Here is a 72,089-nt window from a genome sequence, read left to right on the forward strand (position 1 = left end):
CACCACCAACTGCTGCTGCTCCTGTCTCCAGAGCCTGCTGCCTGACACCCCTCACCACCAACTGCTGCTGCTCTTGTCACCAGAGCCTCCTGCCTGACACCCCTCACCACTAAATTCTGCTGCTCCTGTCTCCAGAGCCTGCGGCCTGACACCCCTCACCACCAACTGCTGCTGCTCATGTCTCCTGGATCCAGAGATGTTGAGGACTGAGAAGATTAGGGCCCGTCTCTTCACCACTGAGGAGCTGGAGGTCCTGGTGCACGAGGTGCTCACACAGTATGGGAGGCTATATGGTGCTCGAGATGTAATGGTGTTTCAGAGTGGAAGTGAGAGTGCAGGGAGTACACACATGAAGTGGATCTGCTGCAGTATGTGCCTGGGAGTGTGGGTTTGTGTCATATACTGCCTAGCATTCTGTCTCCAGGCGGAAAGGGGTGTGTAGACTATTTCACATGTTTCCCTGCCTGCACATCAAAATTAGAGGGACATGTATTGTTTTGTCAGCCATACAGTGAAGCAGCAAGTTGGTTATGCAGGAGTCAGGACAGGAATTGCCTGTGTGAATGGATGTGTGGGTCCCTGATGTTCTTCACAGGCTCATCTGTAGCATTAACAAGGGTTTACATCCAGAGGGTACTGATGGAAGTGTGTCTGACTCAAAATTGACATCAGGTATAGGTCAGCACTATGCTCAGGACTCAAATGCCAGAGGGTGACGCTCTTGGTGGTAATTCACCTATGAAACAGCATAATGTTGTACTTTTGGACAGAACCCCTTCCATTTCCACCAGCATGTGTACTGACTCGCATGTGTAGGCATTGTTCACGCTCTCAATTTGTCCTTTCATGTGACATTTCTGATGCCCCATGTTGGGCCTCAGTGTGAGCCTACCTGGCCTGCACAGTCACTGCCCACTCTGACAAGGACACATCACTGAATGTACAGAGTAAAACATATGGGTTGTCTGCTGTACTATCCATCAAAGAGCAATCTCAGCCCTGTAGATTGCACACAACAGGCCTTGTGAGAAGGGTGTGCGGTTGTAAAATCATGTACCTAAATGTGACCTCCATGACACAGTGAGCCATTCACAGGGCAAGGACATTGAGGGCTGCGCAGTGTTGGGCCCCGAAACATAACTTCCAGTGTAATGTATGTCTCGCTCACCCACAAACTGGATATTAGATATGGGCAGCCTACGCATAGCTTTCTGTGCTGGCATCCTGCATGTGTATGAGATGGGCAGGTACTGTGTCCACCCTCAAACCTGCGCGCATTTATGTAATATTCTCCTATGCTAATGTATTATGTGGGATGCTGTATTGTCTCTGCTAGGCATATCTGTGAAGTAGTGCTGAGTTAGTATCATGCTCCTGTACTGATAGATAGTGGTACATAACCCTGTGTCACTGATTTCCCCCCCCCTCTTGTCTCCCATGCCTGCAGCTTAAAGTCCACCAGTGTAAGGCCATGTGGAGGGCCATTGCACACAAGGTGTGGGCTCTGCGTGCCTCCAAAGGACGGCGCACACACTGTCACAAGAGGTGGGATGACATCTGCCGGCAGAGCAAAAACGTGGCAGAGATGACGCTGGGGCTGCTCCCTCAGACTGGAAGGTTGACGTGCCAGGGCATGACACCACGAATGGCCCGCATCATAGCTGTGACACAGCCGGAGCTGGATGCACGTTTGAAGGACCATTAGCAGCAGGCTGGGGGTGAATATTCAGGGAAGGGTGACTTTGGTTGTGGGTGGCTGCATGTGTTCCAAGTCTGTGCCAGTGCTGGGCTCTGTGATGTTGCTAGTGTGATACAATGGCTTGTAAGTGGCCTCTGTGTTGTGTGCAGCTGTCATGCATTTTCCCTACCTGTACTTTCTCATGTCATTGGAGTAATGGCCCTTGACATTGCATTCTGAGTTGTGGCCTTCTGGCATCATCTTAATTGTGGAAGCAGTGTGCATAATATGAGTGTGCTTTCATCAATGTTTGCATTGCCTGACATCAGTATTGTGAGGACTACACATTTAACACCAATGTGCAACTGTAGTTGTGCTCCAAAGTACGCCATGGTGGATGGTATGAGCTCATGGCCATTGTGAACTGTAATGTTGGAGTCTGTACCTGTGTTGTTCCCTTCTGCTGCCTCCAGATGTGACTGTGGCAACATGTTGGGAGGTACATCTTTTCCCCCCTCAGGGCCCTAGGTGTGCTCTGATGGATCTGTGTGTCTGGTTACATGGAGCCACAGGCAGGCTATTTGGCTGTGTGGGCATCACATGGGTCACGTATGCCAAGTTTACATGATGACACGCAAAAATTGAGTTTTGAATTGAGGTTGCATGGTGTTACTGCACAGGGTGGTGTGCAACATGGGGTTATCATCATCTTGTTTCATGCTTTGCTTGCATACAATGTTTGTGTTAATGCCACAGAACTGACCCTACTTCTCTGTCTCTTGCAGTATCTGCCATGGACAGAGAAGGACAGGGGACTGACACCAGTGGTGAGGCATCAAGCACGGCTGCTACACACAAGCACACTGATGTGACTAGCACCTCGGAGGGGTACAGGAGTCTGCTTGAGGAATCACAGCCAGAGACGCCATCCTTAACGTCATCTGACGCCAGCGGTGACACCTCTATGTTGGCAGGCACAAGGAGCAGGAACTCTGCCTCCTTTTCCACCACATAGTGTCCAGTGCCCGCCCTCCCAGCTACTTTCACTGGTTCTGCACATGCTCGCATCAGTAAGAAGGGAAGAGTGTCCTTCTCCCCAGGCACCGCTGCCCCTCCCCCTGCCCCTGTCTCTCCTGCTGCCATCAGTGTTGAGGCTGTGGACCTTTTGAGCCAGCTGTGTGTGGGTCAGACAACTCTCCTCGATGCCTTCCTAAACCACGTCAAAAAGTTGGCACAGGTAGTTGCCTTCATGGAGGGCATTCATTCAGACTAGGGTGGACTACACCGGACTGTTGCCGTGCCTGCTGAGAAGCTGGTGCCTGCTAAGAGTCCACATAAAAAGAAATCAAAGGCAGATTCACCCACAACCCAACTCCCATCCATACCCCTGTGAAGCAGGGTAAGGAGGGCACTGTATGGGGTTACACCTGGTCAACAGGAGATGGAAGGGAAAAGGCAAGGCCAGGCCAAGCGTACCGCTGCATCCAGCATGTCCCCAGAGGGAGGGCCACCGGCTGCGCCTGATGCAGCTTTGGTGGAGAGTGTGCCTGTTGTGGCCGCCCCACCTCCCACTCCTACCTAGACAGGAAAACCATTTCGACTCCCCAAGAAGTGGAAAGGCACCCCTCCACATTCTCCCACCCACACTGTATCTCACTGCAGCATGTCTCCGCCTCCACGTGCCACCACACCGCCCGGTCCAAGCAGCCCTCTGGCTCCCAAAGCCACTGATGCCTCTACCTCAGCTGGTCCTGTCTCTCCCAGATACAGTCATCCAACTGGCCCCGACACTCAGCCACCTCCCAGTCTGACCGACAGCCAAATCTGAGTCAAAGTTGCCCTCACACACATGTCTCTTCCACAGCGGTGCCTGGACTGCCAATTGTTATCCCCCTTACTGTGTTGCTGGCCATGGCAGTGTACAGTTTCAGCCACTCCCTGTGCAGACTCTCATGCACACATGTGCCTACTCTGCACTTTGGACTGGCCACTGGCTTTGCTGTTCACTGCTGTGTTTGCCCATTCCTTGTGCAGGATCTCAGGTACCTACTCTGCACCTTGGACTTATAACTGGCCTTGCTGTTCACTGCTGTGTTTGCCCATTCCCTGTGCAGGATCTCATGTACCTATTCTGCACTTTGGACTGGCCACTGGCCTTGCTGTTCACTGCTGCGTTTGCCCATTCCCTGTGCAGGATCTCATGTGCCTACTCTTTACTTTGGACTGGCCACTGGCCTTACTGTGTTTGCCCATTCCCTGTGCAGCTTCTCATGTGCCTACTCTGCACTATGGACTGGCCACTGGTCTTGATGTTCATTTGTGTGTTTGCTCATTCCCTTTGCAGCTTCTCATGTACCTATTCTGCACTTTGGACTGGCCCCTGGCCTTGCTCTTGTCTACTTTTGAAGCCTATTTGTGTAATATGTTAATAAAGACAGTTACTCCTGTTGTCTGCTTTGTCAGTGTCCTTGCTAAATAAAGGGTTTTATGTGTGGGTATGCTTTAATGTGACACAAGCCCTGTATGCCAATTTAACATTGTCAAACTGGCTGTTTTAACTTTTTTTCTGGGTTTTGCAGAGGTGACCGGCACTTCAGTTCTTTTTGCCTCTGAGGCTTGGGGGTGCAATGATGGTTGTTTGTGATGAGCTGCTGTTATCCTGAACAATCTATGGTGATGTTGGCTGAATTGTACATATGGCATGTTTGGATGCACTGCCAGCACAGAGTGGGATTCTATCCATAGAGTTGCAGGCAGGCTGGCCAGGGTCCATCATGTCTGTGTGATCTTTCTTGATGTGTGACCAGCAGTGTTGGTGTATGGTCCTCTTGTGATGGCCAGTCATCACAGTTACATGGGTAGATTTAAATGTGTGCACGTGTGTGTTCATGCAGTGTGCAGTGTGAAGGGGGTGACTTTGTCAATAGTGTTGTTGTGTGTATGCCCCTGCGACGGCAACTGCACATGTGTCAACCTGGATTTGAGTGCCTGTTAGTTGGATTTGCCAGCCCTGTGCTTGTGATTGTGTGCACATGTGGGAGTTGTAGGTTGTGCACTGTGCGGTGTGTTGGTGTGTCCTTGCCCTTCTTGGGGAAACCTGCTTGTTGTTGGGCCAATTGTGAGTATGCATGGTGTGTGACTGGCAAGTCAGCGTTGTGTTTTGTTGATCAGCCATGTGTCTTGTTACTGTTTGTGCTCACTGTGCAGACCTGCTCAGCCACACTGAGATTGTGGGTGTGTTTTCTCATGCATTGCTGTCACTTGAGGCATGTTTGGCTCCAGTACGGCATGTGGGATGTGGTGTTATGACATCCCCTATCTGTGCTTCTGATGCCTACTCATTGTGAGTGAGCAGTCCATCTATTTGTGTATGGTGCACTCCAGACATATCCACTACTGATGAACACAACACTTCACTCTCATGTCAGCTGTCCCCTTGGGTTGCCAGTGTGTGTGCCTCCCCACCACTTTATTTGTTACACTATGCTTTGTGGTGCTGATCTGTGCAAAGGACCAATGTGCCACCCAAATCGTTATATGTGATTTTCTTGTACTGTTTTGCAGTCATGGTTGCTCATATGCAGTTCAACTGTTTGGTGCTGCACATTCTTCTGGGTGTCCCAGACTCGTGCATCTGTGGGTGATCGGTGAGCTTTATGTGTGTTTGCTGAGGTACTTCTTACCTCCCTGAGTGTGATGTTGTCTGTGTGCTATGGTGATTTGTGTTGTGGGGGTTCAAGGTGTGGCACTCATATCTGTGTGGAACTGGCATGTTTGGCGTGCACACACTGCTTGTCGTGCATGCAGTGCTGTGAGTGTATGTTGCCTTGTGCTTACATGTATGCATCCCCTGATGTCCAGCTGTGTTTGCAATGTGATGGATTGGCATGTGCATCTGTTGTGTGTTTGATTTGGATGTGTGCAGTGTTTGGCCTGTGTTGTCTCTTGTAGCTGACAGACACTCTGTGTGTGATGTTTTATTTGCATGTCATTGTGTGTGATTTGTTCGCGCATTATGATACATTCAGATGTGTGTTGCAAGTGTAGTGTGCATTACTTGTGTGTATGTCACATGCACTTAGGGCTATTCTTGTTCCTGGGCTTGTTTTGAGTAGTGCATCCTTGAGGTTTTCTCCTCTTATATTTGAGCTGTCACTTGTCAGGATTGTGCATGTGCAAGCATGTGGTACACTATGACACCATGTCGACTTGATGGGTGATGTGGTACGTCTGTCTGTGTTTTCTTATTGTCCCATTGCTCCCAGTTTGTGTCCATGGTTGCTTTGAGATGATGCACTTCGTGTCTGTGTTGGGGTATGTTGTGTGTTCATTGTTCCTGAGTGATGATGTTGTGTACTCCTGTTGTGTCTGGGCTCCCATTGCCTTTCCACTGTTTTACTGCACATGTCTGGGCTTGTCGTACTTCTGTGTATGCTGTTAGTGAGTTTTGTGTTTCACTGTTGTTTTTGTGCCAACATTGGTTCAGGCATCCCTGAGTGTGTAATGTTTGTGGATGCCCCCCGGGAGTGTGATTGTTTGTCAGTGTATTCACTGGACATTATTGGCACCATTCTGTGTGTTTGACACTGATGTTGAGTTTTGCAGGTGTGAGGTTGGTGGCAGGGGGTATGTGTGAAGGATCCAACTTGTGTTGACAGTCATGGAGTGTGACAATGGGCCCTGTAGGAAGATGGATATCTGACTATGGTTACCCCCAAACTTTTTGCCTGGTGTTTAGCTGGTTTTTGACATAGTTGACCTGGGATCCTGCTATTCAGGGCCCCAGGCTAATTGCTCTCTCCTTAAAATGGACTCTATGTACCTTAGGTGCATACACAATTGGAACTGGTTCACCTTATTGGCCCCTGTAACAGTGTACCCTAGGTACCCAGGGCATAGGTGTTTCCCAGGTCTACCAGGGGCAGCAGCATGTATTGTGCCACCCCTGGCCTGGCCTCCATATTTGACACAACTGGCTGAACACTCAGCTGGGGTAAGTTGGTGTAATCACCTCTTACTGAGGTATAGTATCCCTATATCTAACCTTAAACTGGACACATATGTTCCTATCAGCCACTCCTATGGAAGGCCTCTTCAATCCTGGAGGCAGAGTGCTTGGAAATATGTGATATGGTGCTCTAGCATGAGCTGAGCCTGTCTGCAGTTGTCGGGAACCACTCCCTAAGCTGTTCCGGGATATGGCCATACCATATACTCTTAAGTGCAGTATAATCCTCGCGGTTATATGCTATCTTTGGTTTGGCTTTATCAAAACATGTCGTGTAAGGTGTCATACGAATTGGAATACTATCCCCTCGACAGTTCTGTCGACGGGGATAGCATTACACCCTTCTAGAGGGACACGACATGTGTGTAGCCTTAACCCCGGTTAAAGTTACCCACAGCCTCAGCATCACAAAATGGATGCTGCCACCACAGACACGAGTCTGGCCTCCTGCTGCTGGGAGTCCTTCCAGCGAGGGAAGCTTGGACAAAGGGTTTCCTGCCTTGGGAGGTGCGAGCACCACCCCAGACAGGGTTTGTGTATTGGGTAGGACAGGGCTGAATAGATTGAGACATGCCCGGGGCACACAAGGTGTCCCCGTGCATAAGCCAGTCCAAACCGGTCCTGGGACTTTCCAGACCCAGGCCTGGCGAGGAGCTGGATAAAGGAAAGGGGGTGTAACCGCCCTCCTTCCTGGTTCCTCCCAGAGGAGGGACCTAGTAGGTGATACACCCCTCAGATTGGGAATAGGAGAGGGAGCAGTGCCATTGCACAGCAGATCATCCTGAAATCAACTTTAAACAAAGAAGAAGACTGGACTTCGACATTCTGCTGCTCAGAAGACTGAAGAGAATCTCCCTTGTGGCCTAGGAGTGGCCACCCTGTGAAAGCAGGTACCAACCAGTGAATCAACGTCTGCTTTGCCGACGCCTCCCGCCGGAGACCGAGCCCAGAGCCTGACAAGATCCAGACTCCCAGACTTCTCACAGCCCGATCCACAGTCCCTGCAAAGAAGGGACCCGTGGACGCACCGAGAGACGTGGGACCGGACATCTTGGAAGACACCCGAAGAGCTGACTGCGCAGCATCAGAGGCATCATCGATGTTGTGCTTTGGGGACTGAGAACCCCCATCACCGAGCAGCCCTTGCACCGAAGATGAGCCCCCCAGCATCTCCACGATCTGCGTGGGGCCCTTTTGCATTGTGCCACTTGACGCGCCATCCCGGCCACTAGCCACGTGGTCAGCGGCCATCTTGGCGACTACAACTACAAACTACACTACGGGTCTGGTTGCCCCAGACTTGCCCTAGCTCCTGTGAAAAGGAGCCCCTGCTCAGACCTTGCTGGTCTGAGTAACAAGCCTTTTTTGATTCCTGTGTGGCTTGCATTAGCCAAGGCCTGTTTGCTACAATCAAGTTGCCGACACCGCCAACAGTGAGAAGCCTGCGTGGGACAGCTCGTGACCGACTCCTGGACGTCCTCGACCCCCGGTGTCCACGTGGCTGCAGAGAGAAGCTACACCTCAACGCCTGTTTGTACCCGACATCGCCTGGTTTCAATCTGGTTCCACGGTAGTCACTGGCTAGTGACTTTGAACATTGTCCCCTCTGCTTTCAGGTCTTCACATCTTCAGATCCACCCTTGGATCCACCGGAACTCTTCACATCGAGCCGCCTGCAGCATCTTCAGCTCCAAGCACCATCGACCAGCGTGACGAAACCCGACACTACTTTGACCCTGTGCACCCGCTTCCTGTGGGTGAGGTAACTCAGCTCCGCCGGTGTTCCTACACTGGTACGCACCTCTAGGGCCTGTGTCTCAAGTTTCAGCTTTCTAGGTCACTCGGAAGGTTCCGAACTAACTAACTTTGTACTTTTTACGCACCATAGACTTTGTATTGGTGAGTGCGTGCACTTTAAACACTGCACCCGAGTCCCGCGGGCCTTTCCCGACTTAGTCACTGCTAGTCCCGATCAGCTCCAGCGATTCCCAAGGCCCTAGGCCTGTTTCCTTTCTTATTGGTATCTCTTATACCACTTTCTTAGTATATGGTTTGGGTGGCCCCTAGGGCTCATCAATATTGTGCAACTTTTGTGTATTTTAAACTGTCTTGTGTTTAACGCTTGTGCTTCTGTGCTCATAAAGAGTCCAGGGGATACTTTTAGTTAATAAATCTATATATATTTTCAATATATATATCTGTGTGGTGTCCTTTCATTTGGTATTCAAGGGGGTTGTGTATGGTAATACAGCTGGCTTCACATGCCTTTCAGAGTTTAGCCTAAGACTGCTTTGACCACGTTACCACTAGGATAACTGGTCTATAAGGTTGACTTACAACCAATCATCATAAGGGTTGTTTGGCATGGTACACAGTGATCACTAGAATTAGTGAGCATTACATACCAGGCAACTTCTCACATTGGTGAGCAGCGGATTGGGATCTGAGCTTGCTGTTGTTTTACCATTGCAATCTTTGAGATTATCATTTGAAAGATCACACAGGTAACTGCTAGGTACATATAAAACAAGACTAGTATACTTAAGTTCGACTGAACTTAGTTGTTGTAGAGGAAAGGGAGTAGCACACCCTGACTACAACTACTAGATAGGTTTAGTAGGTAAACACCAGTGTAGGTAGATTGCAACATATCCACCCACACTAGAGCAATGTCTGGAGCAGAGGGGTCCAGTGGACTTACTCCTGTTGAGAGTGACCCTCCAAGGGCACCATCCAAATTTGCTATTTTTTCCTTTAAGGAATTAAGACAGCTTTTTGTCTTAAGGGGTCTGAAGACAGGGCCTTCCCCTACTACAGACCACCTTAGAGAGATCTTAGACCAGTCTGAGACTCTAAAGATCTCTAAGGCAGACCCCACAGGGGATGCTGAAGGAGGCCATCCTTCTGAGGATGACACTGCAGAAAACCCTGTCCCTATAGTCCTGATAGATGAGGAAGCCCCCATCACTGGAGCTCCTCAGGTAAATGAGGAGGAGGAAGAGGAAGAAGAGACAGAAGGGGGGAGCAGTGAGTCTGATGATGACAGGAATAGTCAGGTGCTGGTCAGTAGACTGAACCAGGCTAACTTAAGCCTATTTGGGACTGAATCTGGGAACAACCCATTCAGACCCCCAGGTGGACTTAACCAGAAGCCTAGGAGGAGAAGGACTCACTCAGGTGACTCTGACAACTCCCATGCTTCTAGAGGTTCTCATGGTCACTCCAGAAGGGAGCTGACTAGCCCTCAGAGAAGGGAACATGAGGCCAAAATGAGAGAGGCTGAATTGAGGATCCAGAGACAAGAGTTAGAGGTTGCCCTGGCCCAAGAGAAACTTGCTAGAGCAAGACAGCCTAGAGAGAGTGGATTAGGATCCACTGGTGGCAGCACTATCCCTAAGGATAAAGACAGGTCTTTTGATACAAGAAACCTGAGTAAGATTGTGCCCCCCTACAAAGCTGGGGATGATATCCACAAATGGATGACTGCACTTGGGAGAGCCTGCAGAGTACAGCAGATCCCTCAGGAGCACTGGGCAGCAATCTTGTGGCTCTCCTTTGAAGGTAGAGGCCGAGACAGACTCCTCACAGTTAGTGATGGGGATTCTAGAAACTACCTGGTCCTGAAGAGTGCTCTGATTGATGGGTTAGGCTTAACCACTGAACAGTACAGGTTAATGTTCAGAGATACCCAGAAGACACAGACTCAGGACTGGTCTGAATTTGTTGAATGTGCCACGAAGGCTCTGGAGGGCTGGTTGCTGGGAAGTAAGGTTACTGACTATACAGGATTGTATAATTTAATTATGAGAGAGCAAATCTTAAGTAATTGTCAAAATCAGATTCTACATCAGCACCTGGTTGACTCTGATCTGACCTCTCCACAAGAATTGGGTAGGAAGGCAGACAAATGGGTCAGAACCAGGATCAGGCCTAAGAACCAGGGTGGTGACCAAAAGAAAGAGACTACCAAGCCTCAAGAGAAGGGTGGGGATAAAAGTAAGGAAAAGACTTCCCCAGGGCCCCAAAACTCCAAGAATGGGGGTGGGTCCCAAGACACTTCTTCAACCCAGAAAAAGCCTTATTGTCATACCTGTAAACAGGTTGGGCATTACAAAACAGACAGCTGTTGTCCCAAAAATGGCAATAAAGAGAATATACCTCCAGGTAAGGCTCCAACACCTCCTGTCACTGTTAGCAGTGGTCCCCAGGTGGTGGGAGCACCCCCAAGAATTTGGGTGGGTTTACTTATGGAGGACAGGTGGACTCTGGCCTATCCAGGTCCCCTAACTCAGATACTCTTGTCTATGAGACTGGCATGGGGTTTGCCAATTTCACAGCTTGCCCAAACACTTTGAGCAAGTATAGACAGGAGCCCCTCCTCAATGGTTTGAAAGTTGAGGCCTTCAGAGACACAGGGGCTAGCATCACCATGGTGGCTGAATGTCTAGTCCCCTCAAGGCAACTTTTACCTGATGCCAGATATCAGGTGACAAACATTGATGGCATAGAAACCAATCATCCCATGGCAGTAGTCAATCTTAGCTGGGGAGGTGTCACTGGCCCAAAGAGAGTGGCAGTGTCAGCAAACTTGCCTGTAGATTGCCTACTGGGTAATGATTTGGAAATCTCAGCCTGGGCTGAGGTTGAACAGCAAACCCATTCTAGAATGGTAAATCTCAATGGAAAGGTTAGTGGGGCTGTGATGGCTACAGCCCCAATCCAAGATGTCCTTCCTGAAAAGGTTGGGAGGGCTGAGCAAACCTCAGCCCCATATTTAGCTAACTTCCCTCCTGAAAAGAGTAGCAGGGCTGTACTGGTAACAGCCCATACCCAAACTGAGTCTCCTCCTGAAAAGGTTGGTGGGGCTGTGATGGCCACAGCCCAAACTCAAACTGATACATGGGTAGTGAAGCCTGAAATGATGGATCACTCCGCCCAAACTGAGAGCATTGAGGGGGAAGAGAAATCTCCCTCCCACCAGACTTTAGGAAAGGATCAGCCTCCTCAGGGAACTGATCTTACCCCTGATGAAGGAACTGTCCCAGAGGTCGTTAGGCCTGGCCTGACAGAGCCTCTGATGGCAGTGGACCCTTCTCAGGTGGGACCCAGTCTAGAGCAGGTAACCTCCCCCTCTCTACCTTGCCTTACTCAGCCCAGGGCTGCAGAGGACAAGAAGGACAGTGAGATCCAAAGGGCCCCCTGTCAAATAAAGCACCCCCATCAATAGATTAGGGGCACCAAAACTAGTAGCCCTAGTGAGGTGAAAACTTTAAAAACTCCAGAGGGAGCCCCCTTAAAAGTAGTTAGGGACCTCCCACAGATGGATTCTGTTGGGCACAGCCAAACCTGTGACCCTAATTGCCCAAACCTGAACTGTCCCTCCAGTAAGCCAAAAAGAGGGACCCAGCCTCCAGCTTTAGGTAGCCAGAGGTTGACCCTGAGAGCACAGTGCAACTCAGTCAAAGAAAGAAAGGCACACATGGTGGAGAGTGATTGGAGGAAGCTGAGTCCTACAGAGGAATCTCACTTCAGTACTCCATCTCAACACCAGCCTTTGACTTTGCAAAGACACACCACAGGTAGAGATTCCCTATGGTGGAGACCCTCAGATACCCTTAGGGTGAGGGATTGCTTAGTGGACCATGAGACAGTGGGTTACCAAGCCAGAGCTGGTACTTCCTTATATGGCCACTTAGGCAATATAGGCTTACCTGGTCAAGGATAGCCTTATCTCCTTTCGTTTGGGGGGGGGGGTTATGTAGGAAGGTGGATATCTGACTATGGTTACCCCCAAACTTTTTGCCTGGTGTTTAGCTGGTTTTTGACATAGTTGGCCTGGGATCCTGCTATTCAGGGCCCCAGGCTAATTGCTCTCTCCTTAAAATGGACTCCATGTACCTTAGGTGCATACACAATTGGAACTGGTTCACCTTATTGGCCCCTGTAACAGTGTACCCTAGGTACCCAGGGCATAGGTGTTTCCCAGGCCTACCAGGGGCTCAGCATGTATTGTGCCACCCCTGGCCTGGCCTCCATATTTGACACAACTGGCTGAACACTCAGCTGGGGTAAATTGGTGTAATCACCTCTTACTGAGGTATAGTATCCCTATATCTAACCTTAAACTGGACACATATGTTCCTATCAGCCACTCCTATGGAAGGCCTCTTCAATCCTGGAGGCAGAGTGCTTGGAAATATGTGATATGGTGCTCTAGCATGAGCTGAGCCTGTCTGCAGCTGTCGGGAACCACTCCCTAAGCTGTTCGGGGATATGGCCATACCATATACTCTTAAGTGCACTATAATCCTCGCGGTTATATGCTATCTTTGGTTTGGCTTTATCAAAACATATCGAGTAAGGTGTCATACGAATTGGAATACTATCCCCTCGACAGTTCTGTCGACGGGGATAGTATTCCACCCTTCTAGAGGGACACGACATGTGTGTAGCCTTAACCCCGGTTAAAGTTAACCACAGCCTCAGCATCACAAAATGGATGCTGCCACCACAGACACGAGTCTGGCCTCCTGCTGCTGGGAGTCCTTCCAGCGAGGGAAGCTTGGACAAAGGGTTTCCTGCCTTGGGAGGTGCGAGCACCACCCCAGACAGGGTTTTGTGTATAGGGTAGGACAGGGCTGAATAGATTGAGACATGCCCGGGGCACACAAGGTGTCCCCGTGCATAAGCCAGTCCAAACCGGTCCTGGGACTTTCCAGACCCAGGCCTGGCGAGGAGCTGGACAAAGGAAAGGGGGTGTAACCACCCCCCTTCCTGGTTCCTCCCAGAGGAGGGACCTAGTAGGTGATCCACCCCTCAAATTGGGAATAAGAGTGGGAGCAGTGCCATTGCACAGCAGATCATCCTGAAATCAACTTTAAACAAAGAAGAAGACTGGACTTCGACATTCTGCTGCACAGAAGACTGAAGAGAATCTCCCTTGTGGCCTAGGAGTGGCCACCCTGTGAAAGCAGGTACCAACCAGCGAATCAAAGTCTGCTTTGCCGCCGCCTCCCGCCGGAGCCCGAGCCCAGAGCCTGACAAGATCTAGACTCCCATACTTCTCACAGCCCGATCCACAGTCCCTGCAAAGAAGGGACCCGTGGAGGCACCGAGAGACGTGGGACCGGACATCTTGGAAGACACCCGAAGAGCTGACTGCGCAGCATCAGAGGCATCCTCGACGTTGTGCTTTGGGGACTGAGAACCCCCACCACCGAGCAGGTCTTGCACCGAAGATCAGCCCCCCAGCATCTCCACAATCTGCGTGGGGCCCTTTTGCATTGTGCCACTTGACGCGCCATCCCAGCCACTAGCCACGTGGTCAGCGGCCATCTTGGCGACTACAACTACAAACTACACTGCGGGTCTGGTTGCTCCAGACTTGCCCTAGCTCCTGTGAAAAGGAGCCCTTGCTCAGACCTTGCTGGTCCGAGTAACAAGCCTTTTTTGATTCCTGCGTGGCTTGCATTAGCCAAGGCCTGTTTGCTACAATCAAGTTGCCGACACCGCCAACAGCGAGAAGCCTGCGTGGGACAGCTCGTGACTGACTCCTGGATGTCCTCGACCCCCGGTGTTCACGTGGCTGCAGAGAGAAGCTACACCTCAACGCCTGTTTGCACCCGACATCGCCTGGTTTCAATCTGGTTCCACGGTAGTCACTGGCTAGTGACTTTGAACATTGTCCCCTCTGCTTTCAGGTCTTCACATCTTCAGATTCACCCTTGGATCCACCGGAACTCTTCACATCGAGCCTCCTGCAGCATCTTCAGCTCCAAGCACCATCGACCAGCGTGACGAAACCCGACACTACTTCGACCCTGTGCACCTGCTTCCTGTGGGTGAGGTAACTCAGCTCCGCCGGTGTTCCTACACTGGTACGCACCTCTAGGGCCTGTGTCTCAAGTTTCAGCTTTCTAGGTCACTCGGAAGGTTCCGAACTAACTAACTTTGTACTTTTTACGCACCATAGACTTTGTATTGGTGAGTGCGTGCACTTTAAACACCGTTTGTGGGAGACGGGTGCACTCCTTCATTATCCATTATTACGACATTTTAAACCATTTCCTTCAAAGTTTCAATCTTTAAGCGTGCAGACTTCTTAAGTGCAATGCCCAAACGCACTTCCGTGAACAAAACACCAATATAGGAACGCACTCGCGCGCCAATCCGTTGCACAGCATCAATGCCTTTTGGCACATTATCCTTCAGTTATACCATCATTTTTTTCATTCGACTTGATTCTCAGTAAATTTGATTATATTTATCTTCACATTTTTTCATACTCCTCACTCGAAATAATCATGCCATTTTTTCCAGGTTTCTAGTGTTTCCACCGCGTCCATCCGAACTTTACAGAGAAAACACGACTAGGGCATGTTGTATTCAGGACAGAGTTTATTTTGAATAAAAAACCCAATGCATTTCGTGCATATTTGCACTTCGTCAGGGGTCACTCTAAATAAAAAAGATAATGGAATACAAACATCAGTTGATCGTCTTTCCATTAAATGCACAAACATTTCCTATTTTTTGAACGTTACCCTCAAAACTCTACCCAGTCTGTAAAAATTAACTAGTCTCCTCACGGACTTAAAAACCAGACGTTCTATGAAAGTTGACGAGTAATACACCTCGCTATCTTTTGCTATTGTCCCTAATGTTACCACAGTATAACACGTTGATTTAACGATATCAATGTAATTACAACATAAATGCGGTTTGGCGCTTAACTGTTTACTATTTAAAGCATATTTGGAAGTAATTTGTTTCACTTTAAATGCTAAACAGGTGATATGAACGCTATAAATGCCGATTTTTAAAAAATGTCACGAGTAAACAACCCTGCGACTGCGTTATTCTCTGTACATGCTGTAGTCTTTAACCGTGTTTCACATACCTGTCATGAACTTTTATGTAAAAACACCATCCGTATCGCTTACAGCTGCATAACAAACTTTCGTACTCCCAAACTTGCTCCGTTTTAAACCCACCTTGCCTGTAACCCCGCCTAGTTCCCGCATCTGTGTAAAAATCTCGCGCTCTTTCTGGATTTCTAGTGCTAATGCCCTGTATACTTGCGCTTATGTACTACATGTCCCACAGTTCATCATGAATCATACTATGACAGCGTATAGAGCTTTATCAAAAAAATTGTGCATATGCTAATAAGGTGGCCTCCTTTTCAAGGTGATATTTGGTAACCTTCCTGAGTACACGAAGTTCTTTTCGAATGAGTAAATCACCATGTTCTTCCAGAGTCATTATGTTTATCTGATCTTGTGGGTGCAACCCGTGAAGGGCATTTCGTGAGTCAACGTTTGTGGGAGACGGGTGCACTCCTTCATTATCCATTATTACGACATTTTAAACCATTTCCTTCAAAGTTTCAATCTTTAAGCGTGCAGACTTCCTAAGTGCAATGCCCAAACGCACTTCCGTGAACAAAACACCAATATAGGAACGCACTCGCGCGCCAATCCGTTGCACAGCATCAATGCCTTTTGGCACATTATCCTTCAGTTATACCATCATTTTTTTCATTCGACTTGATTCTCAGTAAATTTGATTATATTTATCTTCACATTTTTTCATACTCCTCACTCGAAATAATCATGCCATTTTTTCCAGGTTTCTAGTGTTTCCACCGCGTCCATCCGAACTTTACAGAGAAAACACGACTAGGGCATGTTGTATTCAGGACAGAGTTTATTTTGAATAAAAAACCCAATGCATTTCGTGCATATTTGCACTTCGTCAGGGGTCACTCTAAATAAAAAAGATAATGGAATACAAACATCAGTTGATCGTCTTTCCATTAAATGCACAAACATTTCCTATTTTTTGAACGTTACCCTCAAAACTCTACCCAGTCTGTAAAAATTAACTAGTCTCCTCACGGACTTAAAAACCAGACGTTCTATGAAAGTTGACGAGTAATACACCTCGCTATCTTTTGCTATTGTCCCTAATGTTACCACAGTATAACACGTTGATTTAACGATATCAATGTAATTACAACATAAATGCGGTTTGGCGCTTAACTCTTTACTATTTAAAGCATATTTGGAAGTAATTTGTTTCACTTTAAATGCTAAACAGGTGATATGAACGCTATAAATGCCGATTTTTAAAAAATGTCACGAGTAAACAACCCTGCGACTGCGTTATTCTCTGTACATGCTGTAGTCTTTAACCGTGTTTCACATACCTGTCATGAACTTTTATGTAAAAACACCATCCGTATCGCTTACAGCTGCATAACAAACTTTCGTACTCCCAAACTTGCTCCGTTTTAAACCCACCTTGCCTGTAACCCCGCCTAGTTCCCGCATCTGTGTAAAAATCTCGCGCTCTTTCTGGATTTCTAGTGCTAACGCCCTGTATACTTGCGCTTATGTACTACATGTCCCACAGTTCATCATGAATCATACTATGACAGCGTATAGAGCTTTATCAAAAAAATTGTGCATATGCTAATAAGGTGGCCTCCTTTTCAAGGTGATATTTGGTAACCTTCCTGAGTACACGAAGTTCTTTTCGAATGAGTAAATCACCATGTTCTTCCAGAGTCATTATGTTTATGTGATCTTGTGGGTGCAACCCGTGAAGGGCATTTCGTGAGTCAACGTTTGTGGGAGACGGGTGCACTCCTTCATTATCCATTATTACGACATTTTAAACCATTTCCTTCAAAGTTTCAATCTTTAAGCGTGCAGACTTCTTAAGTGCAATGCCCAAACGCACTTCCGTGAACAAAACACCAATATAGGAACACACTCGCGCGCCAATCCGTTGCACAGCATCAATGCCTTTTGGCACATTATCCTTCAGTTATACCATCATTTTTTTCATTCGACTTGATTCTCAGTAAATTTGATTATATTTATCTTCACATTTTTTCATACTCCTCACTCGAAATAATCATGCCATTTTTTCCAGGTTTCTAGTGTTTCCACCGCGTCCATCCGAACTTTACAGAGAAAACACGACTAGGGCATGTTGTATTCAGGACAGAGTTTATTTTGAATAAAAAACCCAATGCATTTCGTGCATATTTGCACTTCGTCAGGGGTCACTCTAAATAAAAAAGATAAAAAAGAAGAAAAGAAAAAGAAAAAAGATAATGGAATACAAACATCAGTTGATCGTCTTTCCATTAAATGCACAAACATTTCCTATTTTTTGAACGTTACCCTCAAAACTCTACCCAGTCTGTAAAAATTAACTAGTCTCCTCACGGACTTAAAAACCAGACGTTCTATGAAAGTTGACGAGTAATACACCTCGCTATCTTTTGCTATTGTCCCTAATGTTACCACAGTATAACACGTTGATTTAACGATATCAATGTAATTACAACATAAATGCGGTTTGGCGCTTAACTCTTTACTATTTAAAGCATATTTGGAAGTAATTTGTTTCACTTTAAATGCTAAACAGGTGATATGAACGCTATAAATGCCGATTTTTAAAAAATGTCACGAGTAAACAACCCTGCGACTGCGTTATTCTCTGTACATGCTGCACTTTAAACACTGCACCCGAGTCCCGCGGGCCTTTCCCGACTTAGTCACTGCTAGTCCCGATCAGCTCCAGTGATTCCCAAGGCCCTAGGCCTGTTTCCTTTCTGATTGGTATCTCTTATACCACTTTCTTAGTATATGGTTTAGGTGGCCCCCAGGGCTCATCCATATTGTGCAACTTTTGTGTATTTTAAACTGTCTTGTGTTTAACGCTTGTGCTTCTGTACTCATAAAGAGTTTAGGGGATACTTTTAGTTAATAAATCTTTATATATTTTCAATATATAAATCTGTGTGGTGTCCTTTCATTTGGTATTCAAGGGGGTTGTGTATGGTAATACAGCTGGCTTCACATGCCTTTCAGAGTTTAGCCTAAGACTGCTTTGTCCACGTTACCACTAGGATAACTGGTCTATAAGGTTGACTTACAACCAATCATCATAAGGGTTGTTTGGCATGGTACACAGTGATCACTAGAATTATTGAGCATTACATACCAGGCCAACTTCTCACAGGCCCTGTGTGTCGTGCTGCTGACATACACCTGTCAAGTTGTTGGATACAGATGTGTGGCTGATCACTGTTTGACTTCAGAGACTTCCTATCATGCCTGTGCCTACGCATGGGTTGTCTTGCTGTCTCCCTGAGTTGTTGCACAGAGGTGACCGTGATTTCATTTCACTCACTGTGCCAGCCATGTGTGATTTGATGGGCTAAGGGTGTTGTTATATGTTCCTTCTCTTGCACGTGATGTACACATGCTTTGTGGCTAGCTCCTTGGCCTTCCATTTGTGTCCACCTCACTTTAGCTTTCCCATTTCTTCTCCTCCATTGCTGCTGACATCTGGTCTGTGTATGTGGCTCTGTGTCAGTGTGGGGTGTGTCTAGTTGAATGATTGTTCATATTTATTGTGAGTGTTAATGTTGTGATTGTACTCAGTTTGCTTGACAGGAGTTTAATGTGGGTGTGGTGTGAGGGTTGCCCTGGCGCTGAGCTTATGTGCTGTGTGTTCCTTTGCAGCCCCACCTTCTGAGATTGTCTCCCTGGTTGTTTGGTGTGTAGTGCAGGGTGTGGGTTCACCTGGCTGGTTATTGTATATGGTGGGGCACAGGAGGGGCACATAGCAAGTCCTTTAATGGGTGTGGGGGGGCCAAGTGTGTAGAGGGTGGAGGTGTGGCCCTATGATCTTTGTGGCCTGCCCATGCCTGGCGCTGGCCCTGCCTTCTACATTGTGCGCATGTTTTCCCGCATCTTCGCCGCTGCGGTGACGTGACCTGGACATTGCATTGATATCCCGGTTGATGGTTGACCTGGATGAGGAGGGATGATTTAGTGACAGGTAGGACATGGATGGGTACACTTGTGGATGTGTTCCTTACCACACCAGGTTGTCTGGTGTGGACAGGAACCGTATATCAGCCCTGGAGTTGTGTGTTGTGGTTGTGTGCGGAGTTGTGTCATTGCATACCTGCGGCGGCGTCTGCGACGGTGCATAACTTGCTGGTAGTGTATCAGGCACAGCATCGGGAAAACGTGTAAAGCTGGATCCATTGTGGTCCGGACGGGTGGAGGGGCCCGAGAATCTGGTTTGGCGCTCCGCAGTCGTGCTTCAACCATCTCTGGTTGGGTGATTTCTCCGCTGCGGTGTGACTGGCTGTTTGGGGCATCCTGATTTATACGGCGGACGAGACGTTATGACGCATGGCGGTGGGTCTCTATTGGCTCACACCTCTGCAGTGATGGGTGCCTTTTTATGGTGGTTCACCTCAAACCGCGGTGGAACGAAATGGGCTATGTTTGCCCATACTAATATAGCGGGCGTGAGGATTGCTGCTGGCGTGCGGTAAATGGCATTTTCGCCACCGCCAGCACCACAGTGGTGCCTCCGCCCGCCATCATAATGACCTCCTAAGTAGGAAGCAACCTGTTCCATTATTATAGTTTTGTTTGCCATGTTTTAAGAACGTTTTCACAATAATTCTGCATGTGATGAGATCGTAAGCAATACTATTGGGTTCACACTTCCTAAGAACAGTGCCCTACAGTGATCCTTGCAACATCAATGACTGGGAAGCCCATCATATTGCCACATACAAGAACTTCTAAAAATTAAACTGTATGCGTAATATTTTTGTCTTGTTCTATATTGTATCTACTCGTTAATCTACACCTATCTTCCTAAAGCCGCTGTAAATAGAAGTATTGCATTTTTAATGGGTATATTCACTTCTTTTGTGGAAAGAGCACTTACGATCCTTTTGGATTATAGAAAAACATGGACAAAAATAAACAAGCAATGGCACAAGCAAAAGGTCTGGAGTGGGGTGCCAATATTTTGGCTTTTTCAATGTTTGTTGGGTTTGTCATGATGTTTGCAAAATATATTATTTAGTAAGCTACCAGACTCTCACCAAGCAAAAAACTAAATATTAATTGTTGCATACAGTATATTACAGTGAGTGGAAGAAAATGTGAATGGCATAACAGACCAATGGAGGAAGAGTTCTGACTGAAATCACGTATAAGTAAGTTTATTATACATATATACTTTAAGTGTAATCAAAGGAGCTTCGCAAACGCCAGGCCTAAAAATGAGATTGTTTTTCAGGTTCACAAGGTGATACCATACAAAATGAGTTTACATTATATAAGTGCACATGTTAATAGACAGAGGATATGAACATTTTAGGGCAGCAAGTTTTCCCAAAGATTCGGAACTCCAGAAATGATGGTAATGCAGACACTGGAGAATGCTTACTGTCATTCACATAGAGATGTTTAATGGGAAATAATAAGGACTCCAATAGACAGAGGAACTTTAAAGATGATCTGATATTGGCAAGCTGGAGAAGTCTATAAAACAGACCAATCGGAACTTAGCCATTGCTAGTATGAAATAGAGGATATACCCTTGATGTGCCAAAAATGAAGGTAGAATTCTTTGGTTGTTAAATCAGAACTTGCATTTTGCCTGGAGAGAAGTCATAATACAGAGAAGGTATTTAATTAAGTAAACATTGATGAAAGGACATTCGTGGTTACAATGTGTACCTCCAATGCGCTGCAGGGTGGAATTCTGACAAATGATGCACACTTAAATGTAGCTAAATGTGTGTTAGACATAACCATCTTCCTGTGTTTTAACGCTTAAAGCTTCTTAGAAATTGTTTTCTAGCCAATGCTTGAATATTTCAGTTTGGAATTCATCAAATAGTCACCCTTAAGCTTAGGTCAGGTGTGGTGACTCTGCGGTTAATCCACCGCAGTTATCTGTGTTTGACCTCATGGTAAAGACTCTGAATCGTGGCAGCTCTGCTCAATCTTTTGTCCTCCCAATGCTGATAAAATGAGTACCTTTGCGTTTGGTAGCAAAAGTCATATGTTATTAGGGCCATAACACCACAAAGAAGGATCATTATGATATAGATTTCATTGTAGGCCATTAGAGGGATGGCGATTGCTGGTATCACCATGTCTGTGATAACCTTTTATTTTAAATGCAGTCCATTTTTCTGAAAGGAAACAGGACTGTGTTTAAAAATAAAACCTTTACTTTTGTTTGTGTGAGTACTGGCAGTGGTCCTGTGGGCCACTGGCTACTCCCCAACAAACTGTTTTTTAAATCTGCAAAGGTAACGGGGTTCTAAAAGGTCTTTGGAGTCAGTACAATTTCATTGCTTTGTGACTGGATTTCAGGTGCAAAACATTGATATGTTAGACACTGATTCAGTATAGTTTAAGATACCATATCAGTATCCATATAGGATCGCATTTTAGGAGTCAGAAACCTTTTTCCAACTTCTAAAATGGGTTAACCCCACAGACAAATTTATTTTAATAAATAGAAATGCAGAATTGGAACATTTGCAACCATTAAAATGCTTTGTACTGTTGAGTGAATGTGAATTTATCTTGAAAAAACAAAGCCAGGTGGTTGGCAAAAGAGGAACTGTTGGTTTAATTAAACACTCCAGCCAGGAGTACAACTCACAGAATGGGTCTGAGGACTCTCTCAAAGTACAAGCAATTTGTGAGGGCTTAAATATAGTTTTGGGTATAATAAAAGTGCATCATTGTTTGGTGACGCAATGTGGGCCTTGTTTGTGGAGTCATAAATAAGGTATCTTTGATAACAAATGCAGGTGGGAGGACCTTGTGTGGATACAATGTGGGTTAGTGGGTAGTGTATCCAGATGTCCAGCATGAGGGGCTCGTTATCGTGGTGTGTACTTTGTGTGTTGTCTCCTGATTGGCTGTGTGTTCCTAACTCCATGTGGCATATTACTTTATGGTGTTTGGGGAATGTGTGCAGCCCTCTGGCCATGTATTTATTTCTTTATTTTGAAGCTTATAGAGCGCACAGCTACCCCCAATGGAGGTGTCCTGGCGCTTGTGGCAAGAGGCAGATGAGGTACCCGACTGTATCTAAGGGCTGGAAAACAGCCAGGTCTTTAGTGAACATCGGAAGAACGTCTCAGACTTGGCCGACCGCAAGGAGAGTGGTACGCTGTTCCAGGTTTTAGCCGTGATCACGGCAAAGGCCCTGCCGCCCATTCTAAAGCGGCAGAGCGTGGTGTAGCCAGAAGACAGAGACTGTTTGGTCTGAGGACACGGCTGGACTGGGAGTGCTTGCGTCGAGCTCTAAGATAGGATGGGACGTGACCCTGAAGCGACTGAAGGCCAGGACAAGAGACTTGAATTGGATGCGTTTGGTCACTGGAAGCCAATGGAGTTTCCTCAAGTAGGGAGAAATTGAGTGGCGATAAGGGATTTTGCATATCAGCCTGGCAGCCGTGTTTAGAATGATCTGCAGACGTCTGATCAGATAAGCTGGAGCTTCCACATAAAGACTGTTTGCATAGTCGAGATGTGAGGTGATCAGGGCATGGATGATTGTACGATGGGACTCCAGGGGAAGAAAGTTAAGGATTTTTGCGGAGCATGTGCAGCTTTCCAAAGCAGGCCAAGGAAACTTGACTAATTTGGGATTTACACGATAGTTCATTATCAAACCGGAACCCAATGTTCCTAGCCAAGTTCACCGGTTTGGGAGGGGGATTTATCTCAGATGGCCACCACAGCGATGAAGGAGGGGGGCTTGTTTGATTGAAAAATAGAACCTCTGTTTTGTCCGAGTTGAGTTTAGCGTGTTCTGCGACATCCTAGTTGAGATATTACATAAACAGTGTCTGAAATTAACAAACGCTGCCTTGGAGTGATCATCGAAAGAGAACACCAGTTGTGTGCCGTCGGCATAGGAGATCACTCTTACCCCACAGGATTCAACCATTGCTGCCAAGGGAGAGAGATAAACATTAAAGAAGAGGGGGCTCAGGGCCGAGCCCTGGGGGATCCTGCAATGCAAGGGTTTCTCCTCGGAGACAAAAAGTTGGAGAAAGACTTGCTGAGTACCGCCACTCAGGAAGGATCAAATCCAAAACAGAGGGGTGCCCTGGATCGCAGGTTCTGAAGTCTCTCTAGCAGGATAGAGTGAGAGACCGTATTGAATGCCGTGGACAGGTCATAAGCACTAGCATGGCTGATCTGCCTGAATCCACATGTTCGCGGACGGTCTCAGAGACTTCAAGGAGGGCAGTCTCAGTACTATAACCGGATCTAAACCCGACTGCGAGTCGTGGAAAAAACACCGGGATTCAAGATAACTAGACAGTTGTTCTTGAACTAGTTTCTCCAAAACTTTGGCTCTTGCTGGAAGAAGGGAAATTGGACAGTAGTTTTTAAAAACAGACGGGTCAGCATCCGTTTTTTTTAGGATAGGCACTAGGAGGGCCTGTTTCCAGATAGAGGAGAAAGTATCCGAGTCCAGGGAGGAATTCCAGATCCGGTTCAGTGGGGTATTAATAAGGGGGCCTAAGGTGTTAAAGAACTGCGCTGGGCAGTGATCCTTAGGTGATCCCTCCCTCCCACTTACAGTAAAGGCCAACCCCACCCCCTCTGAGAGTTGTGACCGTCCTGTCCTGCACAGAACCGGCCGCTCCCCGCAATCCCTCCTGGTATCGTAGCGCTTTTCTCCACGCTGCCTGGGCTTTGCTTACATCATTTAGCTCATTTAGCTTCGCATTATATCTAGCCTCATTTTATAGCGCCGCATTGTGCATAGTGTCTAGACGCTACTTGTGCTCTTTAACTTCATGTAATCTCGCTGCATTGTGCCTGTGATTAGATGCTTCCTGTGCAGTTTCTGCATTTAATTTTGCCTCATTTTAATAGCGCTGCACTCTGCTTTAATGCGCTGTTACTATAGCGCTGCTGTGTGCTTTTATTATTGTGCTCACTCCTCCTGACCACTGTTGTTTACGGCTGCTGCCATTTTGTTGTTTGTGTAGTCCCAGCCCGTTCCTCCAATCACGCTCCCGCCTCCCTGCTGACCCTCCCTCGCCCCTCCCCCTCCACTATCCATATATGACAGATGCTTTTGCGCGCAGCGTTCACGCGCAGCGATCGCGCCCCAGTCGCGCCAAAGGTGCGCCAAAGGTAAGCCCGTCTACGCCCATCCGCGCCAAGCTCGCGCCCAGCGCCAGACCCCCTGGCCCCTGTCCCACTCACCCCACCCGCAGTACATACGCCGCCTCCACCCTCCTAGCCCTTAACCCCGGCGGACTCCCCAACTGCGCCCAAGCCGCCCCTGGACACACCCATGGACCCTTCACATGCAACTCCTGCAAGTATGACGGCACCAAGACCAACTCCTCATCCACTAACACCAAACAGAGACCTGACACCAACCACCTGAAGTGCATCCTGCTCAACACCCGCTCAGTCCACAGACACGCCATCGACCTCTAGAATCTACTAGACACCATCTCTCCGGACGTCGCATTCCTAACTGAAACATGGATGAACGCCTCCTCAGCCCCAGACATCACCATCGCCATCCCGGAAGGCTACAAGATCATCCGAAAAGACCGCAACAAGCAAACAGGAGGAGGCATCGCTATCGTCCACAAGAATTCAATCCGCATCTCAACCAGCCCCGACGTCAACCTCGCTAGCGCCGAACACCTTCACTTCCAGATCCACACCGACCCCAAGACCACACTCAGAGGCACCCCCTACAGGCCACCAGGACCACGTGCACAATTCAGTGAAGACATCTCTGACTTTATCACCCCACACGCCCTCCCCTCCGAGGACTACATTCTACTGGGAGACCTCAATTTTCACCTGGAAAAAAGCAACGACAGCAACACCACCGCCCTTCTGGACAATCTCGCCAACCTCGGACTCAAACAACTTGTTAATACCCCCACTCACTACGCAGGTCACACACTTGACGCTATCTTCACCTCCAGCAAACATATCTCCTTCAGTCACACCACAGCTCTCCCTTGGACGGACCACAGCTGCCTTCACTTCATCTACAATAAGACCGCAACCCACAACCATCCTCAACCTACTCTGCGAAGAAACTGGAACAAAAGCACCATCAACCAGATCTCCTCATCGCTTCTTCAAAACCCCCCTGCCCACTCTTCGAACCCCAACCAAGCAGCCATTAACCTCACCCAATGGCTAACCAACAGCGCCGACAACCTAGCACCCCTGAAAAAACGTCAAATCAAACTAGGCAACAAAAACGCCCCCTGGTTCAACGATGATCTTAAGAAATCCAACAAACTCTGTCGCTCCCTTGAGAAGGCCTGGAAAAAAGACCCAAACACCAGCACCAGGGACGCCTTCAAAAACGCCACCCGTCTACATCACCAACTGATCCGGACAGCCAAGAAAGCCGCACTCAAAGACAGACTCGACAACAACGCTCACAACAGCTAGGAATTATTTAACATCGTCAAAGAGTTTACTAACCCCACTGCCAACTCCAACGACATCACTCCCTCTCAAACCCTTTGCGACTCCCTAGCTTCGTTCTTCCACGACAAAATCGCAGACATCCACAACAGCTTCGACAACAAACCCGGAGACCAACCCACCCAACCTTCTGCCGCACCTTCACCCCCCTTGAACATCCTTAATGAATGGAACCCAATCTCCACTGAGGACACCATCCGCCTGATGAACTCCATCCACTCAGGATCCCCCACAGACCCAAGCCCTCACCACATCTTCAACAAAACTGACTCCATCATAGCACCACACCTCCGGGACGTCATCAACTGCTCCCTCAACTCCGCCACCTTCCCGGAAAGCTGGAAACACGCCGAACTTAGCGCCCTTCTGAAAAAACCCACAGCTGACCCCACCGAACTGAAAAACTACCGCCCCATCTCGCTCCTTCCATTCCCGGCCAAAGTCATCGAGAAAGCTGTCAACAACCAGCTCGCCGCCTTCCTCGAAACCAGCAAATCCCTCGACTCCTCACAGTCCGGCTTCCGAGCCAAACACAGCACTGAGACCGCACTCATCGCAGCAACAGACGACATTCGAACTCTACTGGACAATGGAGACACAGTCGCCCTCATCCTCCTCGACCTCTCCGCACCCTTCGACACAGTCTGTCATAGCACCTTGATACAACGCCTCAGAAACATCGGAATACAAGGAAAGGCACTGGAATGGATCACCTCGTTCCTTGCCGGAAGAACTCAGAGAGTCCGCCTCCCACTATTCAAGTCAAAGGCCACTGAAGTCATTTGCGGCGTGCCACAAGGATCCTCACTCAGTCCCACCCTCTTCAACGCATACATGAGCCCCCTCGCGGCCATCGCACGCCAACACAACCTCAACATCATCTCCTACGCCAATGACACTCAACTTATCCTCTCACTCACCAAAGACCCTAACACCGCCAAAACCAACCTACATGAAGGAATGAAAGAAGTAGCCGAGTGGATGAAGCACAGTCGTCTGAAACTGAACTCCGACAAAACAGAAGTCCTTATCTTAGGTACCTCCCCCTCTGCCTGGGACGACTCTTGGTGGCCAGAGTCCCTTGGAAAAGCACCCATCCCGACAGACCACGCACGGAACCTGGGCGTCATCCTGGACTCCTCACTCTCGATGACCAGACAAGTCAACGCCGTTTCATCATCTTGCTTCAACATTCTTCGTATGCTCAAAAAAACGTTTCGCTGGATCCCCACCGAAACTAGAAAAACGGTCAGCCACGCACTCGTTTCTAGCCGCCTGGACTACGGAAACACCCTATACGCCGGTACCACCAGCATCCAGAACGCATCAGCCAGACTCATTCTAGACATCCCGCGTAACGACCACATTTCTGGTCACCTGAAATCCCTCCACTGGCTCCCCGTCAAAAAGAGGATAACATTCCGTCTCCTAACCCACACACACAAAAGCACTTTACGAACTTGGACCCGAATGCCTCAACACACGACTGTCCTTCTACACCGCCTCCCGCCAGCTCCGCTCCTCCAACCAAGCCCTTGCTGCTGTACCTCGCATCAACAAAACCACCATGGGAGGAAGATCCTTCTCCTACCTGGCGGCTAAAACCTGGAACTCACTGCCCATTCACCTTTGCCTCACTCAGAACCACCTAGCATTCAGAAAGCAACTTAAAACCTGGATATTTGACAAGTAATCCCCCACCCTTTTCCAAGCGCCTTGAGATCCTCTGGGTATGTAGCGCGCTATATAAATTATTTGAATTGAATCCAGATTTGCAGAGGAGGAGTTTTTAAAGTGAGGTGTCAGTGGCGATAGGGTGGAAGAAAGTCAGTGCATTGCCGAAGGCTGACCCAGTGTCCGGGGTAGGGAAAGGTGAAGATGGGGCAAACAATGAGTAAATATCCAGGATTTTATCATATAAGAAATCACATAGCCCGTTACAGAGATCCTGGGTAGGGGGAATAGTACTCAAGATGGCAGACGGGTTGGTGAAGTCTTTTACTAATTTAAAAAGAGTTTTTGTAGAATTACCGGCGATGTTAATTCTATTGCTGAAAAACTCTCATCGTCCCACGTTTGAGTTTAAGAAAACATTTTAAGGCGGCTTTATTGATCAACTTAGCCGCGGGATCATAGCATGATCTCCAGCTGCGTTCAAGTTTCTTACAGTGGCTTTTCTCGGCCCGCAGTGCTGAAGTAAACCAGGGGGCAGATGGCTTTTGTTTAGAGGACTTGATATGTTTAAGGGGGCAACAATGTCACTAGCAGAGGAAAGCCAGCTGTTGAAGTTTAGGGGCCAATTTTCCTGGACCATTGTGATGTTGCTGTGCTTATCTGAGGGACGGACCTGAGTTTCCTCTCTGAATGTTTGTCTGCCAGCTACATGCCACCCCACCTGTGCCCTAGCAATAAGTTGCCGTTGGTCTGGGTTGCAGAGCCTGCTCGATCATGTCTGCCCTGCGATCCGGCCTACGCGCTAGAGAAGTGAGTAATGAACATCACCCCCATGCTGGATTATCTATATGAAGGACGGGGCTCGGGGTCCCTACCGCCAGTGATGCAGGTGGTATTGGCTCTGTAGAAGCGTTCTTTAAAAGGAATGGGGTGTTGGGGAAAAGTGAATGAACAGACCCCAGAGTGGCAGGGCTTCACCAGGTGACCCAGCTCAAAGGCTTCTGGACATGGAACATTATAGGGCTCTCTTCCCTTGGTGACATGATGCAGGGCACAACACGGAAATCATTTCAAGAAATGCAATTGGGATATCAACTCCACCGTAGTCAATTTCACCGCTACCACCAATTACGCATTGCCTTCACTCCATACATACAACACCTCACACAACTCTCCCAGTGTTTTACCCTCTCAAGCCTAAACTCCTCATGGGAGATCTAGAGTCCCATAAAATAACATAAATATATCAAACACTGGTCACTAAACACACCCATACATTACCGGCCCTTTGAGAGGCATGGGAGGCAGACCTGGGAGAATTGGATAGTGCAGACTGGACTGAGGCACTGGGGGGCCCATTGAGGAGGCAATTTCAGCCCACTTCCATCTAATACAATTTAAATACATACATAGGGCCTACTATATGAGGCACTGTTTATGGCGCATGGGCCTTGACGGCTCCCCTGTGTGCCTCTGATGTGGAGTGGCAGAGGGTACCTTCTTTCCCTTGGTGTGGAGCTGCAATGTGCTGGACAGGTTCTGGTGAAATATGATCTCCGGCCTGGGCGAGGTCCTCTCATGGATTGTCCCAAGAGACCCCAAATTAATCTTTTGTCATAGTAAAGATGGGATAGGGGGCAATAGATATGAATGATTTCTTCTGTTTTTGGGCCTTATCTTTGCCAAAAGTGATATTGCCAGGACATAGAAGGTGGAGGCTCCATCTCCATTGGTGGTATGGACCATTGTATGGGGTTGGAAGTTGCTAGGGGCTGCCCTCAAAAACACTGCAAGATCAGACAAAGATGGGCAGAGTATAGAGGTATTGTACTAGAACCAATCCGCCCTACTGACTCTTGTATTAATGCTGAAATTCAGAATTATGGTTCAAACGATAGGGGCAAAGGTACGTCAGCATAAAACGTATGTCCTTGTGAAAATGATGGTTAGGGGAAAGGGGTTGGGTTGGGGCCGGTTTGGACAGTCTGTGCAAGTTGTTTGTTTACAAAATTTGGTATTTTGCCTCCCTAATCCGAACTCTCAATTCTGGTAAATTCGTCCATGTGTACGTACGAAAACCAAATAAAATGTGTTGTGAAAAAAAAATACTATAGTAAAGTTACTTCAGCCATAGCAGGCTCCTCTCCATCAGAAGTTTTAGAGACATGTAAGTTTACACTTAAGTGTAAATCTCCACTGAGAAATGGTAAATAGCAAAAAAATGGATAATTACACCTAGGTGTGGGAGTAGATCTACATGTTAGTAGATCTACATGTTTTCAAATGCAAATTTACCTTTGTGTATTGGGACCAGTGTATGATGAGGGATGAGGCTGGAAATCACACATTTCCTCTATATACAGGGCCAAATCTAGGGCAGTATAATTCTAGGCACCCTCCTTAAACCCCCCCAGCAGGCTATTGTCAGATTGCCCACTTTAAGCATAAAAGGTATCTAGGAATGGACTGTGGCAAAAAGGCAATTTGCATATGAAAACAAAAAGGAAATCAACCAAAAATGCATCATCAATGCTGTTAAGGGTTTTTGTGTGTTTATATTTTTTTGATTAGTAACAGTGTGCAGTATATATGTTCACACTAAATTACACATGTATGCAACGATAGAGTACTGTTGTCTTTGAAATTAATTTCCTATAATGTGGAGAAGTGTGATTTTCTGGCTCTTTCCAATTAGGCCTCAATTTGGGCGTAGCCACCATGATTTACAAAATGGATGTCACCCTGTCACTCTATTCCTCCCCCTGCATGTCTCACTGCCTGTGGTTTCTGCAGTACAATGTTATTTGTTTAATTCCTTTGTCATTGTTCATGCTATCTTCAATTAACTTTCCCCAGACCAGTCACAAAACTAGAACAATTTTATCAAGGTCTTTCTGCTAGATCACTGTACTCTATTCATTCACATAACACACTGTTGATGTATCTAATGTGTTCTACCATCTCCGGTTGGTCTTAGCATAGAGGGGGTAGAATGGCTATTCATCTAGTGGGATAGTATGTTGGTGTTAAGATAATATTGCTGTGTTCTGATTTGCTAATGAAATTAAACATTTGCTCACACCACAGTGATTCTGCAGGTCTGTTAATTTCATATGCGAAATAATGTATAAAACCCCTCATCTTTGGGACTGAGCTGTGACGCCCTCGGGCAGCAGCCGCGCTATACAAATCCCCTTTTCATTTCATTTCATTCAGTCTGTCATGCTCTACTAGGGGTGCTGCCCGTTTCGCTCCCAATTTTTCTGCCCATTTGGGACTTTTACATATTTTTGACATTGCATTCCTCTCTATTGCCCTATTTACTGAGAGCCTCCAATGCATTAACTGTGTACCTTCTTACTTTGTAATGTTGTAATAAAACCCTTCACCTCTACTGCTGAGCTAGAACTCAGTTATTGAGTGGGCCCTTTAATTTATTTGACTGTATATCTAATATTTTTAATGTGTGGGGAGCTGCCTTAGCTAAGGGAATTATTGCCTTATGAAATAGAGGTTTAACACTGTCCCTGAATCATCAAAACTGTGGGTATTCTATAGAGGTAGAATTTCGGGGTGTCAATATTTTGGGGGGGGGGGGGGTCCCCACACCCACAATACTTGCATATCACACTGAAGAAAGGCGCAGACATGTAACATTCAACAAAATGCTGGGGTGGTGTAAATTATATCACACATGATTTGGCCACTTGTCAACCCTTCACCAATCACCACAGGGCAAGGCAAGGAGAAGAAACTAGGAAAAAACATAAAGGGGGCCTGAGTTTCTTTTCATGTTGCTGTCTTCATGATTCAGAGTCCAGGGGTAGCAAGAACACCTCGAAGGTGTAGCAAAAGCGATTCCGGCGAACCTCCATGCAAAGGATCATTTTATCTCACTATTATTGACATAACAAATTTAATTATAAATTTAATGGGCGAAAAAAACACGATAGCAAATTTTAAAGTTACAAAGAAGTTATTGTGCGCTTTTTGGTCCAAGCGTAAATCGTCTTTTCTGTAAACATTTGTTTTTCGGTTGTTTAACACATTTACTGCGGTTTTTTTTTAATCCAGTTAAAAGTCAATGACGTTTTAGTTTGTTCTCAAGCTTAAACAAGATGTAATATGTACAAAAGCTGACACCAGTTGCTACAAACAAACATTTGACATATTCCTCCCAGTGTCTTCCCTTGCATGGCAATGCCTTTCTGTACCCCTCAATTGTATGCTTTTTTTCCATTTTACCCTAAATTGACCGTCCCTATTCAGGCCAACCACATAATTATTATTTTATAGAGTATTGACTTTGTTGTAATTATGCCAGTGACAAAATCATTGAAGAAGCCCAAGAGTTTTCACTGGGAACAATTCTCTCCTCTGGGGCCTGCATGGCCTAACTAATTCCTTTGAACCACTAGAGAGTACACAAACACCTCATTAGAGGCATTATGCTCTACCTCCAATTACTTCAGGAGGAGATGTGCGACTACATCCAAGGAAGCATCAATTTCAGACATCTCACATCCTACTTCCTCATTAGTTTGAGTCACTGCTGTACCTTGGCTTGAGCACATATTCCCTCAATGGTTCATCAGTTTAAGAATCCCAACAATTACATGTTATTCAGTGCTGATCTCGTCTGTATAATATCTGAACTTTATTGTCATTTTCTTTCTACGTGAAAAATGTAAAAATAACATTTTTTTACTACATTTTCTAAATAACCCCCACCGTTTGGCGAAACAGGCAAACAATCCTTGCAAAAGTCTTCTTTCAAACAAGTCCAATGAAAGACTTACCTAGATCAACAAACTATCTCTATGGTAAAGCTACCAAACACATTAACACAGAGATACATCTTGCCACTGTGTACTGGAACTAGTTAGTCTGGAGTTACAGAATCCAACATTCCAGGGCCACATTACTAGATGGCTGGTAATTAGACGTGGAAATATTGGGCTCAGAAGTAACGATCTCAGCGGATGTCACCACCCTAATTACTGGCCAACACAGGTTTCTGGGCCCGGATTAGAGAATAACATGCACGACTCTGCATTACTTGGTCAACTACAGTAAGCAGTTCTTCAACTCCGGGCACTCTTCCATGCATCTGCAGATATCCCTAACAGATAAGACAGGAGTGGATAGGTTGTGGTGCAACAGCCAGAGCAGCTGACTCAAGGGCTGGAATTCCCATTTAAAGTCTCGCCGGCGCAACATCCTGAGATTCTGGACAAATTACTTAATCTCTCCCGGTGATAAATTGAAACTATATACAACTGCTGCAAGACGAAGAAGCAGAAAGAGGCAAAACTTTATTTATGAAAAAAGATTTCCACCAACACGGATGTTAACAGTATTTCGGTGGCGGGAAACTAATATGAGAAGCAGAGGATGAACAAACATTTGTAAATGGAGGAAAATATGCTACAGCCAATAGAAATGGAGGAAAATTAAGGGGTACACACAGGAACCAATGAGAAAGAGAGGAGGAGGGATGTAACTCCCTTTTAAAAACAATACATTTCTCAAGTGCAGGTGAAACCTAAAAACTGTGTTTGCTGATTTTGTAATGCAAAGTGATTTCTAAAATAGATACTTGAGCAGGGTTTTAGACGGTTTGCAACCAATTCTGTTTGAGATCGTCTCCCTTACATTATCTCAAGAATCATTGAACAGCTAGAAAATTATGTGGAACCTCCCAAAGACTGGAATAAGGGATCCCTTCACTCGCTAATATTTCTGTACAAACCTCAAATAGAAGAAGATTAGTATGAAAAAATATCTTGAACATAGTGACTAGAGCCAGCCAGAGCTTACACTGGGAGCAAGATTATTGAATTTTCAGATACCAATAAATAGTCGCATAGTGGCATTCTGCACCAGCTGCAGTTGTGCCCCAAAACCAACAAGCATTGACAAAACCAACAGGTCTGGTGTTTTTTACCAGTCTTTTGGCTTTCCCTATGCTAGTTTTGTTTTGTCATGGTTTTCCAAAAACGTTATTGTTGGGGATTCAGCTAAAACATATTTGTTGGTTGCAAAAGTCACACATTGACATTACTTTGGAAGAAACTAATTTGTGTTTGTATGTGCTCTTTGTGAAAAGGCAGAATTCCATCACTCACAGAAAAGTTAGCCAAGGGCTGAAGTGGGGTGACACTTTGCCCTATGTGTATGCTGCAGGCGATAGAAGGAAAATGTGAATGATGCAATAACAAACCAATGGTTGAAGACAGATGGATGAAACCTCTTACATAAATATATTATACAAATCATTTTGGTAAAATGAAAGCATATTGGTTAACACCAGACCTAAAAAAAAGATACATATGAAGGCAGAATTACAAGCCATTTTCATTTTTAAAAGCTGTTAGTGACAGGGAATGTATGGCATCCTGTTTTCAGGAAATAAATATGTTTGTAAGACCTTTAATTCTTGTTATGTTATTGTGTATTTTATAGCACACCATTTGTAGTCTATTTGGACAATTGTTGCTTTGTGCAGACACTCGCCAGTTATTGTGATTCATCCAATTGAGGTTTTCCACTGGGAGATTTCATTCCCAAACCACTTTGGAGTGGGTGCGTGGCTTGGAGTGGTTATATTATACTCACAGAAGCTTTCTGTAAGGGCTGTGGTTCTTATAACCTTCTAGCGTAATCTGTGTGAATGTTGGGTGTTTAATGGATTTTGTTTGCATGGTGGTTGCATGGTGGTTGGTAGTGGGGGCTCACACCATTAAGACATCCACTAACTAGTGTCACCTTTGGCAGAGTTATCATGTAGGACCAATTGATCTCGCAACCTCCTAAAGGACCTATGTACTTATGTGGCACCGTCTTTCTAGGTCAGTTTGTGAATCTTCAGTTTTTCATCCACAGTGTATTGTTCCTGATCTAGGTTCTAATGGAAATATGCCACCCTGGATTCATGTCTCCTTGATTCCTTCTTCTTGAAAAGGGCCTGCTCCCTACCTTGCACTGTTTCTGTATTTCATGGGTGCACTGTATTGTGTGCTATGTTTCTCAGACCAAAGTAACTCAGTTGTGGTATGTCCCTTGAACTGTGTCTCTATGCAATATTTTTTCTCTGCACCAATGAATATTCTCTGTTGTATATGAAGCTGTCTTTCCTCAAATACCTAGGTTCTCTAGCCTATAAGAGTCCTTAAGATTGAGATTCTACATTTAGGGCTCCATGAAAAAAGCAATGGATGGATGGGTGTAGACTGAGAGGCAGATAGACAGCTACACAAATACAGAAACAGACAGGCAAGGACACACTTATTCGGGCATCGCTCAGGTACACAGGCACAACTTTGCTGTCTGAATCTAATGAGGGATAACCCTGCTGTCTCAGACAAGTTAGAGGTAGCGAGTCTTTCTGAGGCAATAGAGGGTTAGCTTTGCTGTATGCCCTGCATGGGCTGTAAACCGGATGAGCATGGAATCGGCCTGCTAACGTTGAGGGATAGATCTGCTGCTTGTGGCTTGTGAGGGACAGCTGTGATAACTGTGGCATGTTAGGGGCAAGAATGACATGTGTGAGAGATGAGAGCTAGATCTGCTGACTGGACTGAGTGAGGAATAATCTCTCTGAGAAAGGGATGGCCCTGCTAATAGTGACAGGTGGATGGATGTGTGACATATTGCATCTCTTTATGAGTAGATGGCAGCCTTTTCCCTGTTGTGGTCCAGATATGTTCTCAGTGCTCTGGCTAGAGTAACTGCAGAGAGTGGTGACCCCTGCTGCTCTCTTTCACTACTTCATACCCTGACATGCAGGAATCTCTGCTTCACTGGCTCAATACATGTATTAGGGTGCAGAGCCCAGAGTTTCAGCTAGAGCTGAGAGGAGGAGGCGGCCTGGGAAGGGCAGTTTGAGCATCTCCTTAAAGGGCTTGCAGGGTAGAGAGGGACACAAGGGTTCCAGACATTGGCCCTATCAGATTATTAAAAGGCAGGCCCTTGTACTCTCCAATCACCCAGTTGTATGGTCTAGACTACCAGAGGTCTAGCCCTGACCTGAGACTGCCATTGAGATTACTCCAGGAAGTCGGCAGCTGTCTAGGCCCAACCTGGGCTGTGTCACATCAGGACTGTTCAGTCACCGAAGTACAGGGTTGGACCGGCATATATGGGAGTCTGGCAGTGCCCGAAGGGCTGCTCACACAGCACAGTGTAAAGGCTGATTTGTTGTCTGTTTGTTGGCCTGTTTATGGTTTGGTGGGCCGGTTTTCACTGTTAATTACCACTAACAATGATTATAGCAATCACAAATGCATGATGCATGCAGGGTCCCATGGCTCTGATTTGCGAATGTGTGCCACTATTTAGCGATGGGATTGGTTCCACTTTTAGTTTGATGCCTGGTCCTATTTTGTGTCCCAATCTGACCCTTCTGAGTCACATTAGGAACACACTCGAGAGCTAAGTGCTCGAGACCCTATCATGAAGGAAGGCATTCACATGCACATACCTTACCTCATGTCCGCTGTACCTGCATCCCAATCCTTGAGGTCCCTGAATGTATAATTTCAGGGAAACAACCGTTACAACACAACTATTACAACGCCTGACCAGAGTTGGAGTGACTATGAGGCATATTTTTCAAGGCACAGAGGAATGGAAAGGAAACTGTTCTTGGTCAGAGCCATTGACTCTGAATGGAGGTGTGTGCTATTGCTGTGATAATTAGACGAGGGACCGTCATAGGCTTGGGGAGGGGGGATGCAAGGGAAATATATGTTTTTTCTTGTGAAGGCTGACAATAAGAACAGGGGTGAATTGAGGAATGTTATGTTATGTTATATTATGTTATACTCTGCAATTTTATGTTATGTTATATTATGTTATGCTTTGCTATGCTCTGCTATGTTATAATATGGAATGTTATGCTCTGCTATGCTATGTTGAGTTAGCTCTGCTATGCTACGATATATTTTTTTTAAGTTTAAACACTTTATTGAGTAACAAAAGATAAATACAGAAGGCTAGTGATATACAACTAGAATAGGAAAATAATGAAGTACAATGTACAACCAGCAATAAGAACAGAGACGAAAGCTATTTAATATTTTATAATAACCATAAAGGGAAAAAGACAAATAAAGAAAAAGAAGGGGTAGGGAGAGGAGGAGAGAGAAGGAGATACTCTTAAAATTAGGAACGTGTTCTATTGCATAAGAATAACAGATTATAAAACCAAGGGGCAGATGTATCAATGAAATGTTTAGCAATTTCCAAATGGCGATTTTTAGAAAATTGCTATTTGGGAATCGTAAAATGATATTTAACAAAAAAATCGCAAATATTTTGTGATTCCCTCATATTTCTTAATTGCGACTCACAATTAAGGAATCCGTTCCCATGCTTGGCCCATAGGAATGAATGGAAATTGCGTGCGCAAATTACTCATACCCAATAGGTACTCGCAAATTGTGCACGCAATTCCAAGGTTGCAAGGGGTTTAAAAGGAAACCCTGTTGCACCCCTGAAATGTGCATGTGTGCACATGTGGCGCACATACATGCCCTAAGGGCATGTATGTGTGCCACATGGCACTTTGAAAAAAGCAAATAAGTGTTTTTTTCAGAGAATTCCCAAAGTACCATCAACTGTCAGTTGGTGGTAATTTGCGATTGCTTATGCAAAATTGGTGCTTTCTACATTGCATTTCCTTACATGCAATTGCAAAACAGAGAATCGCAAATTTTGCGATTCTCTAATTTGCGATGCCCTTTTGGGATGATACATCCCCAAATGCATTTTCCCGTTCGCAAACGGGACGATTCTGAGAATCGGCCCGTTTGCGAATGGGAAAAGGGCTTGATACATATGCCCCATAGTGTATAATAAAGTAGAACAAAAATATGACAACAAGAATTCAATGGAAAAAGAACAGAGAAAATAACTCTATTATGGAGGTTTAACATTTTCAGAACGTATACAGGAGCTTTCTACATTCTTATTCAAATATGTTGTGAGTGGCAACCAAAAAAGATTTCTATTAACAAGTGGATTGCAGGAGGAGGCAAAAGCAATATCAAGACGGCGGTAATGACATAAATGATTTCACCAATGTTGGGCTGAATTTTTGGTGAGTCTTTCCAATTAAGTATGATTTGTTGAAAGGCTAAAGCTAGCATATGGTCAAAAAGGCCATGGTTAGGAGTAGGGAGGTCTAGCGAATCTAATAAACATCCTGAGAAAAGGGTGACATTGGAGAAATGAAGGTGTACCTTAAATATAAGAGAGATATAATACTACATTTTCTCCGAAAAAGCAATAACAGTGGGACAGGAGAAGAGGAGAGGCATTAGATCAGCAGAGGGGAAGCACATGTCCAACAGTTCGTGTTAGTGGAATGAGAAAAATTAGCAATAGTAGTAGGAGAAAAATAGAGTCTGGGATTTAAGAAAAACCTAGATTGAGTAGGAGATGCGGATCTAGAGATCTTTAGCAATCATCTCCAGAATTTGTCCCAAAAAGTGATGCTCCAAACAAAGCCCAGATCAGTTTCCCAGGTCAGTTCCACTTTACTCTAATGAAGGGAAGCACAAGAATGTGCTTATATATTAGAGAGGCCTTGGGGAGGGTAGCTAGAATTTTAAGAAGAGAATTTTCTTCTGAGGCTCAAGGAATAGAAGGGAGAGAATACGAATGATTGTCATAAGAGAATAGAATCTGTGCCAAAAAGAACGGGACATTTAAAGGTGGATTGAAATTGAGGAAATGAACAGGGGGACATACCATCAACAAGATCTTTAACACAAACGATTCCTCGCAGTCTCCAGGATTCCCAAAAGAAAGGTCTATTATTATTAGCAATTAGACAATTGGGCCAAAGAGGGGAGCATAAAAAGGATTCTTTCGAAATAATCATTGGTTGAGGCAGGGGTTTTAATAAGGAGCATGTATGTTTAAATAAAGGAAGAGAAGTCGGAGGAGTTTTGGCAGAAAATGCCCAAATTTCCATCATAGAGAAAGGTAGAGGTAAGGAACGTTCAATAGAAAGCCATAAGGGTGTGAAGGGGGAGGAAATGGAAAGAAGCCATTTGGAGACTTGACGAAGGGTAAAGGATTTATGATAATTTCGAAAATCCAGAAAATTGACACCGCTATTGGATTATGTTTTTCGGAGTAATAATGACAGTCAAGACTTTTTACCTTCCCAATGGAGTTTGGAAAGAAGCAAGTCAATCTTCTTAAAATAACAAAAATGAATAAAAACAGGAAGCATGGAAGACATATAAAGTAAGATAGGAGTAATCATCATTTTGAAGGAATCAAGTCGTCCCCACCATGAAAGAAATAGAGGGTTCCAAGAGGAGAGTAAGTTATCAATACGGAACAGATCATCTGACGTAATTAGTTTGACTGAGGAAGGTATAGAATTAGAAGATTGAGAAGAAGTATTAATGGTTGTCGTGGAGGAGGAAAAAAGTACTGTGGCACTGGGATTAAGTTTTTTGGAGGAATGAAGTAACTTCTTTCTCCTACCTATGTAGCAGCGCTGCCACAGAACGAGAGACAGTATGTTGAGCAGGAACAAGGAATATGTGACGCAAATGGTAAAAGCAAAGTCTATATGAGGAATTATAGAGGAAACATTGCAGTCCAGGGCGCATATTAGTAAGAAATTGAGGCAAAAAACCCTGCAGAGGAGAAAAACAAAATGACAAAATGGCGTCCGCAAAGCCCCAAAGAATCATCTGAGGAGAAATAGAGTCATTTCCATATTATAGACATCAATAAAGGTAGCCTCCTACAGTGCTGGTATTCCGCTTCAGGAATCCATCAAAGAGGTGCTGCAAACAGCATTGGGAGTGCTGAAATCGGAACTAGATGCTCGGTGCAGGGCGCGGAGCTCTGTTAGGTGGCGGCCATTTTGGGTTGCGGTGCGCGCGACCTCCCTATGCTGTGTTATGTTATGTTTTGTCATGTTATGCTCTGCTATGTTATGTTATGTTATGCTCTGCTATGCTATGTTATGTTATGTTATGTTATGTTAGATCTGCTCTGCTATGCTATGTTATGTTGTGTTACGTTGTGTGGCATCATTATGTCATGGCATGTGTGGTAATGCTTTTGAATGGGAGGGTATGCTGTTGTGTCTTGTTTATATTATGCTCTATTTGTATGGAAGGTATGGCATTATGAGGTGTTAGTCTTTTTTTATGTAATGTCATTCTAGGCTATGTTATTGGATGGCGTGTTGTGGTGTGTTCGGCGATTTTAAAGCAGAAGGAGAGAAATGGCATAAATGAGGTGAAAGAGACAATTTGGAGTGAAACATTAATCTGCGGTTGCAGACAGTTTTCACAGAGTTGAGGAAAATTCTCATATCACCTAAAGGAAAAATCCCATGCAATTCTCCACCACCTACTAGAAGCAAACTTGATGGAATATCATACCAGGTGACTGGAATCTTGGTGGAGCGAGAGGCCTAGCTCAATGATTTATTTTAGCAGAAGATTATTGATCCTCATTTTGACTACTTGTCCAACCAAGGCCCATTGTTATAGGGGTCAGGGCTATGTACAAATGTTCTCTCTAAGTCCAAATAAACTCTTGGTTGGAAAAGGACAATCATAATTTTAAAGGTAAAAACATATAAACAATTTGTAAAAGTATCGCAAGTTTTTGATTTAAAAAAATGATTTGCGACAAAACTAAATAATTGTTTTCGAATTCTGAGGAGAACAGATTGCTTGTTAACAAAAATCATTTAGTCTGAAAAGGATACATACTAAAACAAAGCTATTGATTAAAACTAATTTGCAATTCACTTTCAAAATATGTTAGTTTGCAATAGGCTTGACAACACAAAACATTTTAATTTGACGGTTCCTTCGGAGAAATCATTACTAAATATTTCAATTACATTCATCTTAAACTATTACAAACTGCGTATGTATAGAGTATATGAAATTAGTGGGGCATCTCAATCCTGTTCCCAGGGTTCATTTGTCCACTTTACAAACACATCATCAAATTCGCCTCTGGTAGGGCTCTTGTTAATTGGGTCGTCAGAATGGTCAGAGGGTTAGAGAGAAGGTAGTCCTGAAGCACACTGGTTACTACAGCAGTGAGAATGAGTGAAAGGTTTGACAAAGCATCTTCGACAAGTTACACAAAAGTGGCTGTCAAGCAATTCGATTCTTTTAGCTAGAGGACGTGATGGGAAACACAAATCTCAATTTAGAAGGACGTATAATTAATATTTAAAATAGGTAACGTGAGCAATGTGCACACCGTGCTCCAATACTGAGAGCAATACAGAGGCACCAAGGCAGGTCTGGGCGAGGAACAATACATTAGTACCTACTATTCACAATATTTCTTATGTGTGGTTGGTAGGCCATGCAATGTCTTACCTTCACTAATATGCATTGGAAGTCTTAAGCTAGTTGCGCAAGGTTTGGGGTCAGGTAATTTAATGAACAGTGTGACTTAAGGAATCTTTTTTGGGCTCAACTGTTGGTCAGAAATATTGTTTCCAATAGACATGGAGCGGGCTTCGAGACAGCGGCTTGCTCATGATTGGATGAACATGTTGTCTATCTTTCTTCCTCGTTTCCTGATGTAAAGGCTTTTCTCATACTTGCATTTGTCTCGCCCTGGAGCATTTCTGCCTCACATTGTTCTGACTGGATGACTTGTATCCTTCCACAGCTTAATTTAGGGGTTTTAATTTACTTTTAGCACTCTATGGGAGTGTATGTCTATTCTTGTTCTCTTCCTGTGTGCTGTCCCTAACCTTTCATTCCACCCCTCATCCAGCTCCTCCTTTTTTATCTTCTTCCTCTTGCCACTCAGTGGCCTTTACTTTCCAGCACTCCTCACTGATCTGCTGTTGCTGCCCCAACCTTCCCTGTCACATCAATTAAAAAAAATTATTATTATTATTATTATTATTTTGGAGCGCCTGAATGCTGATACTTGCTTATTGGCTGCTCCTTTCTTTAATAATGCTTTTGTGCGCATTTCTTTTTTTTTCCACTCCAAGATAGGCATCCACTGGCAAATTAAGAAAACAAACAAAATAGCAGCCGGTCCATGATGCATATGCACCCAAGCGGCATGATGCATACAAACACCTATGGCATGATGCACATGTGGACAAATCACTACATACATCACAATGCACGCACACACATACATTGTGATACATTGTGATGCATGCGTATACATCCTAATAAATAGCAGCCATCTTGGAATGGGTCTCCTCTAATAGGAAACCAATCACAACATTTCAAAACATGCATGCGCATGCATGCCCATGTGTCTTGATACATGGATTTGCATGCTGGTGTAAACAAGTATTTGTAAATGCAATAGCCCAGTCATATAAAGCCGACATCTATTCACGTTGCCAGTGCTTGTTGTTCTTGAGGCCCCAGTACCTCGGAACCCTCTTTAATCAACCTTTTGTGCAACTGACCCCCAGCCTCACCCTCCTCTGTGTTACTGCTGGTGCCTTGGACTTGACAAGTAATTGGCTAATTTTGGACATATTTGCCTCCATATTGTGGGCCCATCGTGCTGGAGCATTTGTGTTAGGACCGCGAGGAAGAGGTCTTATCGTCCTATCCTCGCAGGTCAGTTAAGTTGTTTGTATGCTATTTCTTGCTTGCATTTCAGTTTTGATTTCCTGACTAATATCTCTCTATAGATCTGACTGAATGATAGGATGGAAATGGCCACTGGACTTTTGCAGCCACAACATTTCCTGCATAATTAAAGATTTACCTCACTTGCCATGGCATCCGGCATCTGCTGAATATTTTGTTGTTTTCAACAAAATATTATTTCTAGCTCAAAAAAAAGCAACACGTGTGGTGCTTGCTGTGACAGACCTTTTCCAAACCTTAATTGGTCAACTTTAATTTACTGATTGCTGTATTCAGATGTTAAACTGTTATTAGTGAGATGAAACCTTTGCCAATACTATTTTAATATGTGCTAAAATTACAGCATAAAAAAAACACTACCTCAGACAGTGCTGCATAATGGAAACTAATTTGTCTTTTCTTGCAGCATAATAGTGTAGCATAATTTGGCCCCATAATTCCAGTGGGCATGGTATGGCTTTCCTGAGGAGGTGCACTCTGCAGTGAACTACATAAGGTAATGTGGTCCTGGGAGAAGGCTAATAACATTGCTGGATGTTGACTCTGCCTTGTGTTTGATGTCTTGAGTAACTGTAACAATATGTTTTCTTAAAAGGAGGCTATGCTTTCACCCATTGTAGGTGTCATGCGTCATCACGGAGTACACTCCTCTCTGTGGAATAATGCCAATGGTGGGCTCACTTTCAGCTCTTTAAGTTCTTGTCTCAGGGTCCGCTTGGGTAAGGTGAAATTTCACCCTACTGACTGAAGCCCAAACATTAAAATGTAATAGTGGTAGGCAACAATTAATTGTGTTCGCCCTCCCTATCGCAAGATGGTTTTATCAAAAAACCCTGCAAATTTGTGGCCGAATGAAAACGCAGTGCCTTGACCCATAAACAACGTATTACCTTACACAATATTATTCTTTACACATTTTGTGCCATTTTAAAAGCAGCACCCCATCAGTTCACAAGCATTGTGTATCACGTGATCTCGACCTGATGTTTTCAGTATTAGAAAATGCACATTTAGAATGCACACATGCAAGTAGAGGTAAATCAGCAGGCGGGAGTGAAAGGACCTCATTCTGTCAATTTGCGTTCACATATATTAGAATTCTAGATTTTATGATATAAGAACAAATGGGCTCTGTTGAAGGTAAGTAAACTCCAAAACTAAACAAGCAATGTCAAAGTCTCTAAGTCTTAGGACTTGGAAAGCTGTGCTATGGTTATTTTGTTTAATTATTTCTATCATATGCCACAAAAATAAAAAATGAAAACATTTAGCCACCTAAATGATGCAGCCATATGCTTGCATAAAAAATTTAAAATGTAAAATACATTAATGAATGTGGCCATTTTACAAGCTATTTCTTTTAAAATAACAAGCATTTTAGTTGTGCCATACATTTGTTATTATGATTATTATGATTACTTTTTATCAATATTATTATTATTTGTGGCAGAGACGAGATTAAATCACCACTTACCCAAGCATTCAATTTGCAGGCAGGCGTAATGTTATTTAAGCACTTTATAATTATAACAAGCATTTACAATGCAATGGTTTTGCCTTTGTTAAAGTTAGAGCTATTGGCATTGCTCTTGACATTTTTATTTATGTTTTTTTAACATAAATAAATGGCATTGTCATTTACAATGCCAATAGCTTAATCTCTCGCAAATGCCACACACAAACACCCACAGAGAGCCCCCCACACACACACAGAGCCCCCCTACACACACAGCCACACAGAGCCCCCCACACACACAGCCACACAGAGACCCCCCCACACAGAGCCCCCCACCCACACCCACACAGAGCCCCCCTGTCCTGTCCCAGTAGCAGTCCCAGGTGGTGTCCCGTGTAGACGTACCCTTCCCGGAATCTGGTCCCCATACCTGAGCGTTCCCATGTCTGAAGTTCTTCCCGAACCCTGATCTAGGTAAATATGATAGATAGGGATTAACCATATGTTTTCAATGTTTTCAGGTGTACGTGCCTAACCAATATTTGCTTCCTCCTAGGAAATGTCATTATATGTTTTCCTGCATATTATAACTTTTGAGAATCCATCAGTGCCGGGGTATGGGACCCAGGCTAAAGTCGGCCTGTGGAGGACTATGATGCAATCTTGCTTGCCCCAAAGATAAGGCTGTTTCATGCTAAGTACAAACCGGCGGAAGCGCTCTCCCATTTTCCCAGCTAATGGACCTCCAAACACAACCATTTCGGCACAACAAAGGAAAGAGGCAACTTCTTGATAAAGAAAATACCCTAGGTGGTCGAGGGCACACCCACTGCATTGCAAATGTAAAAAAACGTATGGGGACAGGAGGGGGCCCAAATACAATGGTGTGATTAATTTATATTCACATACTGCAGGGTGCGTGAAGAACGCAAAATCGGTAGCAACCGGTTCCTTAATGTATTGCGCCTTTTTCAACAGGATATGGGCGTTACATTCCTTTTGTCAATTTACCTAAAAATTCAACCGGGCGCCGGTAAATACACAGCAGCTGAAGATGTATTATTTTAAAATGCACAGATTGGATTATTATGCCGAAGTTTTCCTTTAAAGAGTACTAAAGGCGAGAATTATCATAATTTGTTCGGCCTCATTTGAGTTTTAAAAATGCACAAAATCCTTCACCAGAGAAAAATAGAACGTTCACACAATGTCCTCCAAAGTAAAATATAAATTGTCAGGTTATGAAAATATATCACCCGAACAAAAAGTTATTAATTCTGTAAACATGCTACTCTTGCATATCTGATCAAAGGTACTTGCTTTACGTAATACAATTCTAAAGAGCAGCAAACTGTATGTATGGCCAGTTTTATAGTTCGTTAAACTTCAAATTCAATTAAGTTGACTAACATTGCAAGCGCCACGGAAGGACTCGACAGTATTCGTGCTGCAGAAAAATAATCAGCAGCCCAGCCTCACATGAGGATTTCCTGTTTCCTTCACTCAAGGCGCATTGACCCCGCTGCATACATTTTTGTAATATAGATCTTTCCTCCAAAATTGTGCTGCTGCGGAACTTGGAAAGGGATAATTCCATTAGACAAAACGTTATTTGTTTCAATCACACAAAGTTACACCTATTTTACAGAGTTTAGAAGAAATGGCTCAGTGTGCGGTTGTTTTCAAGCATACAGAGAAAGTACATTAATGGCGTATGTATACAAGTACTGGGAAAATATTTGCTAAATGTTTATTTTAGCATTTCTGTAAGAGCTTTCCTGCCTAATTTTCTTGCCTCTCGGGTCGTTTGCTTCCATGTGTCTAAAGCCAGGTTTCAACGATTCGGACTTCTCCACCCTCTTTGAGCTTTTATTCCTTAAATGTATGAGTTTTAGAGAAAAGAGGGACTATAATGACCCAAAGGAAGACAGAAGGAAACACGGTCAAAAAGTGTCCATGTGTGATAACTTTAATCAATCCTGATATGTTAGTCAACAGAACTTTGCATGTTGGGACTTGTAGTTTTGCTTTTAACATCGCACTGTGTCAATATTTAAATGCGAAAATGCTACAGGCTAAAAAGGATCACTGGCACCGCCGCATATAATAGTGGGCATCTAACCCGCATGCACACACTTGTCGCCTCTTTAGACGCACTTGGTTGTGTTGAGGAGGCATTAAACGTGAGTTGAAGGCAGGGGGATCTCCCCCACCCCCTCTGCAAACTGGACGCAGCAGCCCAAGAGACACACGTGGCCATCTTCTCTCCACACACTTTGCTTTACAAATTAACCAGGGCGGGGTCACATGCGTTAGGAGATTACGCCCCCTCTCCCCAAGTACTCAAAACACACACTGCCAGGACCGACCTTAAGAAAATATTGATGCAAACGCAGATTGTAGCGAATGCATCTGATGTTCCATCACACCCACCCATCTTCGCACTGTACTACTGCCAGCCCTCATGCAGGACCCTGCTTGGATTCTACTATGTATGTACCGACACTACACCCACCTTAGTATCATCCAAGCACCTCAAGGCTGCCGACATCAGTAGCAACCGGTTATTCACAAACGTCAGCATACTACCATAATTACAAGCTTGTGTTCCTGATACTGTACGGAGTAAAGGAGGCTGCGTAGGGTTCAAGACAGGATCACAGACACTCAGCAGAACATTACACACCTCAGCAGTAACAACAGACACTCACCTGCTCTTCCTGGAGCAGCAGAGGGAGCTCGACTAGGCACAGATGCTCCGGTAAATTCCAGTGCGTGTAGGGAGTTCAGTTGACTGCATCAGTCTGTCCGCGCTTCACTCGCCTGCCCTACCCCGGCTGCTCTTAGCACCAGCAGGAGTTTTGACCCCTGCGGATCGCCGTCTTCCCCCTCTCTCTGCCTGCTGAGCTTCACTGGGGCATTACCGGCCGCCGGGCCGGCTTCTCCTCCGTGCTGGGGAGATTCAGTAAGAGGTCAGTCCTCTGTCTGTCTGTCTTCCTGTGCCCCGTCCCACGTTGCTCTAGGCTCAGTAGGAGTCCACGTTGCGTCTGTCTATCTTCCCTCCTCTGTTGCCCAGCACCAGAACCTCTGAGGCAGCAACAGCTTCGCATATCACAGGTGCATTCTGGTACACGTGGTCCAGCTGCTCGCTGTTAAAGCCTCGGTACACCTGGCAGAGGCGAGGCTGCAAAGTTAGATATTGAACAACACAGCGTATTGGTGTCACCCGGTACGGTCCGCACCCCCAAGTGACGCCACTGCTACTACCGTGGGCTGACAAAGGAGAAATCGTACAAGTTCTACTTAGGACTTAATTTCCGTTACGTCTTTTTGTTAAGAGTGGCAACACAGGCTATACATTTGATAGTGTAGAGCGTGTTGATTGTTGGCACAGAATTGAGACGCCTCCAGCCCCCACATACCCTCTACTAGCCCTTTGACCCTCCTACAGTGTCACTTGGGAAGTGTGAACAGTATGGAATGGGCACTTCCATGTCACATTTTCTTGGTAGTCACATATTGCTAAAACGTAGCTGTAGCAGGTGCCCAGCAGTTCTACATGTTGTGGTTTAAGGACAACTGACCATTTGCTGATTGCAGGGCCTTGTGTGGATAGGTAGTGATGCATTCCATGTGGACATCCCATTTGATGACATCAGGTTGCAATGGTATGGACCAAGGGCCTAGTTTGACAGGATGATGATATCTACTACTTCCCACAAGAGGCTGGATTTGGGATAAGGTCACACATGCAGTTGGAAAAGACTCTGGTTATGACACCATTATGTGTGACTGTGCGGGGGCGGAGTTAGTCACAACGAAGATGGCTGCTTCTTGAGCGAGCTCCTTTGGTCAAGGTAATATCCTGCAACTATCCTGCACTCCCTGCACTCACTGAGACTGTAGAAGACTACAAATATGAAATAAGATCCCCAGAAAATTGAGGCTACCTGCGGACCCCTTTATTGCTACCTGAGTCGGCTCGGAACTGCTTGTGGAGTGACTCGGGCAAACTGAGGAGGTGGGGCTACGTCTGGGATCAAGAGGTGAAGCCACGGGGTTGCGCAGCGGCTGGCTGTGGCGTGGAGCATGTGTGGCAGCGGTGGCTGTCCTGCTGTGATTGAGGGCTGTGCTACCCCGGAAAGAACAAGCGCACAGCAGACCAACCACCCTCGGACTGAGGCGGCTCACCTGAGGGGCGGCCCGAGCAGACCTGAAGCAGAGTACTCAGCACTGGGATCCCTGCTCACTGGGAGGTGAGAGCGTCGCTGAGTGGGAGCTCCCGGCTGCATGTCTAGTCGGGTTACGGAGAGTGCTCTGGGGGGCGGGACGGCTGCTGCGGGACGCTGGGATTCGGTGTGTCGGGACCAGACTTTGCACTACTGCCCAAAGGAGGACACTTAAATACGGCCAGGGGACGCCTGCAAAGTAACGGCGGGCTGTGCTTTGTGGTATACCTGTGGGGAAAACAGAATAAGCCTGAGATCTGCACTGCTGGGGAGTCGGAGTGCAACAGAGAGACGGCGGAATTTTCCAGAGGTCAGCACCGCTGTGGCCCTGTGCACGCAATATTTGCCCTAAACTGCACTTTGCAGCGAAGAGCGTGGGGATTCTGCTGGCAGACTGGGAAGAATGAAGGTTGCAACAGCCAGTTGGACACTGTACTATAGCCCAGCAGCGGCCTGCATGGGATAAAAAAGCTGAATTTGTGCCACGCAATGTGACTGCTTGTGACACCCCGGTGGGTGCTCCCACCGATATTGCTGCACAGCGCAGCTACCATAGGGCCTGTGCAGTGCGCATGCTGTGAGCAGGAATTCCAATTTCTGTGCTGTCGAATATGGGTGGTCTATGGGGATACCCACCCGCATGATTAGTTCACCCCACTAAAGTGTAACTGCGGCTCCCCTGACGAAACTTAGCTGTTAAAATGCCTGCTAACCTTGCCTGAACGGTTACGGGAATAGCTGACTCTCAACCCAGCGGACGAAGGAACAGTCTGAGACTCTTCTAAACTCAAGCAGTACTCACAACATACGGACTACACCTGGAGGATGATACTGGGTTTCTCCTAAGGTCGCACCATTGGCAAACGTGACAGGAACCAACCCAACTCAACTTCGAATAGTCGAAAAAATCAACTGGGACTAGCCCGGATGTACAACAGTCCACACAGCCAGCAGACGGAGCTGAGAGTGGAGTAACCAATAGCGATGTGCAGGCCATGTTCTCGTCCATACAAAATTCTCCCTCTAACATCAATGGTGAAATAGACTCTTTAACCTATAGAGTGGAACCGCATGTCTGAGCGCCTAGACAAGCACACGAAGCGGATTGATATGGCGGAGCGCCGCATCTTTGAAGCATATGGAAAGGACACACGGAGAGGGGGGGGGGGCGGGGGCGGGAACGGACACACGGGTAGCGGGAGGGAGCCTCCCCTAGCCCCAGCAAACAAAGCACTCACCTGGACTTCGTTCCGGGACCGAGGCGGGACCTGCTCTCCACTCCTCCTCCTCCCGATGACACGGCAGAGGCTCGGCCGGCTGGGCCAATCCCAGCGCGGCCCTGGCTGTAGACGGACGGCTGCTTCCTTCGGCAGGAAGGCGGGTGTCGGCTCAATGCAGGACCAGATTCGGGGGCGTTCCCGAGAACAGGCTTTCGGCTGACGTAGCCAAAAGCCAAAAATTCTCGGGAACGCCCCCGAATCTGGTCCGAGATTGACGGACGTCCCCTCCTCCCAATGGCTAGCCTCTATTTATGGAGCTATCCAATGGGAGGAGTGGGCGTAGACCCGACTGCACATACAACTCATAAGGTTTTTTGGCGCATGCGTACTGAAGTACGCATCGCCAGTCAAAACCTAAAAAGGAATCTTAAAAAACAAATTACCATCTAAATAGGTAGCTGGAGAAAAATAACTGATATTTAAAGTTAATATGAAAGAAAAAAACACAATTTAAACTAGCCTTGTCACTGAAGACAAAGGAACACTTTTTGGTTTTTTTGAACACTGTGCACAAGCTTTGTGCAGTTACTCTAAGTGACTTGAGTTAATGGGTGAAGTGGGTTTACCCATGGCCCCATGCTGTATGCTGTGTCAGACAGAAGCAAAACGTGAATGATAAATTAACAGACCAATGAAATAAGCCCTATGACCAAAAGCTCCTCTATCTATGTATATAATGCATGACTTGCTCGGAAAAACAATAATCTGGTAAAACTGAGACAAAAGCTAAAGATGTTACCAAAGGCCAAACCTAAAAAAACAGTTGTGAAAGGATACTCAAAATTAGAAAAAAAGATAATTACTTTTGCAATGCATTAGCATTAAAAATGTTTCAAAATAACACAGTTCAAAAACAATGCTATTGGTTCTTGTAAACAAAAATCCAAATATGTGTGATCTTTGGCAAACATTGGGTCCAATGCACAAAGGTAAAGTGAGACGAAAGTCTAACTTTAAAGTCAGAAAATTAGACTTTCGTCTCGCTTTACCTTTGTGAATCGGACCCATTATTTTGTACATACAGTGTACCAAATTAATATACATGAGCTTGCATAAAGAATATACATGTTAACTATATATCTGAATGTACTCATTCTTAAAACCAAAAACTTTATGGATGTTTTTATCTATAAGAATCTTAATTCATGCTCCATTAAATTAAAGAAATGGGACATGTGAAATTCGAAATTAAAGAAACTGCTACCTCTCTTAGGTAATTAGGCAACACATTTCCTAGACTATATCAGCAATTTAAGTAGCATGTCCATTTTCGACTAATATTGGGTACTTTTGTCGCTTGAATTGTATCATACATTGCACTTTTCAAGGTTTTAGGGTGCCTGGGTATCACTGTTCAGGTTTAGTCTACCATGGGCACATCAGAAGGTGATCACGATGCCAAGATAGAAAGCTTCACACTGGTAATCACTAAGGGAAGGCACATTTTCCCTAAGCATATTAGCATTTTTTTCTCGGAGTGGAGTTGAACAGGGGAATACATTCCTTCTATATTAGCTGTCAGCCTAAACTTTGCGTTAGGGTTGTGGCTGCTGCATGAGCTGTTCAACCAGCCTTTTGGGCCACTTGATGGCATTGTGATATCTTCTGTCTTGCAGCAGATTTTGGCCGCTTCGGTCTGTAACTTAAACCAGTGTCTGGCCCCAGACCAACCAACCACATGCATGTCAAATAGGGCAAACAATTCACACTTTAAAACAACACAAAGAAAACAATAAAATGGCAGGACAGTGCAAAATAACTAATGTGTGTGGGGATGGGTTGGTGAGCAGTAAAGTCAGGGGAGTCACAGGAAATGTGGCATGCATAGCTTGCAGGGCTGTGCGTAGTTGATGATTTGTGAGGACGTCCAGGAGGGTAGAGGTAGGGTCGTCAAGTATAAACCAAGGGGAGATGAACTTCCTCTCCGGGTACATATCACCCATAGTCAAGAGCCGTAGCTTAGGCAAGCGTCTACAAGTGCCGTTTTCCGCAGCTGCAGATTGCAAGGGGTGGACACCAAGTGGCACAGCCGGGGTGTACATATGGTCCATTTCATCTGCTGTCACAGCTTGCCTCACGCCTATATCGTGCAAACCACTGTGTTTATCTCTGTATGGGGTCGGCTAGCAGGGAGATACAATGTGGCCCTCAAGGCAGTAGGAAGCTCTTTGATCATGTTGGGTAGCAGTGTGAGGTTGAAATGTATGTGACCAGTAGTAGGCCAACTGTGCTTGTGCGCAGTAATTGTAAAGGTACATGTCCAGAGCGCAAACGCCACCTTTTTCAAAGTGGAGAGTCAAGACCTCCCAAGACACCCACGGTTGTTTGCCTGCCCATGTCAAGTTTAGTATTTGAGACCTGAGGTGCCTACAGAAGTGTGCAGTTACAGGGTGCAAGAGACTGGTGAAGAGGTACTGGAATTTTGGGAGCACAACCATTTTATCCACAGCTAATCTCCCCGTGAGGGACAATGGGAGTGCCATTCATGCTGGTACTCGATCCTCCAGCCACATCATTAGTCTCTTGTTTATGCACCAGAGTTCATCCAAGTCGCAGCTGAGCCAGCCTCCCAAGTATCGAACCTGTCCCTCCGCCAAAGGGTACTTCCTGACAAAGGGCTGAGTAGTGGCAATGAGCAGAAATTTGATGGAGTTTGACCAATTGATAGTGGTGCCAGTAAGCCCGCCTAAGTGAAAGAGTTCACATATAACAGGCTGGTATGGGGGTCTCGAACATACAGAGTTATATTATCAGAGTACATGGAGACTAGGATCTCCATAGGATTAAAGGTAAGCCCTTGATGCAAGTGGTGCTGCTGCAGCCATGTGACCAAGGGCTCTATTGGTCTATTGCTATGGCAAACAGAATGGGTGATAGGTGGCAGCCCTGATCTATTCCCTGGGATATCTGAAATGGGGGGGGAGGGGTGACCCCGCCATTTACTTGCAGGCGGCCCATGGGTTGAGTGTGCAGAAAGGGTTCACCAAATCCAATACTTGACAGAAGGGGGAAAAGATAGGGTCACTCTAGAGAGCTAAATGCCTTGATTATGTCGAGCATCAATGTGGCAGCTTGGGATTAACTAAGTGTAGAAGTACAAAGAAGGTCCACAAATTATGTTCTGTAGAGCTGCCTGGAATGAAGCCTGATTGATCAGAATAAACAATGTTCGGTAACTGTAGAAGGAGGCAGGAGGCGATCAATTTAGCCAGGTTTTTGTTGTGCCTACATTAATCATAGAGAGTGGCCTATTGAAGTCACAGCACTGGGGAGGTTTGTCAAATTTAAATATAGTGACTATCAGTGACTTCTGAAGGAAAGGGTAAAGCATGGCACAAGTCAGGGAGTCTTTCATACATGGCGAAGAGATGGGGGCAAGGATCAATGCATATTCTTTATAAAAGGCTGCAGCTAGACCATCTCAACCCGGCGCCTTGTCCCCAGAGAGGCTATTAATTACTTTCACAATATCTTTTGCTGTAAAGAGAACATCTATGAATCGGTGGTGGATGTCATCCAGTCAGAGATTTGTATGGTATTCAGGTAGGAAGTCAGGTTGGGAGGTTCACCAGGCAGTGAAGAGGTGTACAGGTCAGAGTAAAAAGAGTTCATGACGCACAGTATAGCATCAGGGCTTGTATTGCCTAATCTGCTGGTCATCCACGCGCTCCAGGATCTCCTCCCCAGCTGAGGGGTTGTGCAGCAGTCTGCTGAGCATCTTACCCATCTAAACCCTTCACCAAATTGCAGAGAAACCGCTTCCCTCCCTAAATAAAGTGTCTCCCTGAGTGCTGCCTCGTCATACTTACCCCTGAAGGACGCAAGCATGGCGTCGACTTTCTGACGGAGACCTGGCTGAACCCCGCCTCGCCACCCACCACCTGACATAGCCATAGCCATCCTGGAAGGCTACAAGATCACCCGCAGGGACCGCACCAACGGAGCAGGAGGAGGAATCGCCATCGTCCACAGGAACACTCTCAGAGTCTCTACCAACACTGACGACACCCTCAGCACCGCCGAACACCTGCACTTCCAGATCCACACCGACCCCAAACCACCCTCAGAAGAACCCTCATCTACAGACCCCCCGGACCCTGACCACACATGCCCGCGCCTCCATGGACTACATCTTCCTCGGGGTCCTGAACTTCCACCTGTAGAACAACAACACCAACTCCACCACCCTGATCGACAACCCAGCCAACCTCTGACTCCGACAACTCGTCACAACACCCACCCACTCTGCCGGTCACACGCCTGACCCCATCTTCTCCTCAAGCCCCCACGTCTCCTTCAACCACACCACTGAACTCCACTGGACCGACTATTGCTGCATCCATTTCACCTTCAAGAAACCCAACATGCACCACCGCACCCAACAGATACCTCGCCGCTGCTGGAACAAAGTCACTGAAGACCAGCTAACAAGCACCCTCACCCAGAGCCCACCCGCCTACCCCACCGCCCCCAACACCGCTGTCCGCAACCTCAGACAGTGGATCAACGACTGCGCCAACACCTCACCCCGATCAAGAAACCCTCCAAAAGTCACACCAACAAGAAAGCCAGCTGGTTCACCTCCGGGCCTCAAAGCAAACCTGCCGAAAGCTGGAGAAGATCTGGCTCCGTGAACGAACACCGGACAGCCACGCAGCCCACAAGAACGCCACCCGCAGACACCATCACCTCATCAGATCTGCCAAAAGGGCCTTCTTCAAAAACCGCCTAGACAACCACGCGCACAACGGCAAAGAGTTCTTCAACATCGTGAAGGAACTCTCCAACACCAACGACGTCCCACCTTCGCAAGACCTGTGTGACTCGCTGGCCACCTTCTTCCACTGCAAGATCGCAGACATCCACAACAGCTTCAGCGCTACAACCGCCCGACAAGCACTGAGACCTCCGCCCCCACGACCACCATCCGCATCAACCGCCTGCTCTCTTGGACCAACATCAACGACGATGACACCATGAAGATCATGAACACCATCCACTCCGGATCTCTGTCGGACCCATGCTCACACCACATCTTCAACAAAGTCTGCACATCCATCGCATCCCATCTCCGGAAAGTCATCAACACTTCCTTCGAGACAGCAACCTTCCTGGAGAGCTGGAAGCACGCCGAGATCAACGCCTTACTCAAGAAACTCAAGGCGGACCCCAAGGACCTCAAGAACTTCCGGCCCATCTCCCTGCTCCTGTGCCGGGCAAAGGTCATTGAGAAGACTGTCAATGAACAACTGACCCGCTACCTCGAGGACAACAACATCCTGGACCCTTCCCAGTCCGGGTTCCGCACCAACCACAGCACCGAGACTGCCCTCATTGCCACCACTGATGACATCAAGTCCCTGCTGGACAACGGAGAAACGGCGGCCCTCATCCCCCTGGACGTGTCAGCCGCCTTTGACGCGGTCTGCCACCACACACTATGAACACACCTCCACAATGCCGGGATCCAAGAGAAGGCCCTGGACTGGACCACTTGCTTCCTCTTCTGCAGAACGCAGAGCATCCGCCTTTCTCCCTTCCGCTCCGAAGCCACCGAGATCATCTGCAGCTTACCCCAGGGCTCATCCCTCAGCCCAACTCTCTTTAACATCTACATGGCACTGCTCGCCCCCCAGCATGACCTCAACATCATCTCCTACGCAGATGACACCCAGCTGATCTTCTCCCTCGCCAAGGACCCCCACACCACCAAAACCAACCTTCACGAAGGAAGGAAGGCTGTCACTGAATGGATGAGGAACAGGCTACTGAAGCTGAACTCGGACAAGACGGAGGTCCTCGGATCCACCCCTTCAGCCTGGGATGACTCCTGGTGGCCGACTGCACTGAGAACTGCTCCAACACCCACCGACCACGCACGTAACCTAGGGGTCATCCTCGACTCCACCCTCTCCATGACTAAACTGGTAAATGCCGTCTCCTCCTGCTTCAACACCCTCCGCACGCAGGATCTACAAGGGGATCCCCACTGAAACGAGAAGAAGGGTCACTCAGGCCCTCGTCAGCAGCAGGTTGGACTCCGGAAACACCCTCTACGCAGGAGCCTCGGCCAAACTCCTGAGACGGCTCCAACGCATCCAGAATGCCTCTGCACGCCTGATCCTCGACAACCCTCGCTGCAGCCACATCACACCCCACCTGAGAGACCTGCACTGGCTCCTGGTCAACAAGAGGATAACCTTCAAGCTCCTCACCCATGCACACAAGACACTCCACAACACCGGACCAACGTACCACAACAGATGACTCAGCTTCTACACCCCCGCCCACCAGCTGTGCTCTGCTGACCTCACCCTCGCCATAGTCCCCCTCTTCCAAAGAGCGACCTCCGGTGGCAGATTGTTCTCCCACCTCGCCACCAAGACCTGGAACACCCACCCCATCCACCTACGGCAGACCCAAGACCTGCTGACCTTCAGAAAACTCCTCAAGACTTTGCTTTTCGAGCAGTAGCAGCATTCCCCACCCCAGCGCCTTGAGACCCTCACGGGTGAGTAGTGCGCTTTACAAATTATATGATTGATTGATTGGCTGAACTGTGAGTAGCAAAGAATTGTAGTTCCAATGCACATATGTCTGCCTCTATTTGAGAGAGATCCCTGTGCTGGGTCCAGAGCACTCTGGCCTGTTTGGCTATACATGCCCCCCAAATCATCACCTTAAATGATTCCTAAAGTGTAGAGGGAGAGTCAACTGAATGTGTATTGTGCTCAAAATATTCAAGAATGATAGTTAAAATATAAGCCCTAAAAACCTGTCCTCTAATCGCGTTGGGGGGAAGACACCAGGAAAAAAAACCTTTGTGGCGAGATCTGAGGGGTGACAACTCCAGTAAAACAGGGACATGCATCCTAAGGAGGCATGTGGTGGTAGTGGTCCGGGTGACCCCATCTTTGGTGACCAGCTGTAGTTCCGTAGTTTGTGGGTGAGGTTCGGTGGTTCCGAACCCGTTCAATAAAGATCGTCGGAAATAGACGATTTTGGTGTCAGCAGACCGCAAATCACGAGTGTAGTGTGTACGAGTGTTTTCGCATTAATCGATCAGTGAGAACACTATGTATTTAGGGATTTCGTTTGAACCTTCAGGTTCCCTTTTGTGTACGGCAGCCATTTTGTGTGGTTGCCCTCACATAGGCCGATGACTGCAGCTGAACGAGTCCTTGAGACACGTACACCTTAGCTGACTTCTGAATGACCTGGCCGAACTGACTCCCTTGCCCGAGGCTGACCTCGCTGAGCCAGTTCCTTGTTAGGCAGCTGGTCAGATAAAGATCAAAGAGCAGGACATGCCAGCGTTTACAATACACTGCACCCACCTTTCTATCTTGCTTCCAATCTGCTTCTGCTCCTTCCTTTACGACATAATCACTGATTTGGGTTGAGGGTTTTATGATGGGTTTGTCCGGCCTGATCGAACAGGAATATTGGAATGTGCTTGGTCATTTCTGGTGGGCTGGACAACGGAAAGTGGGATTGTCGTCATGCGATATGTTTGAAATGTCATTCTGCGATTGGTCAGTTTGTATGTATCCGATGCTAATTTGGAATGTTGCCTGAGGCTTGATTTTTGGCATAAAAGACCATGCTCTGCTCATTAAATTTGTGCAGTCTCTAGCGAACCACCCATGTTGTGCTTCGTAGACCTCTGTTCCTGGTTGTAGCCAATAAACTTTGGTCTTTGACGTCATCAAGAAGTGTCCCGTGTCTCTGTTTGCCAAGGCAGGGGAACTCGAAGGCGTCGGGCGTTTTCCCTGACGCCGCTGGGTTCTAAAACCTGGTCCTGCAGTTGGCGCCCACCTGGGGGCGCCTTCAGCGGTACCGGTCCAAGCCCGAAGATCGTGTAGAGCTTCGTGTGAAAATTCTGGAGGAAGGCCAACCACTTCATCGACCCCTGTATGTCGTTGTGGTCCGAAAGTCTTTGCTGCGAGGTTCCCCGCTTTCCGACGGCTACGAAGGACTGCTGCCCTGACTGTCGCCCTGTCTTGGAGCCTTAGACGTTTGTAGAGCGAGACGATTGACGGGTCTTCTGGTGACGCCATCCACATTTCAGTTAAGTATGAGTGGAGCGTCTCCTAGTCCTTCGTTTGTTTTTGGTATCCCTTTAGTGGATCGCTTTGATTTGGTACCTGCAGGCCCCAAAGCCAAGGGACTCGTGTATTCGCAAGACTATCGTTTTGAGATTTCCCTTGTTGTTTGAAGCTAGACTAGTGAGCAAGATGCCTGATCTTAGCAGACTTGGAAAGATATTTGATTGTGGTTGTTCTAAGGATTCCCGATTGGAGAATTTGTGTCCGGTTCCTCCAATTGGAACTCCTACATATGAATTATATGTGAAGCATGGTATGGGCCCTATTAGCTACAATGAGATCTGGGTAAAGTATACGAGAAAAGACGGTGTCCTACAGTGGCCCCGTTACGGTAGTTTTGAAGCTGAGATTTTAGATAATCTTGAAGTGAAATTGTTCAAGAAGAAAGCCCGGCCAGCAATGTTTGACTCTTTCCGCATATGGCGCAAAGAAGCCAAACAGAAAGAAATTAAATTAGCGAAAAAGAATAAAAGAGAATGAAGTATGTCAATGGTACAAGCTGCTATTGCGTTTAGGGATAATGAGGAAGAGCAAGAGAGCGAACAGATGCTTAGGGTTAAGAAGTTAGCGGTAGATAGATGCTACCCAGTTTTGCCGCTTAAAGAACAGGAAGAGAAGAAAGATCTTGTGAAAGATCCTTTAATGTTGCATCTATTGAGTTCGCCACCCCCTTATGCACAGAGTGCTACGGCACCACCGCCACCAGTTGTGGCTGTGCAACATCCAGTTGTTGTGCCACCTGTAATTCCTCCACAGCCAGCTCCTCTTCCGTTGGCTACTGTTCCTTTGGTGCAGCCTTCTCAGGGGCCGCCAACTTTGCCTCCCCCTTTGTCTGCTACTCCTACGCCTATCTATAATACTCCTTCTGTTCCGACTTTGGATTCTTCTACTATTGTTCCGTCTTCTCTTATTCTTCCATCTTCTCCTTCTACTAGACAGCGAATGACTGTTGCTTTTTCTGGTTTTCTGTCTCCTTTGTTGGGACAATTGGGTATGTCTCCAGTGAGTGAGCGTAGACAATCACGTAGTCAATTGCCTGATACAGATGAGCGTACAGTTTTGGATCACATGGCGCGTAGATGGGTTACGTATACTTCCCAGTATGATCTTGAGGGTATTATGGATGTTTTCCGCCAATGGAAAACACCAAAGCAACGGTACGTCTTTGAAATAATGTGTGTGTTCCTCCATGAACAATGGATTGACAAAGTTGGTAAAGCTCCTGAAGAGTTGTATCGAATGCGTTCCGAGTTTGCAACAGGGACCATTGTGAGTTTGCATGACATTGAGAGAGCAATTGCAACGTTGTTGTCGTTCCGTAATGACACCCCTTCTGAGCGATTGTTTGAGCCTGATTCGTCAGTTAGGAGAAAAGCGCGTCAATATCGGATGCGTGAGGTTCCTCCAGTTTGGAGACCTGCTGAACCTAATGCTCAGCCACCTGTTGTTGCCCACTTCCAGCGAGTATGGGTACATGTTCCTTGGAAGCATGTTGAAGTTTTGGCGATTAAGCAGTCTTTACCTGATCCGCGCAAAAATCCGGCTGGATATTATAAAGAGCTCACTCAAACTGTGGGTTTGTGCATTATGAATTTAGCGGACATAGACATGTTGTTTGGTAATGTTGTCCCACAGCCTATCTGGAGTACGATTCGACATACGGATCATGATAATGAATTGGGTGATACATGGGTTAATATTGTTGCTGCAAATGATAGACAAGTTGGAGGTGCTAAGCCTGAAGATCTTATCACTCAACTCCATGGTAGAATTATTAACTATATGAAGACTTTGATGCCCGAAATTCGTGTTAATTGGGACAAGTTGTCTGCATGTAAGCAGAAGAAAGACGAGATGGTGTCCGACTTTTTCATGCGGTTTGAAGAGACCTTTGTAGATCATAGTGGTCAGGATATGGCTACTGAGGGTGGCCAGAGATTGATTGTTGACAAATTTGTACATAATTTGCTTCCTGAGTTGTGCACTAAGTTGAAGGATTCCGAGAGTGCTTGGGCTGTTTCCATGTCAGCGCAGATTTTAGCTACGGCCTAGTACTATGAAAATAGGCGCAAAGATGAGTTAGAGAAAGCAGATAAGAAGACTAAGGAATTGAAGACTAAAGTTCTTCTACAACAAGCTTATCCACCCAGTACTAATAGTCAGCGCGATTATCAGCAACCTCAGCAATATTCGAGAAACTCGCAAAGGAACGAGTCTTCTCAACAGCGTTTTCCGTATGGGCCTAATCAGTGTGCGTATTGCAAAGAAGAGGGTCATTTTCAGAATAGTTGTCCAGTTTTGTTGCAGCGCATGAATAGTGCTTCTGGTGTACGAGGTAGAGGTGCTCAACAGGCGCCTAGAGGTAGAGGTCGCGGACAGAACGTACATTCTTTGTCTCCACAGAACTCGATGAATAGTTTTGATCAGCAGCAAGGTTCGTCTGGTAGGACAGCACAGTACTATGTAGATGATTACTATGTTGAAGGTGACGAAGCAAATGGTAATGATTGTTAGGACAGCCATGGACAAAGAGAGGGAGTTGTTTCAGTTCCAGTAGATCAGAGTGGACCTTATGTAGAAGTAATTGCATCAGGTGTGTCAGAACCTTTTCTGCTAAGCACTGGTGCTACAAAGAGTTCTATTATTCACTCTAAACTCCCTGGTGCACCTTTGTCTGGCTTTGATAATGTTTCTGTAGGTTTTTCTGGCGCCCCGGTTACCAATCCAATTTCTGCTCCATTTTCTCTTTCTGTTGGACCTCGTAAGTTCAAAGCACCCCTTCTTTTGACTACCGGTTGTAATGAGAATTTGTTGGGATTAGATTTATTGAAGAGATTATATGCGATGCTGTATTGTTCTCCGTCAGGAGTTCATCTTACCTTGGGTGAGAGAGTGATCTCTCCGATGTACATGTCGAAAAACAGACTTCCATCTGAATTGTCTTCTTTACCTGAGTCATTGTGGGCTACTGGTCCGAATGATGTGGGCCTACTGGAAATTCCTCCATATGTTGTGACACTGAAGGCGAATGATAAGTTACCGCGCATTCCACAGTACCGTATCTCGAGTGATGGTGAGCGTGCACTTTTAGCGATCATTTATGATTTGATCGAAAAGGGTGTAATTGAGGAAACGAGAGGTAATGTGTGTAATAGCCCCGTTTTGCCTGTTCTGAAGAGAACTGATTCTTCACAGCCTCCTGTATATAGGTTTGTCATCGATCTTCGCGAAGTGAACAAGATTGTTGTTCCACAATTTCCTGTTGTACCTGATATCACCGCTTTGTTGACTCTGATCCCGGGTACAGCCACGTGGTTTTCAGTGATTGACTTGAAGAATGCTTTCTTCAGTATCCCGATTGCCATGGAAAGTAAGGACATCTTTGGATTCTCTTTAGGAGGACGAAGTTTCCGCTTTAAGCGCGCTCCTCAAGGCTATTGCGAGAGTCCATCGATCTATAGTCAAGCTTTGAAAACACAACTTGATCTGTTGGTTTTACCTGATGGTGCAGCCCTTATTCAATATGTTGATAACTTGTTAGTTGCCGCTGATACTGAGGAGATTTGTAGAGAAGCCACTTTGTCATTGTTACGCCACTTGTCTGATTTTCATCACAAAGTTTCTCTCTCCAAGTTGCAATATTGTCGACAAGAAGTAACCTACTTAGGTCACCTCTTGTCGAAGGAGGGAAGGAAACTGACCCCAGAAAGAATTCAAGCTATTGCGAAAATGAGTGTGCCTACGACACAGAGAGAAGTACGTGCGTTTTTGGGTCTTACGTCGTACTGTAGACAGTGGATTCCTAATTTTTCTTTACTAGCGAAACCTTTGATAGCCCTCACTGTTAAGGATACTCCAAATCCTGTTCCTTGGACTGATGAATGTCAGAAGAGCTTTTCCGAATTACGCAATGCGTTGTGTTCGGCTCCTGTGTTGGGGACTCCCGCCTACAGTAAGCCTTTCACATTGTATGTTCACGAGAGAGAGGGATGTGCATTGTCAGTCTTGACTCAGCAGTTTGGCGATAAGCAACGCCCATGTGCGTACTTTTCGTCGACTTTAGATCCGGTAGCTAGAGCGTTGCCGAGTTGCTTGAGAGCAACAGCAGCAGCGGCTGTTTCAATTCGAGAGTCTGCTGGTTTGGTTATGGACAATACGTTAGTGGTAATGGTTCCACATGCAGTGGATACCTTTTTGAACCGTACCAAGACACAGCATTTAACTAGTGCTCGGTTGTCGGGTTACGAGTTGACGTTGTTAGCGAGTCATGTGCACATTAAACGATGCAACACGTTGAATCCAGCCACGTTGTTGCCAATTTCAGTTGAGACAGATATTGAAGAACAACATGATTGTTTTTTGAGAACTGAAGAAGAAACGAAAGGTAGAGTAGACTTAAGAGATACTCCTCTTCCAGAGTGTGATGGTACTTTGTGGGTTGATGGTTCGTGCTTCAAACTGCCGAATGGTGATGCGACTGCGGCATATGCTGTTACGACTTTGCATACGATTGTTGAAGCTGCACGTATTCCACATAATTCAGCACAAGCAGCAGAGTTGATTGCATTAACGAGAGCATGTGTGTTGGCAAAAGGAAAACGAGTGAATGTGTATACTGACAGCCAGTATGCATTTGGTGTGGCTGATAGCTTTGGACGTTTGTGGCGTGAACGTGGGTTCTTGACTTCGCATGGAACGAAGATTCAGCATGGGCAGTTGGTGAATGAACTTCTTGAATCACTTACCTTGCCATTGCAAGTAGCGATTGTGAAATGCAGTGCCCATAAGAGAGTTACGGATGATGTTGGTCACGGAAATGCGTTTGCAGATGAAGTCGCGAAAGAAACTGCGAGAAATGTAATGAGTCGAATGTATGTTGCAGGTCCGGCGAGATGGGTTCCAGAGAAGAGTATGTGTGAAGATACGATTGAGAGTGTGAAATCCATTCAAGCTGAAGCTACAGAGAAAGAGTTGAATGAATGGAGAGAAAGTAAGGGTAGATTGGACTCGAATGGTTGTTGGACTGATTTGTCCGAGCATCAGAGATGGTTGTTGCCTGACGCGTATGTGCTTCCGGTTGTTACAATGGCTCATGGCATGGCACATATCAGCGTGAAATGGATTTGCAGGTTGTTGGCTCCGGTTTGGCAGAATGCGCAAATTCCAAAATGTGCAGAGAACTTGGCTAAGAATTGTATGGTGTGTTTGATGTACAATCCTGGTAAAGGAACTCCAACACCAGCTGGTCATTTTGCTCCTCCTACGTATCTGTTCGAGGCTTTGCAGCTAGATTTTATCCACATGGAGAGATGCAACAACTTGAAATATGTTAGTGGTTGTTTGCTCTTTTTCTAGATGGGTAGAAGCTTATCCCCTTAGGGACAATACTGCCTTGTCCACAGCGAAAGTCTTGATAAAAGAGTTTTTCCCTATATTTGGAATGCCGAGAATTATCTGGAGTGACAATGGGAGTGAATTTGTGGGTCAAGTCATGAAGAGAGTGTGTGAGGGACTAGGAATCAGGCAGAAATTTCACGCTGCAAATCACCCCCAATCAGCTGGTTTAGTTGAGTGCTATAATGGCACTTTAAAGCTAAAGTTAGCCAAAATTCAAGCGAGCACTGGTTTACAGTGGCCAAATGCTTTGCCTTTAGCGCTTTTGTCCACAAGAATGACTGTGCATTCGAGAATGGGTCTGAGTCCATACGAGGCGGACTTTGGTCGCCCAGCGAATATTTGGGGTGTGCCAAGGCCAATTAGATTCAGTGAAATTGAGTACCCTGTGTTGCTTGATTACTTGCGCGAACTGACGACTAAATTGCGCGTTTTACACCAACAGGTGCATGATAGCCTACCACAAGCTTCTGAGGATCCAGGCCACGCAATTGAACCTGGCAGTTGGATCTTCATCAAGAATTTTCAGCGGAGCAAGAACGATCAGCCCCGCTGGACAGGACCCTATCAAGTGCTCCTGTCTACACGTTCTGCAGTTCGAGTGCAAGGCAAGAAAAACTGGATCCACGGTGTACACTGTAAGCGAGCATCATTGCCCTTACCGTACGATCAGTGGGTCCAGGAAGGACTTCCAGACTCTGAAACAGAAACTGCTCCACGATTTTTGCCATTCAGCGATGCCCGTCTGATTGGCACGAACTCTGAGAAGGAAAGTGACGATCTTTTACAAGAAGCTGTGCCTCCTTTGAATCGATTGAACACTACTGAGCCTGATTTGTTGTTTAAGGACCAAACATTTCCTGGAAAGAACCGCTATAATTTGTGACCAAGAGTCGTCGGACAAATAAAGTACAAATAAAAGTTTTTATGATTTTTCTGTTTGCAGGTTAACTCTCCACCGAGGATCTAGTCATTTTTGTTTTTCGAACCGCCATCCGGGTTCAGCTGTAGGGTCGCGGTTGCCATAAGTCTTTGGAGTGCAAGCCTGAGACACTAGGTCGAAGGTTCTGGTTGGCCTAAGGGAGTTGCCCTGGGTTGACAGAGGCATTCCTTAGCATAGAACACCCTACCATCGCGAGCAGCATATTTAGTTAGGATGGATTTCTTTGAGTTGGAGAGACCTGCAAGGACAATGGCTTTTAAAAAGAAGATATGCAAAATGATATCAAAGAAAAGTTTTTTAATACCATGTTTATTTTTGCTATTGAGTTTAATGATATTTTTAATTAGTTATGTGACATTCTCTTTTAAAGTGACGTTTATTCCCACTGTGCAACCTACATCTCCACCCACTATTTCTTCTCATTCTTTTCATCCTTTGCCTGAACATGAGGTAGTTAGACGACTGGAATTTGCCAACAATTCCTTTCTTCAACTTTTGCACCAACACCAGTTAGTGATGAACACGACAAACTGTTGGATTTGTGGTCTAGTGCCCCATACGACTGATAAGGGTATTCCGTATTTGGTTTTGTCTTTTAGTTTGAATGGTTCGATTTGGGCTTATAGAACGATGTTCATTTATGCCCATAGTGTTTATCCCCTACGTTCACCGAAAGACAATCCGAAGAATAGTGCTGTTGCAAGAGGCATAGTCGATATGGTTAAAGGGACTAATGCCGTTGAAACTATTCGGACAGATGAAAGACAACCATATAGTGGTTGGGATATTACTGGATATGGAGTTAGTCTGAGTGTTAACCAGCGAGCGAAGAGTTCTCCACCGATTTGGATAGTGCCCCATCAGGGTCGCTATTGTCTGCAGGGTAATGGCAAGAATCCGAGAGCTCAGCTAGGGAATAGCGTTTGTACTGATACTTACGTATTTACGTCTCAGTCTTCCCCAGCATTTCTAGCCGCTAAGGGTACCTACTTTGTTTGCTATGACAAAGCATATACATGGTTGCCCCCAGATTTTTCGGCACATGTTCTGTTTCTTTCCTGTTGCCTCCCACTTTTACAGCTGCGGCAGATTACCATAAGACAAGAGTTGCTAGAGGTGTCTTTAGTCAAGAAGACACTGCAGGGCAAGAGTTGGGAGATTTCTTTAAGGGTTTTCTGCTGTTCTGGGGACCAATGGCTAATAGCAGGAATATTCGCCAGTTGACGAGAGTGGTTGAGTCCACCATAGTCGAAACTGCTGGTGCCCTTAGTAACTTGACGGCTGAGCTCCAGTCGGATAGACTTATGACACTTCAAAATAGAGTTGCCCTTGATGTCATACTAGCAGATCGAGGTGGAGTATGTAAATTGATTCAATCGAGCTGCTGCGTTTTCATTCCTGACAACGCTCCGTCAGTCTTTCAGGCCATTTCCAAGCTACATAAGATCTCCGATGCTGTCCATTTGGATAAAGGAAATTGGTCGTTAATGGGATGGTTATGGGGATTGATATCCACTTGGGGTTGGAAGATTTGATGGTTATTGGGATGGTCTTAGCAATCCTTTTCCTGTTCTGTCTCTGTGTACAGTGTGCTCCTGCTACTTGTGGTCTCTGTGCTACTTCGTGTGCAAGGAGACCGGTCCAGAAAGAGGTACTAAGTACTAGGATGATGCTACAGCAACATATCGATGATCTGATGAATATAGATCCAGATTCAGATTGACATGGGTTTGGGTCTGTTGCCTATGTAAGGGCAAAAGGAGGGTCTGTAGTTCCGTAGTTTGTGGGTGAGGTTCGGTGGTTCCGAACCCGTTCAATAAAGATCGTCGGAAATAGACGATTTTGGTGTCAGCAGACCGCAAATCACGAGTGTAGTGTGTACTAGTGTTTTCGCATTAATCGATCAGTGAGAACACTACGTATTTAGGGATTTCGTTTGAACCTTCGGGTTCCATTTTGTGTAAGGCAGCCATTTTGTGTGGTTGCCCTCACATAGGCCGATGACTGCGGCCGAACGAGTCCTTGAGACACGTACACCTTAGCTGACTTCTGAATGACCTGGCCGAACTGACTCCCTTGCCCGAGGCTGACCTCGCTGAGCCAGTTCCTTGTTAGGCAGCTGGTCAGATAAAGATCAAAGAGCAAGACATACCAGCGTTTACAGTACACTGCACCCACCTTTCTATCTTGCTTCCAATCTGCTTCTGCTCCTTCCTTTACGACATAATCACTGATTTGGGTTGAGGGTTTTATGATGGGTTTGTCCGGCCTGATCGAACAGGAATATTGGAATGTGCTTGGTCATTTCTGGTGGGCTGGACAACGGAAAGTGGGATTGTCGTCATGCGATATGTTTGAAATGTCACTCTGCGATTGGTCAGTTGGTATGTATCCGATGCTAATTTGGAATGTTGCCTGAGGCTTGATTTTTGGCATAAAAGACCATGCTCCGCTCATTGAATTTGTGCAGTCTCTAGCGAACCACCCGTGTTGTGCTTCGTAGACCTCTGTTCCTGTTTGCAGCCAATAAACTTTGGTCTTTGACGTCATCAAGAAGTGTCCCGTGTCTCTGTTTGCCAAGGCAGGGGAACTCGAAGGCATCGGGCGTTTTCCCTGACGCCGCTGGGTTCTAAAACCCGGTCCTTCACAGCCAGTAGTCTATTCTGGCCCAGGTGTTATGAATAGATGCATTTCATGTGCCCTCTCCACTAGCTGCATGTCGAAAGCGCCATATGTCTATGAGCTCATTATCAGAAATGAGTGTATGCAAATGTGCGGTGGCCCCTGGGAGAGGGTGACAGGTGTCACTGGATATCTCTGCATGCTTATCAATGATGACAATAAAGTCTCCCCCATAACATTGCGGCTGGTCCCTTGGTTCACACCAATCACCAGACCTCGAAACATAGGGGGTCATCCACATTTGGGCCATACATGGAGACATTGGCATGTTTAAGAGGTTCTTTGCTAGTGGTAGGTTGTGATCTTTGAGTACCGCAGTTAATTGAGCTGGGAAAAGAGGCAAACTATTTCAACACTTCTGTGTCAACTCTCGGTGGAGCAACCCTCTCAAGGAATGTGTACTCGCGGAAACACAGTCACAAAAGTAGTTAATTTTTTGAGTCAAGTGGACCCCCTGAATTGATGGAGATTTAGTTCAAGTCGGATCATTGCATGCCGAGTTGAGCATTGTATATTAAATAGAAGACAAACATTTTGAATAAAAATGGTGTCCAATTTGGGCAACTTCTTCTTGTTTAATATTGAGGTGTAAGATAAAAGCAGAACCAGTTTAGCATCCTAAATATGCCTGTACAAACCATTTTAAGGATGTTATTATAGTTGTGGCTTTTGTTTTTAGTTAATGTACTGCACTGTAAATAGTTGATGGTCCAGATAAAATCCCAAAGAAACATATGAGTTTACTGTCTCCACCGTATTATGGTCTAATTTCCATTTGAATATCCATGCCAAAAGATCTAATTTTGGTTTTATTGATATTAGCCGATAATCTGTTAATCTGATTATATTCATTTAGTGCTCTAAATTAATGCTGTAAGCCAATTGGAGTCTGGGAGCAGATTACAAGGTCATCTGGATACGCTAAATAACTAACGGAGCAGTTTCCAAGTTTTGTTGCCATAAATTCTGTTTTTTGTATAAAATTGCCTAAGTCAGAGGTGCATAGTGAGAAGATCAGTGGAGCTAACAACAGGTTTACTTAAGTACAATTTCGATGGTAATTTTTAAGAGAGACAGTTAGCTTGACTGATAATTTAAGTTGCATTCAGGAGTTAGAATGTAAAGCAATAATCAAATGTAGCATGGATGTGCGATGTTATGAGCTTTGACCATAACAGGTTACAGTTTACTTTGCAAACACAAGGAGAAGACAGAGCCTGAAACTTTTCAGACACTCACCCCGAGTCCCACATCTGGGTTGAATCCATCATCATTCTTTAGCTCTCTTCGCCACTTCAGTTCAGACCCAGCTATATGCAAATCAGTCTTGACCCTGTGCCGCATGAATACATTCCAACCCGAACTGCCAAGGCAGGTCTTCCCTGAACCGGAAGCAAGCATCCTGGGACCAGTTTCTGTGTAACACCCCTTATTAGGCAGGATAGCTTGAATCCAGTGGTGAGGTGCGCAAGGGACCCACGTGTGGGCATACCCCGCCAATTTAGGGTGAACAAAGCAAACACAAGGAGACGATGGACGGAGCACTGAAACTTATCAGACACAGACCCCCAGTCACAGATCTGGGTTGAATCGATCATCATTCTTTAGCTCACTTCGCCACCTCAGTCCAGACCCAGCTATATGCACATTAGTCTTAACCCTGTGCCTCATGGGAACAGTCCACCCGAACTGCCACAGTTTACTTTGTGAAATGAAGACCATAAAGGAGACATAAAGTGACCTTCCGTGGTGTAGTGCCTTATTTATAAACAGTGTCCATCCTACTATGTTATCTATATTGGCACATCCAGCTCTGAAACCTGTTTCATAAACAGGCAATAGATTATTAATTGTTACCCAATCAGTGAGATGCGATAGTAGATATTTTGCACAAATGTTCCCTTCTGTAGCTACAAGGGCTATCAAGCAGAAGTTTGTTTGATCTTTCCGACATCCTCTTCTATGGAGATGGTTAAATTGTGGACCCTTCCCATGATATTGGTATCTGGACAGAAAGCCAAATGAAATCAAAGACAGGCTTTAGTGTCCTAATCCACATTAATGGGTCCTGCTTCATTTTGGCTATTGGAATCGCATTTGGGACAGGTTGTTCTTACATTGAATAATTAATGAAGCTAGCTTCTTCTCAGATGTTTCCATCCCTTTTTGTACATACAAGGTTAGCATGCATATTGAAAAATCATGGCTCACGTAGTGGGATTTGAGGTGAATTTCCCATGTATCTGGCAGAGTATCATTATCTATAACCGGCCTATATGAGGCAGAACCAGTCCCTACTAGGCACCAGAATTTTTTGACATCCTCATTTACAATTGTCTTGTGTAGAATGGCCCATTTTTGTCGGCTTCATCAATTTTGATTTTCTTGACAGATTTTCTGTAGATTGCTTTAAGTTGCTTAATGGAATTAGAACGATCTGTACTTCGTGGAATAGCTTGTAATTGCCACAGAGAACTCCTGTATTTCTTCTTTGTGCTCATTATTAAGCTGAACGGCTTATGAAAAGACTGTTTTCCTCGGGACAGAAAATTAGTTCTACTGATTGTGATAACAGATGATCAATAATAGTTTTTGTTATTTTTTCTGAAATTTCTTTCCACGTGCCGCCCTTTTCATCGAATTTCCTGAGTTCATTCAGCTCTTAACTGAGCTTTGGATTGGGGAATAATGTTGTTATGTTCTCTGGAAGTTTTCAAATTCTAAACTATTTTCTTGTTATACGATCGTTAAAGAATCTAAAGAATCAGGCAAAGATGGAAGTGTCTAAAAACGTGAAAGCAAGTATTTTAGAGAAATCACCTGATTGTGGTCACTTTCTCCTCTGGATAAGACTTCATAGATTTCACACATATGAAAATGTGAAAAAAGAATCAGGTGAAATCTATAGTGGAACTTGTGTTTGTAGTCAGAAATGTCTTTTTCTAAGGTTGGAGGAAGGCTTGATTCTGTTACGAAGTTTTTCAGAAGTTTACATTTTTAAGAATGACTTCTCGTGTTTCTTTGAAAATACGTAGAGGAATAGAAAAAGCTTCATTAGGGCCATGTTCACATGAATTCAATTCTAAGAATAAATCAAGAAAGTCCTCGATGAAAATTTCCAGTAAAGACGCTGGGGAAATCTCTGTATCGCTCACGAGGGAGTTCCAGCTCATCCATTGTTCTATTTTTAAATTTGTTGAGTCATTCCTTGAAGTTGGTAGGGAAATAGTAATAATGAGTAGCGATACTTTGGAAAAAAGTATTTTATTTAAAACCAGGACTTGATTAGAAGAAGTCTCTTTGCAGCCAAGTTTTAAAATATTTTTTTAATAGTGTAATAAATCCCCCAGCTGGGCGGCCGAATCTTGCCTTTTTCTTGAAATTTGCTAAGCTATGAAGGTTTAAGCTGTCACTTTCCCATAACTCTTGAAAAGAATACCACATGAAATCTGCTTAAAAAATGATATCAGGTCGTATATATATATATATATATTTTTGTGCAGATTTATATAGAGCAAACTCTACCCGAAGGTATTTTAGCGCTTGACATCAGCAACAGTTACCTTTCACAAACTAGGACATATTATTTTTTTAGGTCTCGCTGAGCCAACGCGCATGTGTTGCTCTGGGAGAATTAAGTAAGGGGCTTTTAAAAGTGCACCCAAAGGCTGCAGGCGGATCGGGTACAGTGCATGTGCGTCGGGCGCGCGCACCATTTGTCAGCCTGCAGCCTTTGGGAGCACTTTCACGGCCGCTTTGATGTTATCAGTGATCCCAATGGTGTGCCACGTTTTCTAGTGCTTGGTTTGGTGCTGCATCAGGAAGCCAAATGGTCAGCCGGTGTGGGCTTTAGGTGAAGATGGCATCTAAAACTCACCAACCGCCTCCCATCTTGAAGGAATCATCTTACATTAGGGTTTGTTTACCAGATACTAAGATGGATAAAAAATAATGTAATGCTACCGTACAAAACGCGTGCAATTGTAATACACACTGCTTCCTGTAGAGGGCACTACGTGTTTATATTCAGTAATGTGCAGTGGCAGCTGTTGTGCATAGTAAGCAAGCCTGTCCCTCAGATCGGCGTCAGTGTCCTTCTCAAGAAAGTTTGAAATAAGTTTGAAATAAATTTGCTCCAAGTGTGCATTTTATAACAGTGTTCAAAGTGAAATGCTAAAAGTAGCAGGTGTCGCGAGCACCCCTCAGATACTCTTATGAACTCAGTGATGTCTCTTTCGGACTCGTGAAAAAGCCTCCAAAGCAAGAAGTGTTCACTGGCATCAAGATAATGATAACACCCTCTGCAAATATCAATGGAAAACATTTGGAATATGGGGTAATTGTGTTTACCCATCATTCATTATTAGTATTAGATAATGTACTTATTCGTGTCTCAAACCCCAGCGTATATAGGTTTTAGTAAACTTAACTTTGTCCTAAGACTTCACTGTGTCATTTTCTTGAACTAAGTGCTTGTCTCCAATTATCAGCTTGTCATATTCTTTTTTACGTTTTTTTTTTCTAAAAGTATTTTCCCTACGTGACAGGTTTTAGTTATATAGCTAAAAGAAAACTAATTTGGTCCTAAAGCATCTGTTCATCATTATTGAGGACACACATTATCCCCGAATATCTCTTGTCATTTTTAAAAAATACTGTAGTTGAAATTCAAATTCAAATAAATTATTTGTTTTTAAAACTTCTCTTAAGTGTACCGTGACCCATAGTTCCAGCAATTGCCTCCACTCCATTGCTCCCCAAGGCCTGAAGACCAAGGCTGCGATCCGTGCAGGAGATATTTCAAAAACTCCTCTTCAGCAGGCTGATCTCAGCAAAGCACTCTACTGGGCTACTGCTGCCCTGTTCCTGTGTTATGTGTGGGACCACACTGCTCAGGAGGCAATTGAGGTTCTAACTCGAATGCAAGTGCTACACATGATCCAATAAACTAGCCTAGTATTTGTGAGTGTAAGGTGAGGTGAGTCCTTAAACATGGCAAGTGTGATTTCTGTCCTCAGCATGGACAGCACTGCAGTAAGTCTCCAAGATAATATGTGGACTTAAAACTCCTTTGTGTGGACGTGGGTTCTAGCCTAAAACCTAGCTTTTACCCAACATTATCTTTTGATTCGACTGAGTGACTTGGCTTTGTTTGTTAATGTTTTCAAAATATGATCAGTGGGCGTGCATATGTTAATTACCAAATAATGAGTTATAAAGGAGACTTGCATTGTGGGAGCGATAATGTACCACTGAGGTCGATTTAAAGCAGCTGAACTTGTGTCCATGATTATTCGTGATAATGTTTTTAGGACTTTCCACCTTTAGACAGCTCTAGCTCATTACTCCTAATTCGAAACATTCCTGCCTATCTCAGTTTGCTTCTCCTAATTTGATGGTTTCCTTTCTTATTTTGAGGTCCAGCCTGGGTAGGGCATGTGCTACTCTGCGAGGCATGCTATATTCAAATACAGACTGGAAGCTTCGCCCACTCTCCTCCACCCATATTTGTCATTGGCTTGTGTCACTGTCCTTTATAAATGCTGGTTTTATTTCTCTCTCTATCTCTCCTCTCGTTCTGTTTCTCCGTCTGTGAGCTTCTGCTTTGTTTCCTCTGTTTTCTCCCTCATCTTTCTTCTATTT

The sequence above is a fragment of the Lissotriton vulgaris genome, chromosome 9, assembly GCF_964263255.1.
Source record: "Lissotriton vulgaris chromosome 9, aLisVul1.2, whole genome shotgun sequence".
In the NCBI taxonomy this organism is placed as follows: Eukaryota; Metazoa; Chordata; class Amphibia; order Caudata; family Salamandridae; genus Lissotriton; species Lissotriton vulgaris.